Source organism: Schistocerca piceifrons, chromosome 6 (genome assembly GCF_021461385.2).
Source record: "Schistocerca piceifrons isolate TAMUIC-IGC-003096 chromosome 6, iqSchPice1.1, whole genome shotgun sequence".
Taxonomy (NCBI): Eukaryota; Metazoa; Arthropoda; class Insecta; order Orthoptera; family Acrididae; genus Schistocerca; species Schistocerca piceifrons.
Window position 1 is genome coordinate 5495546 of NC_060143.1, and position 72089 is coordinate 5567634.

Here is a 72089-nt window from a genome sequence, read left to right on the forward strand (position 1 = left end):
AGGGACACAGTTTTAGGTAGGATTTTCTTGGAAATAAATGATGAATTAAGATAATGGAAAATAAATAATGAGGTAATAAATGTGTGAACATATAAATACAGAAAGCAGGCTTGGATAGAATTTTTTTGGTGGAAACAAATGTTGAAATAAGAAGAAAGATATATGGAATGAAGTTTTGGGGTGGACTGCAGTACCAAATGTCACACTGAAAACAAACCCTGTCCTGTATTTTTGTGTTATTACACTATGTGAATTTGTGTTTTTCCCGTCTTAATGTGTTTAGCTAACAGGAGTTATGTTGTAGAATTTTTCTGACAATATGTTATTTTCTTTGTAAAGATGTTTAGACATTATTTATTCTGTTCTGTTTTAATGCCCATGTGTGAAGTCGATGTTTCGAAAGTTATTCTGATCTTTTATGTATGTACTCATGTAATAATTCCTGTAACACTGATGTATATGTTATTTCGATTCATTTGTAAAGCCTGTACTACAAATGTTATCTGTATTGTTATGTTCTTTAATGATGTATTTTGTACCTTTGTAATTGTATTCTTATGTTATAAAATTGTAATTGACACCAGTTCATCATATTATTAACTTGTAAGTTCCATTTCACTGCAAACGTTTCTGTTGGTCATGGTATATGGACAATATGTGAGAAGTAGGGACTGTTAGTGTTTGCACGTGTGTTAATAATTCAGCAAGGGACTGGATAACAGCATTGCTGGTTCTAAGGACAATTCCAAAAACTTTGTGAGTGCACAAGTGGTGGTTATGGACTTGCTATATTATCTTCAAGACTCTTCAATGGTGATGGTGCACCTGCACAGTCACAACAGATGACTGCTGGCCATCTCTACAAGGACTACAGTGGGTCTGCATCTTTGATGACCCACCAATACCATTATTTCTACAAGGACTGCAGTGGGTCTGCACCTCTGGTGGCCCACCAATAATGTAATCTCTACCAGGACTACAGTGGGTCTGCTCTGTGATGACCTACCCACCAATCTTCAAAACTTCGAATGACTCTGCTGTGGGTTTGCTCTGTTGTGGCCCATTACCTTTCAGCATGTCAAGAGTCAACACTGTCTTTCCGTTGGAAGGACAACACTACTTCTTCAAGACTGCATGGAAATCCACTACTTCCATATGCATTGTCTTATACTGCTCAGACTTTGAGAAAAGAAGCGGCAGTTTTACTGTGATGAATGATCAGGACTGCCTTTATGGACTGTGAGAAAATTTTAGCTTTTGACCAATATTGTATTAATAAGTGTGTGCATTTAATATCTTTCTTACTGTAATTATGAAAATATTTTTCAAATCTGTATTGGCCAGTGCCCAAAACAATTTGTAAAATTTTTTGTGGGGAGCATGGGGGCTATGTAAGTAGGCTGTTTGAGTTTTTATATTGGTAACGCCACGTAGCACTCTGTATGAAAATCACTGGCTGAACTGTGTGCAGTCTGTGGCTAGTTTGCATTGTTGTCTGCCATTGTAGTGTTGGGCAGCTGGATGTGAACAGCGCGTAGCGTTGCGCAGTTGGAGGTGAGCCACCAGCAGTGGTGGATGTGGGGAGAGAGATGGCGGAGTTTTGAAATTTGTAAGACTGTCATGAACTGCTATATATATTATGACTTTTAAGGTAAATACATTGTTTGTTCTCTATTAAAATCTTTCATTTGCTAACTATGCCTATCAGTAGTTAGTGCCTTCCGTAGTTTGAATCTTTTATTTAGCTGGCAGTAGTGGAGCTCGCTGTATTGCAGTAGTTCCAGTAACGAAGATTTTTGTGAGGTAAGTGATTTGTGAAAGGTATAGGTTAATGTTAGTCAGGGCCATTCTTTTGTAGGGATTTTTTGAAAGTCAGATTGTGTTGCGATAAAATATTGTGTGTCAGGATAAGCACAGTCATATATAATTCTTGGGGCGTTTCAATTTATACTCCTCAAGCCACAAAGCGGTGTGTGGCGGAGGGCACTTTACGTGCCACTGTCATTACCTCCCTTTCCTGTTCCAGTCGCGTATGGTTCGCAGGAAGAACGACTGTGTGAAAGCTTCCGTGCGCGCTCTAATCTCTCTAATATTACATTCGTGATCTCCTCGGGAGGTATAAGTAGGGGGAAGCAATATATTCGATACCACATCCAGAAACGCACCCCCTCGAAGCATGGCGAGCAAGCTACACCGCGATGCAGAGCGCCTCTCTTGCAGAGTCTGCCACTTGAGTTTGTTAAACATCTCCGTAACGCTATCACGGTTACCAAATAACCCTGTGACGAAACGCGCCGCTCTTCTTTGGATCTTCTCTATCTCCTCCGTCAACCCGATCTGGTACGGATCCCACACTGATGAGCAATACTCAAGTATAGGTCGAACGAGTGTTTTGTAAGCCAGCTCCTTTGTTGATGGACTACATTTTCTAAGGACTCTCCCAATGAATCTCAACCTGGTACCCGCCTTACCAACAATTAATTTTATATGATCATTCCACTTCAAATCGTTCCACACGCATACTCCCAGATATTCTACAGAAGTAACTGCTACCAGTGTTTGTTCCGCTATCATATAATCATTAATAAAGGATCCTTCTTTCTATGTATTCGCAATACATTACATTTGTCTATGTTAAGGGTCAGTTGCCACTCCCTGCACCAAGCGCCCATCCGCTGCAGATCTTCCTGCATTTCGCTACAATTTTCTAATGCTGCAACTTCTCTGTATATTACAGCATCATCCGCGAAAAGCCGCATGGGACTTCCGACACTATCTACTAGGTCATTTATATATATTGTTAAACGCAATGGTCCCATAACACTCCCCTGTGGCACGCCAGAGGTTACTTTAACGTCTGTAGACGTCTCTCCATTGATAACAACATGCTGTGTTCTGCTTGCTAAAAACTCTTCAATTCAGCCATACAGCTGGTCTGATATTCCGTAGGCTCTTACTTTGTTTATCAGGCGACAGTGCGGAACTGTATCGAACGCCTTCCGGAAGTCAAGAAAAATAGCATCTACCTGGGAGCCTGTATCTAACATTTTCTGGGTCTCATGAACAAATGAAGCGAGTTGGGTCTCACACGATCGCTGTTTCCGGAATCCATGTTGATTCCCGCATAGTAGATTCTGGGTTTCCAGAAACGACATGATACTCGAGCAAAAAACATGTTCTAAAATTCTACAACAGATCGACGTCAGAGATATAGGTCTATAGTTTTGCGCATCTGCTCGACGATCCTTCTTGAAGACTGGGACTACCTGTGCTCTTTTCCAATCATTTGGAACCTTCCGTTCCTCTAGAGACTTGCGGTACACGGCTGTTAGAAGGGGGGCAAGTTCTTTCGCGTACTCTGTGTAGAATCGAATTGGTATCCCGTCAGGTCCAGTGGACTTTCCTCTGTTGAGTGATTCCAGTTGCTTTTCTATTCCTTGGACACTTATTTCGATGTCAGCCATTTTTTCGTTTGTGCGAGGATTTAGAGAAGGAACTGCAGTGCGGTCTTCCTCTGTGAAACAGCTTTGGAAAAAGGTATTTAGTGTTTCAGCTTTACGCGTGTCATCCTGTGTTTCAATGCGATCATCATCCCGGAGTGTCTGCATATGCTGTTTCGAGCCACTTACTGATTTAACGTAAGACCAGAACTTCCTAGCATTTTCTGTCAAGTCGGTACATAGAATTTTACTTTCGAATTCACTGAACGCTTTAAGCATAGCTCTCCTTACGCTAACTTTGACATCTTTTAGCTTCTGTTTGTCTGAGAGGTTCTGGCTGCGTTTAAACTTAGAGTGAAGCGCTCTTTGCTTTCGCAGTAGTTTCCTAACTTTGTTGTTGTACCACGGTGGGTTTATCCCGTCCCTCACAGTTTTACTCAGCAGGTGGTAGGTAGGTTAGAAAATTTGAAAAGGGAACTCGATGGGTTGGTGTTAGATATAGTTGACAAGACGAATAGGACCTTAGGTCAGGTGAGTATACGGTTATAACTACTAAATCAAATGCGGGTAATGCGGGAATAGTTTAATAACGAATAAGAAAATGTGAATGCGTGTAACTTTCAATGAACAGCGCAGTAAACACATTATAGTAGGCAAGGCAGACACGAAGCCAACATCCGACATAGTAGTACTTGTTTATATACCAACTAGCTCCGCACATGACGAAAAGATTGTGCCGAGACTTATTGCCGCTCAGTGTTTCAGAGCTCCTCTCCTGTCTCTCCCATATACGTAAGAAAAGTAATATTTCATCATTAACTTAAAAGATGAGATAAAAAATATTCAAATAGTTAAGGGAGAGGAAAATTGATTGTGGCAGGGAAATGTAATTCGGTAGTAGGTTAAGAATAAAGATAAAAGAATGATTGTGGAATATTGTCAGGGGTAAAGGAATAAGTGAGGAAGCTGCCTGGTAAAGTTTTGCACAGAGCATACTTTAATCATCGCTAACACTTGGTTTAATAATTACGGAAGAAGGTTGTATACATGGAAGAGACCTGCAGACATCGGAAGGTTTCAGACTGATTATCTACTGGAAAAACAGATAATTTGGAACCAAATTTTAAGTTGTAGACGACACCAGGGAACCACAGTGGGGATATTGTTCATGAACTGTAGATTAAAACTGAAGAAACTACAAAAAAGTGTGAAATGAAAGAGATAAGTTGAAAGAACCAGAGGTTGTTGAGAGTTTCAGAGGAAGTGTCAGGCAACGATTGACTGAAAGAGGGCAAACGAATACAATAGGGGACGAGTCGTTAGGACGAATGGTTAGCTTTGAGAGAAGAAATGTGAGTGCCACAGAGAATCGCATAGGTAGAAAGACAAGGCTTAATAGAAATCCTTGGCTATCACAGGGGACGCTGAATTTAACTGATGAAAGGAGAAATTATAAAAGTACATAAGTAGTGGCATAAAGTAATTCAAACGTCTGAGTAATGTATTAATGAAGTAGGAGTAGCTTGAGGACAAATGTAAGAATATACACTCCTGGAAATGGTAAAAAGAACACATTGACACCGGTGTGTCAGACACACCATACTTGCTCCGGTCACTGCGAGAGGGCTGTACAAGCAATGATCACACGCACGGCACAGCGGACACACTAGGAACCGCGGTGTTGGCCGTCGAATGGCGCTAGCTGCGCAGCATTTGTGCACCGCCGCCGTCAGTGTCAGCCAGTTTGCCGTGGCATACGGAGCTCCATCGCGGTCTTTAACACTGGTAGCATGCCGCGACAGCGTGGACGTGAACCGTATGTGCAGTTGACGGACTTTGAGCGAGGGCGTATAGTGGGCATGCGGGAGGCCGGGTGGACGTACCGCCGAATTGCTCAACACGTGGGGCGTGAGGTCTCCACAGTACATCGATGTTGTCGCCAGTGGTCGGCGGAAGGTGCACGTGCCCGTCGACCTGGGACCGGACCGCAGCGACGCACGGATGCACGCCAAGACCGTAGGATCCTACGCAATGCCGTAGGGGACCGCACCGCCACTTCCCAGCAAATTAGGGACACTGTTGCTCCTGGGGTATCGGCGAGGACCATTCGCAACCGTCTCCATGAAGCTGGGCTACGGTCCCGCACACCGTTAGGCCGTCTTCCGCTCACGCCCCAACATCGTACAGCCCGCCTCCAGTGGTGTCGCGACAGGCGTGAATGGAGGGACGAATGGAGACGTGTCGTCTTCAGCGATGAGAGTCGCTTCTGCCTTGGTGCCAGTGATGGTCGTATGCGTGTTTGGCGCCGTGCAGGTGAGCGCCACAATCAGGACTGCATACGACCGAGGCACACAGGGCCAACACCCGCCATCATGGTGTGGGGAGCGATCTCCTACACTGGCCGTACACCACTGGTGATCGTCGAGGGGACACTGAATAGTGCACGGTACATCCAAACCGTCATCGAACCCATCGTTCTACCATTCCTAGACCGGCAAGGGAACTTGCTGTTCCAACAGGACAATGCACGTCCGCGTGTATCACGTGCCACCCAACGTGCTCTAGAAGGTGTAAGTCAACTACCCTGGCCAGCAAGATCTCCGGATCTGTCCCCCATTGAGCATGTTTGGGACTGGATGAAGCGTCGTCTCACGCGGTCTGCACGTCCAGCACGAACGCTGGTCCAACTGAGGCGCCAGGTGGAAATGGCATGGCAAGCCGTTCCACAGGACTACGTCCACCATCTCTACGATCGTCTCCATGGGAGAATAGCAGCCTGCATTGCTGCGAAAGGTGGATATACACTGTACTAGTGCCGACATTGTGCATGCTCTGCTGCCTGTGTCTATGTGCCTGTGGTTCTGTCAGTGTGATCATGTGATGTATCTGACCCCAGGAATGTGTGAATAAAGTTTCCCCTTCCTGGGACAATGAATTCACGGTGTTCTTATTTCAATTTCCAGGAGTGTAGAAGCGTATATAATCTGGGGAAAGACCTTTTACAGTGATATTCGAAAATCAAAATCCTAAGTTACTTTTATAAGCTCGTCCTTAATCACCCTCGTCTTCACTCTACATTTGGTAAGGGCCATATTACTTAGGTGGGGTTAGCATAGATACGGGCCCTCTTTAACATAGCGCAATAATCCGTGGCGACTTTAAATGCAGTTTTATTTTCAAAATTTTTATTTATTTAATATTTTATAATTTAATATTATATAATTTTTATTTAATTAATATTTATTTTCCGAAACATTAAGAAGAGAACGAGCACACGGGGATGCAAAGCTACAAGCATGTGCCTATTATTGGGCGTTAAACAAGGATAAGTTGTCCAGACCGCTTGACACAAAGGCTACCAAGAAGGAGTCGTTAAGTTTTTCCGGATCTGGACAATGGCTAATGGCAAGGGTGAGAAGACTAAAGGGCTTCAGGTAAATAAAATTCCAGCACTATGCCGAGGGGCCCGGGTTCGATAACCACCCGGGTTGGAGATTTTCTCAGCTTGGGGAGAGGATGTTATGTTGTCCTTACGTTCGTATCGTCGTAATTGACATTCCGCTGTTGGATAGCTGAGTGATCTGGGCCAAAAACCGGACAAAAAGAAGAAAGAAATTCCACCCACGAAACAATCCCATTCTTCATCAGATATCCGCCACTATCCACCTGTGGAGAGCGATATTGACCTGTATACCATTGGTACGGATACATCAGACGTGAATGATGTAAACTGCACCTTTGGTGATAAAGCATTGTTTGAAGACAACTGCGGAGAAGTGTGGCTTATTTTTTTATGTACCACATGTGGACACACTTAAATTTCTCCGGGGTTGTAGCAGCCATTAAAGCATGCGATCTGTAAATTATTGTTGATGTGTTGTTCTTTTAAAATGCCTCAATTAACAAGCTACTCTTTGTAGACTGGGCTAATGTAGTATTTATCCGGCTCAATTAAAAGATTTTAAAAGGTTTTTGTAACTTTGTTGTATAGAGAACATATTGAAAGACAATCATTTTAGCTCTTTTTGTGAATCCTCGTTTTCGAATAGACGTAATTGATACTGAAGTTTGTTTTGTTACCTCTCATGTAATAAACTTGCTGTCGATAGCGAAGGTAAAAGATCTAGAATTTTCTCCAAAGATATGCCGTTAAGTAGGATGCTCGTATTTACATTTTTCTTTCTCTATTATTATCGTACTGGTACAGCTTTCTGACCCTCTCAGCTGAACATGACGCATGAATTCTAAACTGCATTTTACTTTCTGAAGTGAGTTGATGTATTAAGTTTTCAGATTGTGTGTCACAAAATTACATTTTCTATAATTCGCCGAAAAATACAGGAAATATTCTTCAACTAGTATCACGTTATGTTTTCGTGTTAAATACTTATGCTGTGCAGCTTATAAATTTTTAACTGTTCACAGGAGCAGCCATGAAATTAATGCAAAAATTAATAAATTGAAAAATTACTAAAATAAAGAACAATTTGGTTTTATTTACATTTACATAAATCTGCAATGAGAGACGTAACAATTCATAAGGTTTATGAATTAATCATTATGATACTGCATTGCTGAACAATTTCCCAGAGAACACCACGCTACCTCTAACGCGCTGTCTGAGAAAACCCTGTCCACCATGAGTTCGAGGCTATATAAAACATACGTAGTGTGTAGAAACACGTACTTCCTTAATCAAGGTGTATTTCATTCAATTTTCGTCCAAGGTTATCTTACGTCAATTATCGGGTATTTTATTTCTGGAATTACTCGTGTTGTTGTTGTGGTCTCACGACGTATTCTACCAACTGATTCCTTCTTTCATCACAATTAAGACGCTTCTGTTCTCTTATTGTCTGAACGCTTTACCGTACACTCCTCGCTTCCATACATGGCTCCCCCCCCCCCCCCCCCCCAAAAAAAAGACCTTCAGCTACTTTGTTTCGAAATAGGTTTTTCAGTGCTCTGTCAAATTCTTCTCGCAGTATCGTGTCTGCTACCTCACCTTTATATACGTCCTCTTCCTGTTCTATGATATTGTCTTCAAGTTTATCTCCCTTGTACAGACCGTCTGTATACCCCTTCCGGCTTTCCCTTCTTTGTGTACTAGTCGTTTTCCACCTTAGCTCTTCGTACTCTTACAGCTCTTCTCTTTCCTCGAAAGGTCTCTTTGATTTTCCTATAGCCTTAACGTAAAAGTAAGAACATGAAAAAAAACGCTTTCGCGTACCTGCCATATGTTTGCAGCCTAGAACAAACACAAATTCGCAAAATAACCGATGCTGCATCCACACTACTTGGAAGAAGGTATCCAGCAGCACACTGGCATCCCTCTTTTACCAGTACGTGGCTCTACTCTGCAGCTCCTTCCTTTCCCACTTGACGAGGGGTGCCAATACTTACAACTGGGCCCGATTTTACACCTTTTCCTTTACTAGTAACATATTGTAACAAAAAGAAAACGACGCACCACCAAAGAATTCCCTGAATAGGACGGAAATCGGTGGATGCGATGTATATGTGCAGACAAACAAATGAGTACAAATTCAGAAGAAATGGATGATTTATTCAAGAGAAACAGCTTTACAAATTGAGCAAATCAATAACGCATTGGTCCATCTCTGACCCTTATGCAAGTAGCTATCCGGGTTGCCAATGATTGACAGAGCGGTTTCATGTTATCCAGAGGCATAACATCAAAAATCTTGACCACCTCCCGCATTGAATCATCAAAATTCCGACTTAGTTGGAGAGTTCTCACCCTAATACCCCAAATGCTCTCAACTGGCAGGAGATCCGGCGACCTTGCTGGCCGAGACCCAGTTTTGCAAGCACGAAGACCAGATCTCCCCTAATTGGGGACATGTGGAGTATTATGGACAGGGCCACCAACCAGTTCGGAATTTTGACGATCTGACTCACCAATTGAACCAATTTTGGCATGATATCCATCATGAGGACATTGACTTCTGAAGCCCTCTCTCTTGAATGAATCATCCGACTCTTCTGAAACTGTAATCATTTGTTTGTCTGCACATGTACATAATATCCATCAATTTCCTTCCCATTCGGATAACGCCTTCGTCGTGAGCTTTCCTTTTTTGGATACAGTACATCTTAATCGTACTCCGCTATAGGTGAGGGACTGTGATTCAAAGTAATATGTTTAGTGTGCATAATAAACTTTGTTGCTGCAAGGGATAGTATTTGTCGGGGCTTACTGGAAAATATCCATCACATAAAAACGCACTGTATTATCAAAACGGCAATCAGTAGAACCTTTAAACCATTAAATGAAGAGACCTTTCGAATCCTCTGGTTTGGTAATCGACAAGTTTCTGAAACGTGTTTCTTATGTTTTATGCGCCGCAGTAAGACTACAGCGTTCACCTCAGAACAAATGACAAAATGTAGGAGCTCGATCAGGGAAATTTTCTGAGTTTTTTTAATATTTAAAATACGTATGACACCTTCGCTGGCTCGTCACAGGGCAATAGTATAATTATGACTCATTTCGTTTGTTATCCCAATAACTTTTGTTTGTGTCTAATGTCCTCACGTAGGAAAATGTTTTTAATATGTAACTGTACCTAGTTCAACTATATTCGTTGTTGTGTACCCTTCCGAGTGACTGGAGTAATAAATAAATCTACTTTGATAGTTCCACAGTGTACCATACAGTTGAGCTTTAACAACCTAATAATGTTCTTGTAGTTGGGGATAGAAGTGAACGCAGAACAAGTCAGAATATGAAGTTTTCATTTAAATGCCAATGAGCGGCGATTGGTACTGGCTAACCGTTAGGTGGTCACTCCACATGACGAGTGGACGCAGATGGTCCAAATCTGCGATCGGTCATAGCTGTGTATAAAACGGTGACACTTCCGAGTTTATAGGTATTGTTTACAGCTGCATAACGGTTTGGTCCTTTTCCACACGTAGCGGTTCAGTCTGTTTCGTTCAGAAGTGTAATTCAGTAGATTACGGTGTGTCTATATTTACAGGTAGCTTTCATTCGCATAATACGTGTAGATTGCAGTTTAGTGTGGAAGCTTTTTGCCCTCGATCAGATGTACCAACGTGCTCCTGTAGGTGAGTGAATTTAGTTGCTTCATTCCAAATTAAAACGTTCATTTGTTCACGAAACTTTGGGAGATATTACTTTTGGGATCTCCTAAGCTTTAACAAATTAGGCTGTGTTTTTTATTTTGGTTCCTTGACCGTGATCACGCAACCTCGCACCACTGTGCGTCTCAACTCATTCTGCGTTTATTAAATGAAAACCGTAGTACCTTCTGCGAGCTAATTTCGTTATTTTGCGGCCTCTTGAATATTTTATGCGAGTTATAGTGTTCCCTTTCAATGTTGAACATAGTCATGGTGATCACATCATGTCACGTGTTCATTATCTCGTATCCAGCAAATAACGCTGGGTTTCAAATTATAATCATTGAGATTACGGCAGGACTAGTACCTACACCCGTAAAGAATGCCTTATAATTTTCCATAAATACGCTTGACTGCATTCTTTTGTCACTATGATGTGTGACAGAACCTCCCAGAAATGAGAAAGTCTATGCACGTGGAGCATTGCGTAATAACATGGCGTCGTATGTAGGCAACAGAGGAACATTCGCACTGCACTCTGTTTATGGTAATTCAGGTCGTTCATGAGTGAAATTACCACGTAATTGAGCACGAAATATTTTTCTTTACTCTGTGTGCACTAGATTGGACGATTTGTGTGTGTGCTCGATCCACCTATGATATTTTTATGCCCAAAATGCAGACTTATGGAAGAAATTACGACAGAGGCCAAAAAGTTATGGTATTTAACTTTCTGCGGGATAGAGTAATTACTATCAAGAATTCACCTGAAGAACTTCACGCCTTTTTCAACTTCAAGGGGGTGTTCATTTGTAATTTCTTACAAATAGGCCACTTTTAATGGCGAAGAGTACAGGTAACCATAATTGTAACTGAATGTCATGTAGCTGCTCCTTCGATGACGTTAGCTTCCTTACATTCACGTGACACTAGAGACTCTCTTTAGTATTTGTTGCTAAAAATACAAATCGGTAGGGCGGTAGTATTCCGTTCCGTTTCCTGCTGCGAAAACTTTCAGTAAGCTGCCCGTTGAAAAACTATTTTGTATAGGTCTATCCAGAACACGGAAACCAAATTACTAATTACTCACCAATTTAGTTTAAAATTAATTATAGAAATCCACAAAAAATGCACGAGCAGGTAATATAGCAAGACAAGGTAGTTACAAACTGGATTGTCAGGGTGGCCCAGAGGACAAGACGATCAAACCTGTTGACGAGGTGGGTGACCTGCTTGAGAATGGGGTCAGTCGCTGTGGCCTTGGAGACCTGGGTAGTAGTGGTGGAAAACGCTTCAGCAGCTTCAGGGGAGGTGGCATCCGAATGAAAACACATGAGCTCCTCTCTACCAAACTTCTTGTTAGGACCAACTGGCAACCTGGACAAGGCATCTGCATTGGCATGGCTCACAATAGGACGAAGATGGATGTGGTAGTGGTATTTGGAGAGGAACAATGCCCACCACTGCATTCTGTGCACCACCTTGTTGGGACTATAGATGACTGGACTGAATAATGAGACTAACATCTTGAGCTCGACAACGAGTCGGCATTTGGGGCCGTACAATAACATGTGAAATTTGGTGACCTGAGAATAGTGGGCTGTACTGAACTGAGAGATTTTGATGCAAACGCCAGTGGCTGCTCTGAGGTACTTGCATTCCCATAGGCGAGAACTGCCTCCACGTCATACTGAGTGTAGCCTATTCCAATGGTTCGTTTGGATCAAAAGTAGCTACAAACGTAGCCGATCTCAGGCGGTCCTTCAGTGTGGAAAATGCCTGATCGCACTCCAGAGAGGAAAGCAAGCGCTCTTACAGAGAAGAAGGCAGAGAGGTCTCACAATGGTGGATGCACTGGGAATGAACCAGTGGTAATATGCAATTTCATCCAAGAAAGACCGCAGCTCATGCAGCGACAAGGGACATTTCCGTAATGGCCTTGACCAAACTCGCCAGGTGTTGGACACCATGCCATGAAATGTTGTGGCTAGACACTCAAGAAAGCTTAGGGAAAATGTAGACCTGTAGTTTGCAATGCAGACCCAAGGCCTGAGGTTTTTCAAAAAGGGTCTGGATATTGTGTAGGTGGGCGATCGTAGTACATCTGGTTACGACACTGTGAACCAGGTAGTTGAAACAGTGTGGAATAGTGGACATGACCTTTTGCAGACACTGTTGAAACATTTTGGGGGCACTCGCAATGCTAAACATTAACTGTTGGTGTTGATGGAGGAGATTACTGTTTAACGTCCCGTCGACAACGAGGTCATTAGAGACGGAGCACAAGCTCGGATTAGCGAAGGATGGGGAAGGAAATCGGCCGTGCCCTTTCTAAGGAACCATCCCGGCATTTGCCTGAAGCGATTTAGGGAAATCACGGAAAACCTAATTCAGGATGGCCGGACGCGGGATTGAACCGTCGTCCTCCCGAATGCGAGTCCATTGTGCTAACCACTGCGCCACATCGCTCGGTGTTGGTGTTGATACACGCCGAAAGTGTATTAATAACCATGATACGTTTGGACTTGTTATCCAAGGGCAACTGTTGATATGCTCCAGAAAGATTAAGTTTAGAAAAGAGCTGCCGCCTGCTAAGCATGTAAACAGCTCTCCCAGACGTGGAAATGGGTATGTGCATTTACGGTGGCCTTAACATCACCACACAGTCGTAGTTTACCAGGGTGTTCCATCACGATGACAATGGATGCCGCCCATTCTCTGGAGGAATTGGGAACCACAACCCTGAGAGATGGGAGCTGATCTAGCTCCGACATGACTTGAGAGTACAGGGCTATCGAAAGACTCCGAGCACGAAAAAATCTAGGACGGACCGACTGCCTCAAGGATATGTGGGCTTTATAGTACGTGGCGCACCCTAGACCTTTCGCAAAAATATCCTGAACCTCGGAGCACAGAGATTCCGGATATGGGACATGGGCAAATACAACTGTATGCAGTCTGTGACTGAAAAGCGAAAGGTCTGAAACGCATCAAACTGGAAAAGGTTTGCTGAGCTACCATCGTGAACAACAACAAAGGTAACAGGCTGAGCTACTGATCTACTGGCGACGTCAGCTGTTAAGTGACGAAGCAAGGGGATTTGCTGTTTACCATACTCCACGAGGTGCCTGTTTACCAGCGGAAGAGAGCACAGGTCTGAATATATGTGGGCATTAAGCAAGGAAACTGCCGCGACGGTGTCCACCTGCAGGCACAGCTTTCGTGAGATAGCAAATGCTTCGATAAAAGGCTTGTTGGATTCCTGATCGGGAACTGGTTCTGACGATGAGATCTTCTGCATATCCATATACTTGTTCTCTGATATTGCCTTCTGTGCCATTGAGAGACAGAGACTGCAATGTGGCCCTTTTTCGGACACTTACTGCAGACAACCCAACGTTTCAGACACTCTGATCCAACGCGTTGAGAGTAACAAGCCTCAAGCGACGCGAACAGGGCAAGACTCAGCGGAGGAGTGCCTCTGAGATGTACAGTGCAGTCCTGGACGAAACGTCAGGAACAGAGGAGTTTCTTGGACCACGACCTCACATCCAGAAATTTTTGCCAACAAAACGTGATTACTTCAAGTACAGTGGCACAGAAAAACCTTTGTCAGAGGATGTCTGCCGTACTAGCGCGACACTCATAGGCTGAATGTCAACATATGACGGAGAGTGAGGCTGGCCGTGCCCGACTCTGTAAGCCGTCAGCCGGTCGATAGAGTGCACTCCGGAGAGTGGAGGAGTCTGGCGGTGTTAGCGACTTGCGACTACTTTGGCGCGCCGTACGGCTCCGCGCACGGTTCGTGGGTGTGGAATCTCAGCGTGTCACTACAACTTGGGCAGAACAAATTTTGTTCCTTTACCGTATTCAGGCATCTAGAGCCATTTTTCTGAAGTTTGTAATTGTTGCGTTATTTGCGAGATGCGTACACCTATAGACCTCGTTCGATTTATTGATTGGTCAAATGGTGGAAGGTCTGGATACAAATAAACATTAAGAACCACTCGTGAAATGCATACTACAATGCGTTTAAAACCATAGAACAAGACTGAAATACTATCTTCTGAGAATGAGAATACTATTTTCTGAGAATATTAAAACAATTACTGTAGGATTTAGCACTGAGAACTATATTCCGTTTAATACACAACAAGAGCCTGTAGGCTTCGTTAGAGCTTTGGAATAACAATTTTTCTGAAATGCTGTTGGAAAACCATTGCCTAAATGGAGCAAGAATTATTTAGGAGTTTTAGGACTGGAACAAGAAATAGTTTTACTACTCACAGTAACAAATGGGAAAGATCGTGTGCTCCAAGAGCTATACCAGAGCTAAAATTAAATTTTACAAAAAACAAAAGTTAGAGATTAGCAGTGGTATCATGAATATAGCTGATCTATGTTGGGGCAACGTGCCACAAGGGCGCTTTTACCAATCATGTACTTTCATTTTCAACAACCTTCCCTTTGCAACAACAGTACGCATTCGTTTGGACTGTGGAAAGAGCGAGGCAGCGGAGAATTACTGCGCTTTTTGCGGCTCCTACAACAGAAAAATATAAAAATTAGTACAAATCGCCTTAGCCACCAAGGCGGAAGTACACTAACACGTCCGATGCTGACGGGCCTACCGAACCGCCCGACTAAGCACGGGAGCGGAATATGTGTACAACGCACACAATGGTCTCTTAGAAGTGCACTTAACAATTAAATACCAATGTAAGCAACCAACCGCAACGTCGGAAGTGGTTCAGCGTAGAACAGATCAATGAAACAAAATCTTCAGACGAGCTACCCAAGAACGGAATGAATAACTTGTCTTTAGATCAAGTTGCCTTCCATTAGGAACGCCGGGACACTCACCGACTGTGATAATACATTCAAATGATAGATCACAGCAATCAGTCGTCCTTTTGCTGCGGGTTTTATTCGGCAAATCTAGTTTTCGTCTAGTGCCTAGCCATTATCAACGCACCATTTCATAGCCACAATGCATGAACTAGTACGTCAGCTCCCCTGTACTTCGGGTTTCTGCCACAGTTCGTTCAAGACTTTGTAGGAGGACTATCACCTGAAATGAAACTTATTACGGAACTCAATTAGTCTTTACCCTCTCTCATTCCTTGTTCCAAGCCCATATTCTCCTGTAACCTTCTTCTACTCCTTCCCCTGGAACTTCATTCCAGTCCCCAATGACTGTTAGATTTTCACTCCATTTACGTTCTATATTACCCTTTCAATATCCTCATAAATTTTCTCTACCTCTTAATCTTCAGCTTGCGACGTCGGCACATATACCTAAACTATCGCTATCGGTGTTGGTTCGATGTCGATTCTGATAAGAATAACCCTTGCAATAAACTGTTCACAGTAACACGTTCGCTGCCCGACCTTCCTGTTCATAGCAAATCCTCCTCCCGTTTTATAGTTTTCTGCTGCTGTTGATATTACCGTATAATACTCTGATCACAAATCTTGTCTTCTCTGAATGTCAAATGGTTCAAATGGCTCTGAGCACTATGGGAATTAACATCTGTGGTCATCAGTCCCCTAGAACTTAGAACTGCTTAAACCTAACTAACCTAAGGACATCACACACATCCATCCCCGAGGCAGGATTCGAACCTGCGACCGTAGCAGTCGCGTGGTTCCGGACTGAGCGCCTAGAACCACTAGACCACCGCGGCCGGCTCTGAATGTCACTTCTCTGATCCCTACCATATGTAGATTGATCCTTTACATTTCCATTTTCAGATTTTCTAGCTTCCCTACCACGTTCAAGTTTCTGACAATCCAGTCTCCGACTCCAAAAACGTTATGCTTTCGTTGGTTATGCAGTCTTTTTCTCATGGTCACCTGCACCTTGACAGTCCCGCCTCAGAGATTCGAATGGGGACGATTCCGGAATCTTTTGACAGTGGAGCCGCGGTTTCCCACCGCAAGGAGAAGAGAGGGCCCTGAACCTCTCTCCACCCCTCTGCCGTCTTTGACAAGGCCGTTCCCAGACTGTGGATAATGCCACTGTATTAAGGACACACAATGTATATCTACAGGAGAAGTGGCCTTTAATTGAAAAAATGCCATGATGATCTCTCCAGTTGCAAAGATTCCAGATTACTTCCTCTTTCGTATCTCCGGGAGGGTACCGCCAAGGGTTAGGAAAAGATTGCGTAACCAACGAAAGGGTAACGTTGTACTAATCAGGCAGTGGAATGTCACAACTCTGCCAGCCGGTGTGGCCAAGCGGTTCTAGGCGCTTCAGTCTGGAACCATGCGACCGCTACGGTCACAGGTTCGAATCCTGCCTCGGGCATGGATGTGTGTGATGTCCTTAGGTTAGCTAGGTTTAAGTAGTTCTAAGTTCTAGGGGACTGATGACCACAGATGTTAAGTCCCATAGTGCTCAGAGCCATTTTGATGAAAATGTAATAGTTATGGGGATTCGAAAGCGGTTGTAGGGGAAGGAGTAGAAGAAACGATTAAGGGGGGAATATGGGCTTGCCATCTGGAATGAGAGAGGAGAAAGGCTAATTTAGTTCTGCAACAAATTTCAGATGGTGATATCGAATACTCTGCTGAACAAACACAAGAGGTACACCTGCAAAAGACCAGCAGACACGGGGCGATTCCTCTGGCTTAGTTAATGAATTGTGAGGCGTACCCAGATAAAGATATAGGCGCAGATCACAATTTTGTACTAGTAAGAGTAGTCTGGCGTTTGGACGAGTAGTACAGAAGAGTCAGTGTAAGGAAGCGGGATACTAAAGTACTGAGGAACGACGGGACGAGTCAACACCGACTCAAAGGAAGGCCTCGGCGCTTGTTGGTGACGTCACATCAGCTAGGCACGGCGAACGCCAGGTCTGTTGCAGGCAGAAACGCTTGGGCGTGCTTATCACTATAAATCGCTTACTTTTGGACAAAATGTTTGGTATTGTTTTGGATTCTTCAGTTTTATTTAGATGAAAGATTTTCTTACTATCGTAAAGCTGCAAATGAAGATCATAGTTGTGTAGTACTGAATCCAGTCGATACAAACGTAGATCAATATGAGAAGATGCTTTGCCCCATTGCAAGCTTCGGAAATTTTACATTCAAGTAACTATATTTACTTGATCCATTTAGTTATAGAAACTTACCCCAACCACCTTACAATGAACTCGTTTCTTTTATTTATTTATTTTCGTTTGACATCGTCACTGGAAATGTGAACTAATTTATATGTGTAAATGTCCAGCTGTTGCCAGTCATTAGATTACAGTCGTTTTCAACGAAAAGAATTCTAAACAGGAAACAAAATAGCTTCATACATCGAAAATACAGCTGAGCTTCAACTTTTTTAAACATGCACATTAGAAGAGATAAATATTCCCTTCTTGCAACTGAAAGGAGAAACTTTATAAGATAAAAAAAAATGTATTTGATAAAACAAGTATCTCTCATTTCCCTCTTCTTCTGTCTCCCATCCCCTCCTCCAATGTGTACAATCGCAAGATATTTCATTAACATACAGTGCTCCTCACCCCATAGTCAACCAAGATACCTAAAGAAGAGCACCAATATTTTCACAATTTCTTGTAAAACAAACCCAGTACAAACGGATTTACAAATAAGGTAAAGAAGCACGAATTCTGTTGCTGCTGAACCATGAAGTTGTTCTTGTATGTCAATCCTTAAAACAGGTGGAAATTTAAGTTCGGGAGTTCACTATCTGTTAAAAAGTGTAATGAATTGCACAATTAATTGATTGCAGAAATCTCTCAGAACAATGTGTGTTGGTCAACTACCGCCAATAGTTTCACATTTTCCTGTGTCAGAGAGGGAGATACCACCATTATGAGTATGGCTACAACAGACCTGGCGTTCGCCGTCCCTAGGTGACGTGACGTCACGAACAAGCGCCGAGGCCTTCCTTTGAGTCGGTGTTGGACGAGTTCGCTAAGGAAGTTCACACTGCGATAAGGAACACAAGAGTACTCAGCTCAGCTGGGGAGTAGGGGACTTTTATAAAAGGGCTATTACAGATGTTGCACAGACAATCACAGGTACAAGGAAGGTAACTGCAAATAAAACTGTGTAACCATTGAAATACCGGGTGATCAAAAAGTCAGTATAAATTTGAAAACTGAATAAATCACGGAATAATGTAGATAGAAAGGTACCAATTGACACACATGCTTGGAATGACATGGGGCTTTATTACAAAAATCGCACGGACTGAGGTCTGGGGACCCGGGAGGCCAAGCATGACGAAAGTGGCGGCTGAGCACACGATCATCACCAAACGACGCCCGCAAGAGGTCTTCAACGCGTCTAGCAATATAGGGTGGAGCGCCATCCTGCATAAACATCGTACGTTCCAGCAGGTGTTTATCAGCCAGGCTGGGGATGATGCGATTCTGTAACATATCGGCGTACCTCTCACCCGTCACGGTAGCAGTTACAAAACCAGAATCACGCTTTTCCTCGAAGAAAAAAGGCCCGATAACGGTAGATGTGGTAAATCCAACCCATACCGTGACTTTCTCGTCGTGCAATGGAGTTTCCACGACAGTTCTAGGATTTTCGGTAGCCCAAATTCTACGGTTGTGGGCGTTGATAGCCCCTCGTAGCGTGAAATGAGCTTCGTCAGTCCATAACACGTTATTCACCCAATCGTCATCTTCCGTCATCTTTTGAAACGCCCACACCGCAAATGCCCTCCGCTTCACTAAATCACCAGGTAACAGTTCATGATGCCGATGGATTTTGTACGGATAGCATTGGAGGGTACGACTCAGTGCCAAACAAACAGTTGTGTATGGAATGCCGGTGCGACGTGCGACTGCACGAGCGCTGACTTCCCCGTACATAGACGAACCCGCTCCAGTCTGAACTGTCCCAGCAGCATTACGCCTTGTGCTCGGTTGGCCACTACGGGATCTATTGTCCAAACAACCCGTGGCTTCGAACTTCGAAATCATTCTCGCCACAGCTGCATTTGTCAACGGACATTTACCCGTTCGAATCCCCTTCCTACGGCGATAGGATAGTAACGCTGAACTAGCACATTCGCCATTCTGATAATACAGCTTCACTAAAAGCGCCTTTCTAAGTAACGTCAACATGCTGCGACAGCTGGCGCATCTGATTCTCTCTCTCTTTTTTTTTTTTTCTTTATTGTAATTTTAGCACCTCATACAGGCGGGCTGTCAGCAGCATAGTACGCCGCTCTTGAGCCTTAAGTGGTACAATCATATGACAAAGAGGCGACATAGACAAGACAATGAAAATGGCGGGCAAAAAAAATAGAGACAAAAAACAATAAACATGAAGCCGTTCACACTGGATGATAAAAACACTAACACTTATTGACACGGCACACAGAACACGGAGGACGGCGATGGCACATGTGAACAGTGGAGTTGTAACTGCGAAAGAACGCGAAACACAAAACGAAGCACACACACGAGACACTGATGGCGATGATCTCCGGCGCGCGAATGTTCACTATGCGTGTGCGAGTCCGGGGACCTGCCAAGAGAGGAGGAGTAGGAAGGGGAAAATGGTTCAAATGGCTCTGAGCACTATGGGACTCAACTGCTGAGGTCATTAGCCCCCAGAACTTAGAACTAGTTAAACCTAACTAACCTAAGGACATCACAAACATCCATGCCCGAGGCAGGATTCGAACCTGCGACCGTAGCGGTCTTGCGGTTCCAGACTGCAGCGCCTTTAACCGCACGGCCACTTCGGCCGGCGTAGGAAGGGGAGTGGGAGAGCGAGAGGGGAGAGCAGGGTTGCCACGGGCAGGGGAGATAGGGGGGAGGGAGGAAGGGGGAGGGGAAGCCCGCGGGAAGAGGGGTGAAGGGAGGGGACGGGGGAAAAGAAAAGAGAAGGGAAGGGAAGAGAAGGGAGGGAGGGTGCCTAAAGGAAAGGACACCGGAAGTGGGGGGTGGGGCAAGGTCAAAGTTGATAGGAGGGGTAGATGGAGGGGAGGAGGACATCATCAGGGAGGGGAAGCTGTCGGAAGCCACCTTGGGAGAGGGTAAGGAGGGTGGAGAGATGGAGACCGGGTGGGACATGGGAATACAGACGCGGCAGTGGGCGGGGGTGGGAGAGGATCGGGGAGACGAGCGGGTGAGGAGGATCGAGTTTACGGGAGGTGTACAGGATCCATATCCTTTCAAAGAAAAGGAGGAGGTGGGGGAAGGGGATGAGATCGTACAGGATCTGCGTAGGGGAGGGGAGACGGATGCGATAGGTGAGGCGGAGAGCATGGCGTTCAAGGATTTGGAGGGATTTGTAAAAAGTAGGGGGGGGGGGGCGGAGATCCAAGCCGGATGGGCATAACAAAGGATAGGGCGGATGAGGGATTTATAGGTGTGGAGAATGGTGGAGGGGTCCAGACCCCACGTACGGCCGGAGAGGAGCTTGAGGAGACTGAGTCAGGAGCGTACCTTGGCTTGGATTGTCCGGAGGTGGGGAGTCCAGGAGAGGCGACGGTCAAGGGTGACGCCAAGGTACTTAAGGGTGGGAGTGAGGGCGATAGGACGGCCATAGATGGTGATGTAGAAATCAAGGAGGCGGAAGGAAGGGGTGCTTTTGCCTACAATGATCGCCTGGGTTTTCGAGGGATTGACCTTGAGCAACCACTGGTTGCACCAAGCCGTGAACCGGTCAAGATGGGATTGGAGAAGGTGTTGGGAGCGCTGTAGGGTGGGGCCAAGGGCAAGGAAGGCGGTGTCATTGGCAAACTGGAGAAGGTGGACGGGGGCTGACGGCGGCTTCTCTCTCTCGTTACAGCTCCTTTTATACACGACTGTCATGCGCAGTCACTGAAGTTTTGCTGTCCAGCGCCATCTGTAGGACATTTTGTGAACTTTGTTTTATTTTTCTAATATAACTCCATGTCATTCCAAGCATGTTTGTCAATTTTTACCTCTCCATCTACATTATTCCGTGGTTTATTAAGTTTTCAAATTTATACTGACTTTTTGATCACTCGGTGTTTCAATTAATTTAAGAAAGAAGAAAGTACAGAATGATCCCAGAAAGATAGGAATGCAGCAATATAAAACACTTAGGAATCAAATAAATAGCAAATGCAGGGCAGTAAAGTTGCTGTAGCTACGGGGATGCTGGAGTGGAGCCTGTGGGACAGGGAACGGGGCAGCTGACGGCTGCAGGGGTGCCCCAGGCGGTGCAGGTGTCCGTCGTCCCGCTCACTTCCAGCTCCGCTCAGCCGGCGGTTTGGTCACTCTACTTTGCTGATGCCGCAGCCCGGCTGCCTGTGACCCAGTTGCGACAGCTACAGGGCACGCTACCGCAGCAGCGAACTCTCAGGTGAGGGCCTCCGGTGACAAGTGGCTCTCGCGCGACGCCGACCTGCTCCCGTGACGGCCACCCTGCTGGAAGGCCTCATCTGGCCAGGCTGTCGGCCAGCTCAGAGGGTCGAACCGTGGCCCCGGTACAGACTGGAACTGTGGTCCCCCCCCCCCCCCATCGGAAGCTTCTTGCGGCAGCCCGTGCAGAACAGCACTGTCGTCCAAGACATCTGTCTCACTAAAGACACTGGTATTACTTGACTCATCACTATTATTGTACTTGCAGCCCCCATATTGTTTTGCAAATGACCTCTTCAGGTCACGTGGTGTACACATTTGCGTTGGAAGAATACACTAATCTAGCGGTTTGATTCGAAAGACAACAGGCGATTGTAAGTTTATACCCTGACACCAATTTAATTTGTAAGCCACATGACTACCTTGACGTGAATCTGCGAAATTGATTTCGTCATCTTAGTGGTTGTTGTTGCTAGCCTTCGCTGCAGCCGGCCTGAGTGGCCGCGCGGTTCTAGGTGCTACAGTCTGGAACCGCGAGACCGCTACGGTCGCAGGTTCAAATCCTGCCTCGGGCATGGATGTGCATGATGTCCTTAGGTTAGTTCGGTTTAAGTTGTTCTAAGTTCTAGGGGACTGATGACCTCAGAAGTTAAGTCCCATAGTGCTCAGAGCCATTTGAACCTTCGCTGCATGTTCTCCTTTTCCCAGAATCTTAAAAAAAAAAAAAAACCTTGAGTTCTGCGAAATATAGTGAAATGGCGGCACTGCCATTATGGTAGTCAATTGTTGCTGGGTGATTAATATATCAACACAGGATTAATCTTTTCAAAAATGGCCAGAGTTCATTAATAATTAAATAGAACAAACAACATATGCCGGATGGCAATTAATCATGAACTGTTGGCAATACAGACAAAGGCAATAAATCATTAGAGTCCTCCGGGTGGAACTTGTTTCGCAAACACTAAACCTTAACTTGTTCAAATCGCGAATAACGCAGTCTGAAATTATCTAACGCTGAATAAACTTTGATTATTCTTCACAGAAGTTAAACTACGTTCGTGCAGCTGAGAACAAATGGTGAGACTGTGATGCTGTTTGCCCTGACAAGTCGGAGCAGCAATGCCGTACCCCTTTCTCATTGCGCAGCACTGTCTCAGGTGAAGGGCGTTGTGTAACCGTTTGCAGAGCACCGATGTGCAGCGCCTATAATTCTTGTCGCGGGCACAGCGTATGTCAAGTCGGGAGAAGGTGATCTGTAAGACGGATCGCAATTACTCCTTACTGGAGCTCTGAAATCTCTAGATTCAAGCGTGTGATACTCCCTGTCCCTCTTCATATCATGGACCAATTGACTTTCTTATACGGTAGGGCATACAAAGAGATCAAACATCAAGACGGAGAATCAGATACAAATAATTTTGTCCTCGGTACAGGAGGTTGTCCGAGATCACTGAGGTCTAAGCTGTCAGTGCAGCTGAGAGTTCAGCACAGGCTGCCAGTCACGACCAGTGACGGTACAAAATCACGCTAAGGACGATTGTCTCACGTGCAACCCACCCATAACGGGAGTCACAACCAGAATCTCCTCTCAAGACTGGAGTCCGAGTCATAAGCCATTTATCCACTCGTCCTCTTGCACCAGAACTCGGTAAATTCCAAAAGTGCACCAAGACAGTTGCCCCCCAGTATGTTTCTCCCAGTCACAAGACTCCAAGAGCGTCGCGTCTACCCTCTACCTCGTCTGATCTATCTCCAAGCCAATCTTAATCAAAGTTAATAATATTCTTTTCCCTGCTGGAGAAGCAGCCGATCAAAGACTCGTACATTTCCGTCCAGAGAGGAGAAGACGTTACGCTCCCGAATTCTGTTTCCCACAGCCACTTTAGGCAGCATATTTTGACAGTTTTTGTTTAGGCCTAAGGTGGCCATTTATCACAGAGATCATTATCTTAACGGGCCAAACACTGCAATTGTCTTACCAGGGGCCTCGGCTAAGATAAGACAAGTGCTTCTATGTTCCACATAGTCTACTTCAGAGCCGCCATAAATATTGTGTTCTGTCCTAAAATTTTTGACGATGGCTGAGGCTTCGCTAAACCTCGGCATGCAGAGGGACGATAGCACCTGATGGTTCCACCTATAGCGTCTGGTCCAAGGCGAACAGGAAAACTTGCGGATTTTTATTGACGCCAGTTCTTTACAAATGTTCATATGTGTGTGAAATCTTATGGGACTTAACTGCTAAGGTCATCAGTCCCTAAGCTTACACACTGCTTAACCTAAATTATCCTAAGGACAAACACACAAACTCATGCCCGAGGGAGGACTCGAACCTGCGCCGGGACCAGCCGCACAGTCTAAGACTGCAGCGTCCTAGACCGCTCGGCTAATCCCGCGCTGCAGTTCTTTACATAATGGGTGTTTACGGCACTGTCAAAACCCCTTGGCCGCCCGATACAATGTCTCTCCTCCATCCCTGTCCTTGTTATGGCAGTTCTTCACCTCATTGACCGAAAGCGCTGTCTGTATAGTGGGTAGAGAAATTCCTGAGATCAGCATTATCTCCCTGGTAAATGCTTCGAGGTGTTCCTTCCCCTAACAGCTGTATGTGACTTCCAAGCCCCAAATGTCCACTGTAAGATTTAATGTTAAGTAACGAAACCGCCTGCCTGTTCTCAGCTCCAGGAAATACTCTTCGAAGGAGAGCTACCATAAAGTTCCTGCATACAATATCAATGTAATTGTTCCCATCAGTGGCTGCTCATGTTGATAACTTCTGACGTCTCACAAAGAAAGATGACTCGGCTGTAATAACTACACCAAAGAATAGCCTTGAATATGGAATTAAATGAGACAATAATTAGTTGACTCTCAGTGCCTCCTATCTGCAGTTGATATCCGCATGTGTATGTCTCTCTTCAAAATATTGTAGACTGACAGAACAGAGGAAACCAGCCAATAGACTGAAATCTCGCAATGATAACGTACGTGATAGGGGCTACTTTGCCAACAAAAAGAGTGCAAGAAAAAGCCATCCTAACTTGACCTCATTAAGCACATGAGTCACTCCCTCACACAAAGCTGCATGCTTGCAAGAAGAATATAAGAACATTTCTGAGTATAGTGATTCATGTGGACACAAAGATCGTTGCTACACACAATTTTCAAGCGGCTAAATATGTCTCTCACTCACTCATACAATTTCTGTGGTCAGAGAGGACTAATGCCCCTAATCATATTACAATTTGGTGGAGTTCGAACGATTCTCTGCCACAGTGATTTATTCCTGCTCAGATATCCACCAGGTTTCCGTCACTCATAATGAATAAATGGACAAAAATCATAAATTAAGAAACACATTCATTCTCAGGATCTAAACAAGGAAGTGACATGTGTCATCTGCTGTGTTTATTTCCTACAGTGGTGTAATATTGTTTCTACTGCTTACAAGGCACTAGCGCATCACACATTTCAAATAGAGTTTACGTGAATGTTTGGCAGATTATTTTTACAAGTGTAAATCTATCAAAAATTGAATCGGTTTTTACAAGAAAATATACATAATCCATGAAATTGAGAGTTACACAAAACATCCTATTGTTCCCTCCTTGGGGAGACAATTTAAATTTATATAATCACACAGACAGAACATGCCACCAAACATACACATATATTTTTTGAACGATTTCTTGAAGCCTTCAACTGACATTTTCTTTATTTCTTGTACGATTGTACAATTTCGGTCTCAGGATATTTCCAAGTATCTAAAACGGAAGTTTTATACATTGGGTACATTAGCGACACTTGTGATTCTGATATAGGAAAAAGTCATATCTGTTGATCTACTAGGTGCATTATAACTTGCTTTATGGATGATTTTTTGGTAACAGATTATCTCATATACATCGTTGCTCCTATGACATCATGTTATGCTCATAAATTAGTTCGAGTGTTCACGCTGTTTTAGGAGCACGTTACTTTCGAGCAGTTGTTGCAAAGCTCTTATATATAACGTACTTAACACTGGGAAGATTATAATTAGTTTGCAGAATTTTGCTACTTAACCTGCATATATGCTTTTAATCTTAGTTATATTGAATCATCTGGTGTAAATATGACTGTATGTAGTCTCATTAAAATAACTTGTAAGTATTTGTTCTGTTGTTGTAGAAGCACGTCATTTTTGAATAATTGGTACAAAACTCTTATAAATCACATTTATCACAGTATTCCAATGAAATAGTACTGAGAATCACAAGAGTCTAGTAAAAACTGCTTTATGGTTGCGTGATGTCTCGCATTACAGTCATGTTTATTAATGAGTGTAGCGATAATTTTAGATTATATGCTTCTGTAACGCTGCTCCGTATATAGGGTAGAACGTTGTCTAGGAGTTTCCCATATCCAAGATCTTTTTGCCCATTTAAAACTTTGTCTGACTGATCTTTTAGATTTACGTAGATTTCAATATCTTCCATTACATCCATGACTTTTCCTTTCAGTAGCTTATGTAATATTTTAAATGATCGATCTATAGCAGGTATTTTGTGATTGATTGTTTTCTTTTTGAATAACGTGTCTACAAACCCTTTAGGATAACCATTGCTTATAGTGCGAACGCAACTGAGTGACCTGTGAAATCCGTGTTAAATGTAAACGTAAGAATAATATAAATGTAAAACTATATTTAGCTCATTTAGATCTTGCTAGTGTCCTAACACCCTTAGAAACAAATCACATTTTTTCAGCAACTGATAAAATTATAAGATATATGGGTTCAAAAATTCGTCTAAGATATAAAGAGAAGATACGTAGACTCAAACAGGTAAAAGATTTAAATACAGACAATGAAAATAAGTATCATATGCAGAGTAACTTAAAATTCTCTCAGAAGGCGCAAAATCTGACGAACATTAGATTCACTCCCACAGAAATGAACGTACTAAGCAAAGGCCTGAAATTTAATATACAACCACGCCTTGGAAACACTATGACCAAAAATATTATTGTGAAAACTAAAGTAGCGCTTGATATGCCCCAGTTGCTACCTCATGAGCAAATCCACATTCCTTGTAAAAATGCAAAAATAATACAAACACGAATAAAACGAGAAAGTAGGACCAACAGAGAAGAGAAGGATAGTAGTATTATACGTCAGATAAATAATAAGCTTCAAGGAAATAATGCAATATGTGGAAAATCGGATAAAGGAAATACATTGACGATAATATCAGAGGAAGATTACAACAAAAATGTACTAAGACACATAAAGAACAAATCCCGATTCATCCAACTGTTAATGTGGTTAATATCCCAGTAAATGAAGTCACTAAAAAGCTCAACATACTCCTTAAATAATATTGCATATACGAGAAAGAATACACAACCAAAAACTGTTACGATATTGTTAACAAAATTAAGAACATAAAAATTCCAGGAAATTGAATACTCTTATCATTCGATACACCTAACATGTACACAAACGTTCCAGTAAGATAAACAATATAAATAATTAAAAACAACTTTCTGAAACATAACACAACCACTCAAGGAGAAATTTGTGAAATAATAGACCTTCTACAATTAATCACTTCCTAGAATTATTTTTCATTTCAGAACAAAATTTATTTTCAAAAGGATGGTGTAGCAATGGACTCGTGTCTAGCAGGTACATTAGCTGATATTTTCGTTAACAGTTAAGAAGAAAAAATTTTCAACAGGTTCACTCATACAGCCAAAATATCCTTTATTTCTATACATACGTCGATGCCATCTTAATCCTATTCGACGGCACAACAGATGAGTGCAACACAATGCATTCACAATTCAAAAGTCTGAATCTAAAAATTAATTTCGCGGTGGAAAGAGAAAAAAATAAGAGCATAAACTTTCTGGATTTAAAAATTTCAAACGAAAAATCCGAACACGTATTCGATATTTTTCGTAAACCAACGACAGCAGACATAATTATCCATAACCAGTCATGCTACCCGAATCACACAAGGTCACATATTTTCATTCTACGTTACGTACACTAAACAACTTACCAATGAAAAAAATATATTGAGAAAGAACTAGATCTTCTCCGGAATATAGCTATAAGCAATCGTTATCCTAGAGAGTTAGTAGACATGTTATTCAAAAAGAAAAGCAACCAAGCACATGCAAGACCCATAGACGAAATAACGTTAACTACAGACAAAAACGAAGCATAGAAAAATAAAATTCTTGTACGGCCATACCTAGGTATTATTTCCTACACAATTACTCGATGTTTCAAGGACACAAAATTATACACCAGCTACAGAATCACTAACAATCTAAACCGATTGTTGAGACACATACCACGTAAGGCAGAGCCGTTTTCGCAATCAGGGAGTTACAAAATTAACTGTGGAGAATGCCCAAAATTTTATATTGGACAAACAGGACCAAAATTTTGGGCACAATTTAAAGAACAATAAGCGACAATAACCCATCCACATTTGCTGCACACTTAAGTGACACCAACCACAAAATACCTAATATAGATGGATCACTTCAAATATTACATAAGCTACAGGAAGGAATTGAAATCTACATACATCTAAAAGGTCAGTCAGACAAAGTTTTAAATGAGCAAAAAAGTCTGCGAATTGGGAAATTCCTGGAAAATTGTCTACCAGTTCTATGGCGAAGCTTTTGCAGAAACATAGAATGTAAAATTATCGCAACACTAATTAATAAATATGACTGTAATGCTAAACATCACGCAGCCATAAAGCAGTTTTTACTAGACTCTCGTGGCTCTCAGTACTATTTCATTTGAATACTGTGATAAATGTCATTTATAAGATCTTTGTACCAACTGTTCAAAGATGACGTGCTTCTACAATAACAGAACAAATATTTACAAGTTATTTTAAAGGAACTACATACAGTCATATGTACAAAGTGGTCTGAAACCGAATTCCTGTCCGTCTGCATAGATGCTCTTTCTCGTGACCACTGTTCCTAGATTTGCAAAATGGTTCAAAAGGATCTGAGCACTATGGGACTTAACATATGAGGTCATCAGTCCCCTAGAACTTAGAACTACATAAATTTAACTGATCTAAGGACATCACACACATCCATGCCCGAGGCAGGATTCGAACCTGCGAACGTAGCGGTGGCGCGGTTCCAGACTGTAGTGCCTAGAACCGCTTGGCCATACCGGCCGGCTCCTAGATTTGTACTTCTAAAACTCATAAATGTCATTATTTCCTGTGTACATGTTGCTTAACATGTCTTCCTCTTGTTGAATAGCTGTTGTAATGAAGATCATAAAGGTAAATTTTCTGATGTCGGCTGATCTTCATGCTCACTTATAGTCCCGCTCTTACTGATGCCTTCCTTTTCTCGATCCTGAGGTCTACCACATAAGCGTGACTCACACTGTGTGTGCTCTCGGCGCATAATATTCAGTTCGTCCATGGTGCTGCCATGGCGCCAGCAAAATATGTTGACCTCGAGGAAGGCTTCATCGCGCGACTGGGGACGGCCCAGAATCCCAGCGGAATCAGCCCGACGTACGGGCAGCCAAACCCGCTTACAACACACCCGAAAATCGAGGCAAACATGCTCAATGGCATGGTCGCGATATCGTCATTTCTAAACAGCGGAAAGCAACGTACACTCGCCTCTTGGGCAGTGCATAAGATACAGCGGAAAAAGAAATAAATATTCTCACAGACCATAGTGATATTATAAGAGACACTGCCACAAAAATTTTACAGCTAAATTAGACATTCGTAACGTGATCGTTTCGTAACTAATATTCTTGTTCTCCTTGAAGCGTGATAATGGACAACGACAGTCCTGTCCAAAGACTTAATGGCCATTTGTCACATAAGTAAAAAGCTGACTGGACGCAGCTTAGTTCAATCGACGAGCAACGGTTATCATCTCACGAGAAAGTGTCAGTTTATAGAGGAGCTGTCACTTATGGCGAATTTCTATTCGATCCTAACTTTGATTCTAAAGCAAGCAGTGAATGCGTTGACATAATGATGTAACAACCACACAACCTTATTTGATCATGTTCTGCAAGGAGTCATACCGTAAGCTAATGAACGGCAATTGCAAATACATCAGTTACAGAAATTCAATAAAGGATGATCTACACTATGCTAACAATATCATCTAGAATTAGCTTGTCGTGTTCTGTGTACAAATTGATTTTAATCTAAATGAACTCTTATATGGACCTATTCTACAAATGGTTTCGATTGACAGATATGGTGAATACCAGGAAATTTCGTTGATTTCAAGTTGTCGAATTTCCAGTGTGTTCATGTGAGCGCTGCTGTGGACTCAGGCACGTCCACTATGGATGGGGCAGCATTTGTGGCACAGCTGTTTCTGTTTTTTTTAGACAGACAGAGGCTTTTAATGAAGACCTTCTGACCAATGCACAATTCTCTTACGCATGGCTTTCTTTCCCAGATCTCTTTTCGTTTTGCTTTCGCCTTGCACCATTTCCTGAGTGCTAGGTCAACAAGTTGCTAGTAGTGAAAATTGGGTTCTCAGGGGAAAATCTACAACTTCACGGATTAGATCTCTGGATTGCCTGTTGAGAGCAGTCTCTGGTGTTATCTTAGTGACTCCATGTGGCAACTCGTTCATATCCTGGGAGTCGTGTAAACATCCCGGATGGAGTGTCGTATAGCCCAGTATGTACGGCAGTGGGTTCCCAGCTTTTCATTATCGTCTCTGTCGTGGATGACTGTCGACACCATATGGATGCTTATATTGGTTTAATCCTATGTTTACCTCACATTGCGGTTGTAGGCGCTTCAGTCTGGAACCACGCGACCGCTACGGTCGCAGGTTTGAATCCTGCCTCGGGCATGGATGCGTGTGATGTCCTTAGGGTAGTTAGGTTTAAGTGGTTCGAAGATCTAGGGGACTGATGACCTCAGAAGTTAAGTCCCATAGTGCTCAGACTCATTTTATAATTTCTGTAATTGCCTCGCCTACCTCTGTTCACCGACGGTGGATGGTTATTTCCTGTATAGTTCGAATTTTTGTCTTCCCGTGATCTATAATTTCCCCAAATTTCAACTTCTGACGAGCCTCGCTAACTACCGTCGTTCTTTCTGTTCGTGTCTTTTGCGTTTTTTATTTCGTTGACATACTCCAAATTGAGTAGCGCGCTCTTGAATGAATCAGTGGAATCGTTGCACCTTCCGACAAGGAGTTACTGGTAGTGCAAAGATAATTTGACGTAAGAGCGCCTCAAAATCTCATTTGGACTGTGCCACTGGTTCAAAAATCGATTTTTCTTAACTAGCGACTCAAAGAGCACGGAATCCTGACGCTTCTGTATCTTTGTCCAGAATAATCTCCTGCGAGATTCTCTCTTGCGTGTCCTGTGGCCAATAGGCGTCAGCTCAGTATGAGCGACAACACTCAGCAACAATGCGCATGTGTTCCGCGATCGACCCCTCTAAACATTCGCGGTTAAATTCCCACTTGTATTTCACTGGCCACAATTCTGGTAGCGCTTTATCGTTCTGAGGTATCCAACTTTGTGGATGTAATGTATTGTTATACTGCCATTCTTTGCGTCACCGAAGGCGCGCTCTGTGTCGTGCGCCCAGCAGCAGCTGGTGTGTTCTCCCGCGGCATTCGCCGTTGTGCGTGTGATGTAGCTTCATGTTAAGTATCGAAATGACGTAATACTTGCTCATCTCTCCTACCATGATCTTGAAGGAGTGCTGCTGTACCAGACCGTGGTTCTAAATCCGCAACCTACTGACGTGCTTCTTGGACGTCTTTTGCTAGCTCGTTTTACTGTCAGATGTTCCCGGTCCGCCCATCTTTAGCCTCTGATATCTCTGCCTATTTGTTTTCGATTTGTTTGATGCGCTTTACGTTCTCGCTAATTTTTTCTTGCGTTTCCTGAACGATCCTTCTTTCCCGTTTTTGGGGCATGGGTAGAACGTTCTTGGTTTGTAAATTTCTGTTTTGGCCTGTTTTAATGACTCTTTTGCTAACAAAGCGTCCCTGCGTACATCTTGGGCTTTTAATCTAGCCGCCCTATCATCGAATTGTGCCTCGTTCACGACCTATCGCGTCTTTTGATGTTTTCTTGACGCTTCCTACCTCTTCCTTAATACCTGCGACGTCCTTCTTAATCTATTCTGTACATTCAACAAGCGGTTCATCTAACACCCATATCTCCTTCGCCTCCTTAGTGATTAATTGAGATCCTCCGTCAATACCTCCAGGACTAAACGAACGCGACTCCATCCCTTGGGACGTTTTGTTCATGAGTATGATCTGCCACACTCACTAACGGTACGTTATGCCGTGCCTGTAGAGTCTACATGGTGCTCTGCTGTGGTTCCACCTTCGATATCGACGTCTGGCTTAATTAAGTCGTCATAATCGGGAAATTCTCCATTCGACTTATTCGGGAAGTCAGCTACTACATTCGACTGAGAATTCTTCGACTGAAAATTCTCCGCAGCTCTCTCTTGATGCATACTACCGGTCTGATACTGATCCACTTGTGACGAGATCCGAATATTTTCGCTGCTTTGGAGCAAGCATGCCCTGCTTCTAGTAAACATGCAGTCAGGCTCCGACTCCCAAGAGGTTTCAATTGCCTCTCGTCGCAAAGCCACACAATTCCATTCTGAAATCTGCTTTAGCGACCCACTAATTCCAAATCCCTGACAACGCATATCAAACAATAACAACCATAATCTACGATAACATAGCCTCGATCTACCATCGCAGAAGTTAACACAACGCCTTTCTCCGTCAGTAATAATCAACAACTGACGCGAAGGCCACAAGAACAAATGAATGAAATTACAAAGAAAATAACTAAATTTGAAAATCATCAATATACAGGTTGAGTTACTGACTACTGCCAAAAAGAATAACTCCGAAAGTATGATAGGAGCTGAAACGTTTGTGGGACAAATGTTGCATGGGACAACGGGGGCCATAATATGATTGTTTTTTGTTGTTAGGTCTGGTCGCTTCAGAGATATAAAGGTCAACTTTGTTTCTTTAAAAGTAATGCTATAGTTTGGTGCTTATTTTCTGATATCTGCGGCTATCGAGAGGAATCAAATGATGTGTAACAATAAGGTCTTTGAAGGTCAACGAAAGTCACAAAGGTAGCATGAACGTCCATTTACAGGTCTTCGAAGTAATGAGCATTGGTATCAACGCAGTGCTGAAATCTTCTTATCGTGGATTGAGCGGTATTCCTTATCACACCAACACTTATAGAAGCACATGCTCTGACAATTCTCTCTCGCATATCTTCAAGCGTAAATTGAACTTCTTTATAAACAATGTCTTTTACGAATCACCACAAGAAAAAATCCAGAGGAGTCAAGTCTGGCGAACGAGTCGGCTACGACACATCTCCTCCGCGTCCAAACCAACGATTTGGGAATTGTCTCTGCAACTCATTTCTAGCCACCAGGGAAAAAGGTGCCGGCCGGCCGCGGTGGCCGTGCGGTTCTGGCGCTGCAGTCCGGAACCGCGGGACTGCTACGGTCGCAGGTTTGAATCCTGCCTCGGGCATGGGTGTGTGTGATGTCCTTAGGTTAGTTATGTTTAAGTAGTTCTAAGTTCTAGGGGACTTATGACCTAAGGTGTTGAGTCTCATAGTGCTCAGAGTCATTTTTTGAAAAAGGTGCCAGACACCAATTGTGTTGATACCACATTCTGTTCCTTGTTCCTAAATGTATTTCTTCCAATAAATAAACTACGAATGTGGTATACTTCCTACCCTAAGAGTTCCTTCGATGAAATAGGGGCCTATAATAATGTTCTCCTGAATCCCACACCATACATTCGCCGACCACGGGTTTGGTGTGCAGCTTCTCGCAGGCAACATGGATTTTCAGTTGCCCAATTACGCATGTTATGCAAATTAATATTTCCATGGTTCGTGAATGTAGTGTTGTCAGTAAATAAAATTAAATTAATAAATGTATCATCACACTGAATCTGAAGTTGAGCCCATCGGCAGAGTTCAACGGGACGCATACAATCCGCACCAGTTAATTCTTGGTGGAGACTGATACCGTAAGGACGATATTTATGGCGTTGCAGAACACGAACAACACTACTCTGGCTCAAGCCAGATTCCCTTGCGATTTGACGGAAACTAACACAAGCATCTGGAACCATAGTGACAAGAGTACCAATTTCCGTTTCCTCGTTAGTAACATCCCTTTGCCGGATGTTTCCGATGCGTTAAAGATCCAGTTGTTCTCAATTTATCATATACATATTTAAATGTACGACGTGTAGGGTGAGTACGTTGAGGATATCTTTCAGCGTATAAGTCTCCAGCTCTCCCTTAATTTCGTTGTCATGCTCCGTAAATGAGAAGTATATCGACTTGTTCTTCGAAGGAATACATCATTCACATTCGCTTGGATCGACGATACTAGCCTTACCGTTCCTATTAGTGTTGTATTGCGAAACCGTCGGATGGTGTTTACATGTTACTGGCACCATAGGTGGATACTCCATATTCGACGAATATTTACTATTTTCAAGATATACGAGTGAGAATTGTCAGAGTATGTGCTTCGGTAAGTGCCGAAGTGATAAGGAATACCACTCAGTCCATGATAAGGAGATTTCAGCACTGCATTGATACCAACGGTCATCACTTCGAACACCTTCTGTAAATGGTCGTTCATGCCATCTTTGTGACCTTCGTTGACCTTAAAAGACCTTATTGTTACACAACAATGGATTCGTCTCCATAGCCGCTATCAGAAAACACGTACCAAATGTAGTGTCCCATTTAAAAAAACAAAGCAGACCTTCATATCTCTGACGTGGCCTCACGTAGCAACAAAAAACCAGCATCATATTATAGCCCCCATTAGCCCATGCAACATTTATCCCACAAACGTTTCAGCTACTATCGTGCTTTCGCAGTTATTACAGGCAGCAATAGTTAGTGACTCACCCTGCATATAGCGCCCCCAATTATTGTGGTTACACGAATGTAATTTACCTCAGTACACCAAATGCATTTCAACATGGGAAAACAGAAAACCGCCATAGAACGTCCCATCAATTGAGGACGCTGGCAGCGGTCGCCAAATTGAAGACTACACTATGTTTGCGATATGATTTGAAAGGCGACCAGGGTTCCAGTCACTTTAACTTGAAAGCCTTCCACTTATCCACCCAGCCACACATCTGCTAAACTGATTCTTAAAAAAAACTTGAACCCTGAGAAAAATATAATGAAATAAATGAATTAATAGTATCATTATTGTCGTGAATTATTGATGGGTGATGACTGTATGAATATCGGTTTAATCACTTACAAAAATACAAGAGTTAATTAACCATAAAAGAGGACAAACAGCGCAAATAAAACAAGATAACAAATAAATCATGAATTCTTGGCAACACAAATAGAGGCAAAAATAGTTAGAACTCCACTCGGTGGCATTTGGTTACCAAAAACTAAAGTTTATCTGTTTAATCTCCTTATCTTGGTTCAAAACATGGATAGCGCTGAATAGCCTTTGATGGGTTTATTCTAAACAGAATTCATACTACGTTGGTGAAGCTGACAAATGCTGAGACTATGATTTTCCCTGTCCTAATAAGACGGAGTAGCAGTACTTTAGCCCTTCCTCGACGCAAAGCACTGTCTCAGGTGACAGGCGTAGCGTAAGCCTCTGCCGAATACCGATGTGCGGTACCTACTCTACTGGCCATTAAAATTGCTACACCGAGAAGAAATGCAGATGATAAACGGGTATTCATTGGACAAATATATTATACTAGAACTGACATGTGATCACAGTTTCACGCAATTTGGGTGCATAGATCCTAAGAAATCAGTACCCAGAACAACCACCTCTGGCCGTAATAACGTCCCTGATACGCCTCGGGATTGAGTCAAACAGAGCTTGGATGGCGTGCACAGGTACAGCTGCCCATGCAGCTCCAACACGATACCATAGTTCATGAAGAGTCGTATTGTGACGAGCCAGTTGCTCGACCACCATTGAATAGACGTTTTCAATTGGTGAGAGATATGGAGAATGTGCTGGCCAGGGCAGCAGTCGACCATTTTCTATATCCAGAAAGGCCCGTACAGGACCTGCAACACGCGGTCGTGCATTATCCTGCAGAAATGTAGGATTTCGCAAGGATCGAATGAAGGGTAGAGCCACAGGTCGTAACACATCTGAAATGTAACGTCCACTGTTCAAAGTGCCGTCAATGCGAACAAGAGGTGACCGAGACGTGTAACCAATGGCACCCCATACCATCGCGCCGGGTGATACCACAGTATGGTGATGACGAATACACGCTTCCAATGTGCGTTCACCGCGATGTCGCCCAACTCGGATGCGACCATCGTGATGCTGTAAACAGAACCTGGATTCAACCCAAAAAATTACGTTTTGCCATTCGTGCACCCAGGTTCGTCGTTGAGTACACCATCTCAGGCGCTCCTGTCTATGATGCAGCGTCAAGGGTAACCGCAGCCATGGTCTCCGAGCTGATAGTCCATGCTGCTGCAAACGTCGTCGAACTGTTCTTGCAGATGGTTGTTGTCTTACAATCGTCCCCATCTGTTCACTCAGGGATCGAGACGTGACTGCACGATCCGTTACAGCCATGCGGATAAGATGCCTGTCATCTCGACTGCTAGTGATACGAGGTCGTTGGGATCCAGCACGGCGTTCCGTGTTACCCTCCTGGTCCCACCGATTCCATATTCTGCTAACAGTCATTGGATCTCGACCAAGGCGAGCAGCAATGTCGCGATACGATAAACCGCAATCGCGATAGGCTATAATCCGACCTTTATCAAAGTCGAAAACGTGATGGTACGCATTTCTCCTCCTTACACGAGGCATCACAACAAAGTTTCACCAGGCAACGCCGGTCAACTGCTGTTTGTGTATGAGAAATCGTTTGGAAACTTTCCTCATGTCAGGACGTTGTAGGTGTCGCCACCGGCGCCAACCTTGTGTGAATGCTCTGAAAAGCTAATCATTTGCATATCACAGCATCTTCTTCCTGTCGGTTAAATTTCGCGTCTGTAGCACGTCATCTTCGTGGTGTAGCAATTTTAATGGGCGGTAGTGTATAATTGGTTATCGCGGGCACGAAGTATGCAAAGTCGCAAGCAGGCGATCTGTTAGAGGGATCGCAATTACTCTCTAATGGAGCCCTGAGATCTCCGCAGATCCCAGCGTGTGACACTCCAGTTCGACGACCACACAAAGGGCTGATTTGACTCACATATACAGCAGTGCGCACAAGGAGATCAAACGTCAAGGCGGCAGACCTGATACAGATATTATTGCTCTCGGCACAGCGCACTGTCCGAGGTAACTGAGGTCTAAACTGTCAGCACAGCTAATATTTCAGCACAGGCTCCCCAGTCGAGACCTGTCCTGGTGCCGATTGACGCTCAGCACGAGTGTCCCAAGCGCCAACCATAAAAAGAGTCGGTATCAGAATCTCCTCGCCAGACCGGAGTCTGAATCAGAAGCAGCTTCTCCGCTCGTCCCCTGCCATCAAAACTCGGTAACCTCCAAAAGTGCGTCAACACAGCGGCCCCCAATGGGATCTTCCCAGTCACAAGACTTCATTAGCGCCACATATCCCCTCTAGCTTGCCTACTCTGCCTCCAAGCCAATACTAACCAAAGTTAATAATATTCTTTTTCCTTCTGGAGAAACAGCCAATCAGGCGGGCAGAGGCATCTATAGTGCTTAGTTTAAGACAAACATGAAAACTCGCAGATTTTTTGTAGACGCCTGCTCTTCACACAATGGTCGTTTATAACGCTGCTGAAACCCCTTGACCGAGAGACCCACCGTCTGTCCTGCGCCCCTGCCCTTACCGCGGCCAGAAACGCCTGACAGGTGGATCCAGGTAGGCAGTTTCTCGCCTCTTTGACCGAAAGCGTTGTCTCCACACCAGTGTGTGAAATTCCTGAACCAGCATTCTATCCCCGATAAGTGTTTTGTGGCAGGCCTCTCTCTAACAGCTGCACGTGGCTTCCAAGCCCCAACTTGTCCACTGCAAGATTTAATGTTAAATAACCATACCGCGGGCTTGTTCTCAACTCCAGTAAATACTATTCGAAGGAAACCATCATAAATATCCCATATGCATTAACAGTGCACATGCTCCCACCATTTCCAGGTCCTGTGAGTAACTTCGCGTCGTCTCATAATAAATTAATGTCTAGGGTGGCAGTAACAACATTAAGAAATAGCTTTGAATACGGAAATAAGTGAGAGAGTGTCTTGACGTGTCTCAGGTTAGCGCCACTTAGCTAGTTTCGATGGCGGGTTGCACCAACAGTTCCTCGCAGTCGTTCTGAGCACACCATTGCAGTAATGCATGCACCCATGTCGGATCGACATACTTTGCTACTTCAAGTTGCACAAAATCAATATTAGCCAGCCTGCATCTGATTTACGGATATGCCTGCAGTTCACTGCAGCCGCGGTGCCGCTACAGCATCAAAGATGATATGGTTGCATGAGAGGTGTGATAAAATCGAAAAAGATATTATTGTCATTTGGACTGACTCGCATATAGACGAGTCAAAACAGTCTTCGGTAAAACTGAAAGCAAGGGTGGTAACATTAAGAACGCAATGGGAATTCCACTGTTAAACGGAGAAGAGTTCGGACAGGTGGAAAGAATACAATGAAGGCTTCTATGAGGAGAGAACTTGTCTGGTGACGCGGTAGGAGAAGAAATAGGAGTCCATAAGGAAGAGACAGGAGGCCCAGTATTAGAGTCCGACTTTAAAAGGGCTCTGGAAGACCTTAGATGAAATCAAGCGGTAGGGATAGTCAGCATTCCATCGGAATCTCCAACGTTATTGGGGTAAGTGGCAACGATCCTATGAGACGGGCGACTTAATATCAGGCTTTCGGAAAAAAATCCACAAAATTCCGTAGCCAGGAAGCAAACATATGGTCGAAAACTATTGTACAGTCATGTTCACGACTCATTTACCCAAGCCGCTGACAAGAGCAATAAACAGAAGAATGCGAAAGAAAATAGCGGATGTGTTACTTGACGATAAGTTTGGCTTTAGCAAAGGTAAAAACAACAGAGAGGCAGCTCTAACGCAGCGCTTGTTAACGGATGTAAGACTGAATAAAATTCAAGACCCGCTTTGCGTTTTGTATTTCGTTGACATAGTCCAAATCGAGTAGCGCGCCCTTTGAATGATTCAATGGAATCGTTGCACCTTCCGATAAGGAGTTACCGGTAGTGCAAAGGTAATTTGACGTAAGAGCGCCTCAAAATTTCCTTGGAATTGTGCCACTGGTTCAAAAACCGTTTTTTCTTAATTGTTGACTGAAAGAACTTCACCAGAGCACGGAATCCTGACGCTTCTGTGTCGTTGTCCAGCATAATCTCCTGCGAGATTCTTTCTTGCGTGTCCTGCAGCCAATAGGCGTCAACTCAGCATGAGCAACAACACTCAGCAACATTGCCCATATGTTCCGCGATCAACCACTCTAAATATCCGCAGATAAATTCCCACTTGTATTTCACTGGCCAAGATTCTCGTAGCACTTTATCGTTCTGAGGTATCCCACTTTGTGGATGTAATATATTGTTATGCTCTTAGTACATTTGGAAATTTTGAATGGATCAGAAATATCTGCGGTCGAATGGTTCAATATTTCCTGAGAACAAATTTTCCCTTATTTCTACATCACGTTTCCACACAGATTGGCGTCCAAACGATCCTTGTACACTGTTATGGACTCCTCCTGTGTCATCAGATTCACTGAATAATGCTTGCATCCGCCGAACTCCCACACAATTGTGTTCTGCATCGGTTCCTGTCATTCTTTGCGTTACCGACGTCGCGCTCTGCGTCGTGCACCCAATAGCAGCTGGTGTCCCCACCTGCGGCATTCGCCTTTGTGCGTTCGACAGTGTAAAAAGTTGCACGATGTTCAAAATTCTGAGGGAAACAGCAGTAAGTTACAAGGAAATGTTGGTAATGTTCAATATATACAATAACCAAGAGGGGACAGTAAGATTGGAAGACCAAGGACCAAGTGCGGAAAATAAAAACGGTGCAAGACAAAGATGAGGTCTTTCGACCCTACTTTCAATATGCAGATCAGAGAAGAAATGACGGAAAACTTCAAGAACGGTATTTAAATTCGGCGGTAAAGGTATCAGTGATATGTTTTGCTGATGGCATTGCTATCCTCAGAGAAAAATAATAATTACGGGATATGACTTGTGAAATGAACTGCCTAATGAGCGCAAAATAACGATTGAGAGTAAACCGAAGAAAGAAAAATGAAAAGAGATGTAGCAGAAATGGGAATAGCGAGGAACCTGTAGTCAAAATTGGTGAGTACGAAGTAGACGAAGATAAATTCTGCTCCCTTGTAAGCAAAATTACCCATACGGACTAAGGAAGAAGGACATAAAAAGGAGTTTCTCACAGGGAAAGAAGGCATTTCTGGCTAAGAGAAGTCTACTGGTATCAAATATTGGTCATGATTTGGGGACGAAATTTCTGAGAATAGCATTGTATGGTAGTGAATGATGGATAGTTGGAACATTGAAATAGAAGACAATGGAAGCATTTGAGATCTAGTGCTAAAGATAAATGTAGAAAATTAGGTGGACTAATAAGGTAAGGAATGAGAAGCTTCTTCGCAAATCGGCAAAAGATGGAACATTTGGAAACCAACAAGAAGCTTGTCTTAAGGCGTAGGAAATATCTTTCATGTTAGTGGATGGACCTGTAGAGGGTAAACGCTGTAGAGGATGACAGAGATTTTGAATATGTCCAACAAATAATGGAGGACGCAGGGTCCATGTGTTACTCTGAAATTACTATGCACTCACTGGATACTAGATACACTATCATACTGTCATTATCATTGTCCAGAAAAAAATATTTGGAAATCTTGACAGGCCGCAAAACGTGGCAAATGAAATCTGATTCTCAACTTGCTTCGTCTCATCGCCCACACCATGGTATTGTCCTGAGAATCATAGAAGATGGTTCACTGGGAAATCCAATTGTCCATTAACCGTTAGTTATAAATTCAAACGACTTATTCAAAAGATATTACCAAGGAATTTTTTTATATACTACATCCGAACACAAAATTCCTAATGTCACTATCTGGCCACACAGTAATAATATAAATAAATACATAAAGCACAAAATTTTTTAATACATTTAAACATACCTTACAATACGAAACGTCATATTGAATTTACTGACATGTTTACAAATTAATTAGTCCGTTTCAGACATGACATCCAAGTCTTCTCCATTATCTTACTAAAGATATAGAAAAAAAATCATCACACACATAATGAAAAATTGGTGTCTCTCTCACATGAAGCCTCTTTAGCTACATTTTCTATTGAAACACGGACAGGCTGAACTGGCTCTACCACAGTCCACCACTGCTTATAGACCCAACTGGCTGCATCAGAGTCTATCCTCACCCTACTCTCTGCAAGTAGGTCCTCCTCGTAAACATACATTGAAAACAGAAACGAACGTAGGCCTGTTTCAGGACGCTGACTTTAATTACTCCTACTCTGTTACGAAAAACTTGATTTACCTATTTCTTTACACTGTACAAGATAAAATCTATCCGAACAGTACATAATCACTTGCTACTGTAATACAAATTATATGCAGGGCAATTAGCTCCAAAATTTTCACATTTGACCTTAGGAATACAAAACTATTCTTGAATAAAATAATTTGTCTTCCTGACTTTTTCAAATATTTAATTTTTACTGCTCAAATTTGTCATATATTAGTGTGTAATCACTCAAAGAATATGGAAAAAGTTTCCCATTGCTCTACAGTTTAAGTTACTTACTCATGTCAGTTTATTAAACTTGAAAGTCAAGTTTGTGAGTGTCCAGTTAGCATTTCTCAAAATTTGTGTCAAATCCATTTAGTAGATTTATATTGTTAGTCATTCTTATAATGACTGATGTTTCCTTAGCAAGAATCTATACTTTCTTAGTATAAATTCTTTGTATCTCTACTCATACTTACTTCCAACACAAAGCAAAATCACTCTCAGCAACATTATTATTACTTCCCTAGAAAATACGGTAAATTACTCCCATATTAGTGTCACACATGTTACGTATTTTACTTACATATTGCTTAGCACACCAAGATGTTCTAACCTACTACTCTCTGTTTCTGTGCACAGTTAACCTTTAAAATTTACACATCCCTGTCATTCCAAGTCATATATTTCCTATACAAACCTTGTTATCTGCAGGAGTACATACACCAAAACAATTGTACTGCAAAGCGAGGCTCTCTATCTATATATTCTCTACTTATTACATTTATCATTATTCCTCATCAATAATTTATTAATCGTCAATGCTTTATCTCTCATTCATTATCACTTTACTTCATTATTACCTCACTTCGTTAACTATGGAAGAAAACTCCAGCCTTGCTCCTTGCCACCACACTTCAAAGAATGACACTCCACATTAACTTACCATAACGCTATTCACAAAATCTTCACTCTACATACCTTAACAGACACTCATTATTGTCCGCTTCATTCACTAAGTGCACACAATTATATTACTTACCATAGCGGCTTGAAACACATAGCAAACTCTCTATCTCATTAATTTCTAACACAATCACAGGCAACTGCACTTTCCAAAATTTTCTTTTTCTACTCATTAAACTTTAAGGCAACTACATTATGACACACTTTAACAGAGATTAGCTTTCATAGACACTCTGAGGATAAACATTTCCCTTAATACTATAAATACATACGAGATGTTATCTGCCCTATTATTACTGTTGCTGTACCAGTTCCAAGCATAACATATTCTCACATATTATTCCAGACTCTACTTAATTACCGATGCTTGGTAGAGCAAATTGTTATCACTCATATTTCCACCAAACTTTCGGAACTGTATCGAAGTGTAACAAATTTTCTGTCTACTGCGTATGAAAATGTGCCTCACAAATGTTTATCTCTGTTCCTGAACAAACAAACGAGCCCAGCAATGGAAAACAGAGCATGGTCGTTGCTCCTAGGAGCCAAATTACAAAAAAATGAGAGCATGACAGGGTATTCGTCGCACCAGATATTTTGCAACTTTACTACAAGACAGCCAGCTGTTGGGAACTAGAACCCCATGCTTTTGGAAGCAGAACCCCGACTTTTGGGGGGTAGAACCTCAGATTTTTGAGGAGCAGAAATGAACCCGCATAGACAAAGTTGCAAAAAAATAGAAACGCACAAACAGGATAGTAGCAGATATGAGTGTCCTGAAAGGGAAGAATAGAAACACCTCGCTAGGGTAAGGCACCGCTTGCCCGGTGTTGTTGTCTGTCAAAAGTCAGCAGACCCTTTAAAGGCACATTTGCAGGATGGGCGTGGATGTATATTGAAAAAACGTAGATATATGGTCAGAATATAAAAAAAGAATTACGTAAGATATTAATTAGTATAAGCGGTTGTATCCATAACAGTAGCAGTTATTTTTAGGCCAGATCGCCTATTCCAAATTATTTTTATCATACAGTTTCTTACAACAATACAGTCATACCATTCTACAAAACGGCCGAATAGTGTCATGCGCAACGCAAAGTGGCAAGCGGCCATGAATGTTAATTTTTTCACCATTAACTGTAATTCCTGCTCAGTTACGCCAACACTGTTGCCATACGAAATTAATTTGATGAATTCATTCTCAAACGAGTTTAAAGACTTTTCTTGAAATATACATTACGTGTAGCGTGGTGGTAGCACGTAAACAATTATAGAAAATGGAACACGGCAGACGACAGAAGCAAACCGAATCCCACTTGGACATTGGACAAAACACTGACAATGACTCCAGACTTGACCCCAATAGTAACGATCAGTAAAAAGTTAACATGCCTAGTGATCACTAGTCAAATAGCTAAATCCAGCTCTGAGTCCGTGACGTCATGTCAAACGACATAGCAGTTACTGTTGGCAAATATTGCCAGCATGTTCGACACTATCATCAAACAAATAACTGAAAACAAAAATCAGATGGCTCGAAACAAAAAATACATTGGCGAACACATGATACTTTTAAAAACACGACATGACGAGATTAAGGCTGAATTAAGAGCACTAAAAAGTGTAATGACGCTTAGTATGAAACAGTAGACGAGATTAACACAAGACTAAGCGACCCAGCGTCCGAACTTGACTCAAAATTTTCCGAACTGAACTTACAGCAGGAAAAAACCACAAAAGACACTAAAGATATTCAAACGCAAGTCAAACATTTGAACGCTACATGTGAAGCTATGGCCATTCAAGTGAAAGCTTATCCGCCAGTTCATGACCCAATAAAAACACGCTTTACTGTAATTGAAGGAAAAGTTAACGCTACGGATTAACAGCTTAAAGGCAAACTACGAGGTGCATTCAAGTTCTAAGGCCTCCGATTTTTTTTCTAATTAACTACTCACCCGAAATCGATGAAACTGGCGTTACTTTTCGCCGTAATCGCCCTGCAGACGTACACATTTTTCACAACGCTGACGCCATGATTCCATGGCAGCGGTGACGGCTTCTTTAGGAGTCTGTTTAGACCACTGGAAAATCGCTGAGGCAATAGCAGCATGGCTGGTGAATGTGCGGCCACGGAGAGTGTCTTTCATTGTTGGAAAAAGCCAAAAGTCACTAGGAGCCAGGGCAGGTGAGTAGGGAGCATAAGGAATCACATCAAAGTTGTTATCACGAAGAAACTGTTGCATAACGTTAGCTCGATGTGCGGGTGCGTTGTCTTGGTGAAACAGCACACATGCAGCCCTTCCCGGACGTTTTTGTTGCAGTGCAGGAAGGAATTTGTTCTTCGAAACATTTTCGTAGCATGTACCTGTTACCGTAGTGCCCTTTGGAACGCTATGGGTAAGGATTACGCCCTCGCTGTCCCAGAACGTGGACACCACCATTTTTTCAGCACTGGCGGTTACCCGAAATTTTTTTGGTGGCGGTGAATCTGTGTGCTTCCATTGAGCTGACTGGCGCTTTGTTTCTGGATTGAAAAATGGCATCCACGTCTCATCCATTGTCACAACCGACTAAAAGATAGTCCCATTCATGCTGTTGTGCATCAACATTGCTCGGCAACATGCCACACGGGCAGCCATTTGGTCGTCTGTCAGCATTCGTGGCACCCACCTGGATGGCACTTTTCGCATTTTCAGGTCGTCATGCAGGATTGTGTGCACAGAACCCACAGAAATGCCAACTCTGGAGGCGATCTGTTCAACAGTCATTCGGCGATCCCCCAAAAAACAATTCTCTCCACTTTCTCGATCATGTCGTCAGACCGACTTGTGCGAGCCCGAGCTTGTTTCGGTTTGTTGTCACACGATGTTCTGCCTTCATTAAACTGTCACACCCACAAACGCACTTTCGACACATCCATAACTCCATCACCACATGTCTCCTTCAACTGTCGATGAATTTCAATTGGTATCACACCACGCAAATTCAGAAAACGAATGTTTGCACACTTTCAAGTAAGGAAAACGTCGCCATTTTAAGTATTTAAAACAGTTCTCATTCTCGCCGCTGGTGGTAAAATTCCATCTGCCGTACGGTGCTGCCATCTCTGGGACGTATTGACAATGAACGCGGCCTCATTTTAAAACAATGCGCATGTTTCTATCTCTTTCCAGTCCGGAGAAAAAAAATCGGAGGCCTTAGAACTTGAATGCACCTCGTACAACTACACACTGACAACCATTTTGCCAACATAAATAAAGAATTTCATGACTGGATTAATCAGAGAAATAAATATTTCGAACAATGTATAGAGGAAAAATTACCGACGGTTGTGCACGACACCGTATCTGCATTTGATAAAAGTAATAAACAAGTCATAGCTGGGGCAGCTCAGTCCAACGCAGCACAACAGAAACAACTAAACGATGGCATACAAGTGGAGTGTAGTAATGCTAATAACCATAATGCTTGCTTGGGTAATGAAAACAGATATATGTATGACACGTATCCTCCATACACAACACGCACCTCACAGCGACAACTGTACACACCAGTGCACATGACACCTAATTACGATCGCAACATTTATGGGTAACACATTCCTTTCCATGCACCAGCCGATCACTACCATAATTACAGTGAAAGCGGTTGACATTACAATGCCGAAGAAGAAGATTAAACATCGGGAACTTGAAATTTTCAGTCCAGAAAAACGTACTGTACATCCTGTAATTTTTCTGAAAGAATTTAGAAATGCCTTCCCAAGAGCATGGAGTAAGGGAAAGAGAATTTTTTACGTTGTAGGTTAAATCCAGGGTGGCGCAGCTGTCTGGGTATATAATGAATCCGACAGATGCGCGACATATGAGCAATTTGAAAGAGCTTTCTTGGCCAAATTTTGGTCGCAGTCGGTACAGGAACGTCTAAGGAAACAGATCGTAGAACCAGAGCCTTGCAATGCTAAACATAGCAATCTGCGACGGTATGTTGAGAAGTATATGAAAATGGGCTACTTTCTTGATGAACATGTAGCTACGCTCGATATAGTCCGCGCCCTCAAAGCCAGATTGCCTTTTAACGTTAAAGAGAAGTTACCGCACATTCCAGATAATGATGCAGGATATTTTTTGACTGTGCTTGATTCTGCTGAAATGTTATATCAGGTTCAAAGTCCCGCACTGCAAAACAGCTGCCACAATGTTTACGTTAGTGGCATGCAAAACGCGCAGGCTAGCCAACTCAATCCTGGCGCGTCGGCCGTTATCGGTTACGTAGTGCAGCAGAATCAACAGCTTCCTTCCGCAACCCAATACAAGTACCAACGTCAGCAGACACACTCCATTATGAACAATAATCATAACATATCATACACAACAAGCGACAACCCACACATGAGGAGCCCCAACAATGGTAATGGAAATAACAGAAAGGAAACAACAAAAACTGGATCAAAAAGAGAAACAATTATCAGCCTGTACAAAAGCAACAGCAAAACTGGAACAGTAACTACGGTAATGCGTACCAAAACATAGGTCCACTACCTCAGTACAACATCAACACAAGTCCGTCCCAAATGCCGCCACAGCCTGTATAAAATCAAAATTGGACGTTACCCACCAATCAGCAGGAAAGTCAAAGTGCTCAACCACAAAAGCCACTACAGATTGGAGAGTGGAATACACAATACCCTAATGTAAGCGTAGTACAAGTGTCAAGTGAAACTCCACTTCCGCCTGTATCATCACCTGCACCAATTACGAAGACGTCAAACTAAAGACAGTCACTACTGGGCCTCAGGTCGAGGCTGAAGAAGGTTTGGGCGGCGACTTCAATAGCAATACGTTGTTTGATACACCCACTGATGAACAACACAATGATTATGTAGCAAATAGTTTTAAGCAGCAACCACTGTTATTTATACGCTACAATCATGGTGAGGGATTATCTAATGAACTATTGCAGGAAAATTTTCAATGTCGTTGATCTAGCAATGAAGTAGTTTTAGCTCCTACTAATGGTATAGTAGGAGGTGTTCCAACCAGTATTGTTTGGGGCACAGGAGCGGCTGAGTGCTAATAACCTTCAAAGTTATAATTAAAAGAATAATCTTTTAGGCCTTAGTAAAATTTTACACCTCTAGAATTGCAGTCTTATCACTTCCGTAAAAAATGAGTGAGTGAATTTGAACCTGTACCAGAGTTCCCTGTTCAAAACAGGAAGAATTTAACTGCCATAGGTAATACGTCTAGTAGAGTTAGGAAACATTTTTGTGACCATTAAGACAGGTAATGAAGCAGTATAATGGCCATTCCTCGTGGTCCACAATCTAATTTCTAACTGTATTGTAGACCATGTATGTTATGTGAGAAGTACAGTATTACTGACTTCTCGAAGTGTAAATCTTTCCTTAGACATAAGGGCAGTGAAATCACTATTGACTTTGATACTAGGACAAGTATTATACATGGAACAAAATTCAATTTTTGCAAGGGAGCGACAAAACAAACATGCAGACACTCGCGCCTGATACAGAATATGAGCACTTGAAAATAGTGATTGGTCATAATTAAATTGAAACCACTGCTATTACTGGTGATGAACGAAAAGAGCTTTATTAAGTACTATCTAAGTATATACAGATCTTTACTAAATGACCACGTGTCATTAAAGCATATGTTTATAAAATTGAAGTCAAGCGTCACCAAATTTTCTGTCACAAAACCTATAATGTACCACTAGCTCAACGACATCCAGTGTGGCAAGAACTTAAACAGATGTTAGAGTGGAAGATCACCTATGATCTTCCACAGCTTCCTACGGTAGTCCATTACTTGTTGTCAAGAGACCTAACGGAAATAGCAGAGTGGGGTTGGAAGCAAGTGCCATAAATGAAATGTTACTACCTGTACGCAATAAACCAGAAAGTTTAGAGGAACATATACAGAAATTTTTAGTTGCTAAGTACGATAAAGGATGACAGCCAAAACAGTTGCAGGATAAAAATTTTATTAAAATTCTTGACCAAGGTTTCGGTACATATAAATATACCTTCATCACAAGTAAAAAATCGAAAATTACATCATGCAATGGAGATTAATAAATCAGTTGTGCCCGAGGCGTCGTCAATAATTGATTTATTGATTTATTAATCTCCACTGCCAGATGTAATTTTAGATTTTTTACTTCTGATGAAGGTATATTTATATGTACTGAAACCTTGGTCAAGAATTTTAATAAAATTTTTATCCCGCAACTCTTTTGGCTGTCATCCTTATCGTGAAGAATTTCAACAGTTGCTGTTGCAGCCATGTTTAAAATCTTGAGATGGTAAGTACTTTTCCACGATTGACTTGACTAATTGGTTTTGTCAAGTGGAAATCACACTGATTCCAGAAAATGTACTGCTTTCATATTCGGGGACGAACATATCAGTTGTGTGTTCTTCCTTTCCGATTGAGCGTCAGTTCAGGCGCATTTATTACTGCTTTGGATCCTGTGCTTGGTGACGGGTTAGATGAGATTTTACTCATTACGTCGATCTTTTGATAGCTACTCAGACTTGGAATGAACATCTTGACACCCTTGAAAAGATTCTGGGTAATTTGCAGAAGCTGGTGTAACAGCTAACCTAAACAAGTCAAAATTTGTTTGTTGTGGGATTAAGTATCTTGGACACAATGCACAAGGTATAGTCCTATATGCCGTTACGCAGGTAAGTTGGACGCTATTAGGAATTTTGCCAGTCTTACCACTAAAAAAAAAATTTAATTCATTTCTAGGGCTCTGTTCTCTCTTTCGACGTTTCCTGTCACAACTACTATTGAACAGTAAGCATCTCCTAGATTTACTTAAGAAGAATCAGGAATGGATCGGGTCTGAGCAATCCAGCAAGTTTTCGATGACATTAAGCACGCTTCGGTGAATTCAAGACTTTAGTTTATGGCAGGTTTACAAAAATATGATCCGCACTGGAACAAGGTAACAACTTTAGTCGTGAATCGACCTCACCATCCACCATCTAGCCGTTATCTGATTTACAACGACGTGTTACTCTATCGTCATCCTGATGGGTTTAACTGGTGTGTATGTATTCCCAAGGACTCGGAACTCAATATGGCACACACACTTAGCTTGGGGAATTATCGAATGACGAAGTGCCTTGCAAAACAAAGCACATATTGTTATTTTCCTAATATGAGACGAAACATTCACAATTTTCTTAAAACATGCATATCTTGTCAGAAATCTAAACCTCAGAGCCTATCCTCAAAGACAGATCTACATATCATACTACCCAGCAAACCTCTAGTGACTGTAGTACGGACATAAGTAGTCCACATTCAGCAAGTAATGGTGGTGTGAAATATACTTTAGCATTTTATTACATATTTTCTGAACAAGTTAAGCTGTACGCCATAAAATCTGCAACTGCTAATACAATCACCAGACGACTCTCACGCGACTACATTCCTAACTTGGGAAAACCCAAGGCAGTTTTATCTGATAACGCCACTTACTACACTGGGTAAAAATGGCGTAAGTTCTTACAGGACAGTGGCACTAACAGCACCTTTATCTCAAAGTTTAGCCAACACTCTAATCCTACTGAACGAATTTTTAGAGAACTGAATATACACAGCATTCGAATTTGGTAAGTGATTTGTCAGTATTTGAAGAAGTTCACAACAACCTCGTATATATGAGGCAACTTATACACCTAACGAGACTATGTACGATCGCAAAGAATCAGATGAGTGGAGCGATCCGTTGCCAAAGCTTTCACCTCAGCAGCTGTCGTATGATGAAGAGATAAGAGAAATACGAAATTCGCTGACGCAGCATGTCAATGCAAGAAACAGATATTACTCTAGTACTATTAAGCGAAAGCAGGAATTCAAGGTAGGCATGCAACTATTACGTAGCCTACTCGTCACAAATCTTCTGTACTTAAGCGTCTGCTGTGCGACGATCGATATGTAATTGTCAACATACAGCATCCTGGTGCATACCTATTGCAGAACACAAAAACAGTTAGAATCATTGGTCTTTACCCTCATCGAGACATAAGAGTATATCATTCTAAGCAGTAAATGTATATCTGTTGGTAATGAGTAAGTAAACTCTATATTTTTAAAACACACGTACCTCTCAGTACTACTGCAAGGAAATACGATAGCGTAAGAAATTTTATTTTAGCTGATCCAGCCAGCAGCTGAAGAAGTAAGAAGAGATTTCGACTTCGCTGAACGTACATAAACAATAACAGCCTAAATATTAACGCAAATGTTATGACGACATTTACGCAAGATCGACGAAAATATTTTTGAGACAACATAATTGACTAACTGTAGAGTCGGTCAAGGAATGTTCATGACTGATTGACGTGTGCACAAAACCACATGACAACTAAGCACTATCACCTAGGAACGGATTAGATGTACTTCATACTGCATAACACATGTTTATGTGAAGCCAAGGCCATATAAACAAGCTACACACTCTCGCAACACCAGAATTCTACTGATTTGATTCTAGTGTGTTGGTTTAGCCGTTTCTCTATTAGTATATGTGCGCTTGGGACTGTTTGCTGATGTATCCAGATGATGTGTCTAATCTTTCCCATTTCAGGTGACATCATTGTGCGAATGGCAAATTTGGTTAAAAAATCTGTAATGTCTGTAAAATTATATAAAAATCTGTATTCCATATAAAGCCAAAATGCAATATATGTATTTATGTGTAACTATCTATACTGATGTAAAGCAAAATGTAATATGTTAGTATGTAAATGTGATCAGAATTTGTAATGTGTATCAAATTGTGTAAAACCAGGAGATATATGTGAAAGAGACTGCCTTAAGGACATTCTACATACATCGCAATGCCTGTAACCGCGATGAAGTATGTGTGCAAAATAATTAAAAACTATCCTTTATACGTCGCTATGAGAATGATCACGATGAAATATTTATTTAAAAAACTTGCTAACAAACATTCTTTGTACATCGTCAGATAAACTGTGAGCGTGATTGAATGTGCATGGTGAAGTGCAATAACATTCGTAGTGCACCGCCTAATGACATTTACCTGGATGCAACTGCGCAGAATATGGACCTGGTAAACCACTGGACCTACGTTCGCGACACACAAAAGCATTGAAGACAACTGCATGGTTGAGGAATTTTTGATGCGACTAATGTTCTCGGACTACGACGGCCACACTCACCTGGACAAATCGAGGATCGATGCCAGCAGTTTGCCGTCCGAAGTCTGGTATCTATCCCTACACGGAACTTATGTTGCGGAAAGGAAACCCACTGGTCTTCAATCACGCGACGCATGACGTAGGAAGAACGGTATTATTAGTGAAAATAAACAGTGCAACGAGTGAACACGCCCACATTCCGGCTGTCAAATCTGTGAACAGTGACCTCGATATGCAATAACATTTACGTTAGGCAGACTGCCAAAACAATGCTCACCTTTGCGCTATTATTGTCTGTATTATGTATATGAACTGCAAAGGACGACACGTCGTACAGGGACAGCTAATCTGCAGCAGAAAGACATTTTGAATGTTATACTTCCAATGAGAGACAATGATCAAAAATGAAATGTTTTTTGCTTTAACATATAAAGGGCTTACTTCAATAGTGGTACCAGTCCTCTTTTCCGCCTATATGCTTCTGAAATTAATGATCCAAACAAACAGAAAGAAAGGTTCATCTCTAGCAAGAAGCCATATGTTTGAATATTTCTGGTATCTGGAACTGTAGATTTTTCAGCGTTCATTTAACTTAAGGACTCTGCATCTCAATATGAACAAAAGCTGACTTGTACTACTATTGAAATAAGCCCTTCATATGTACTAGTTTTAAGATTAAGTGTACCTGTTTTAGATATTAGTGCACATTTTTGTAAAAACTTCTTGGAATGTCCTGTCATAGTGATGTCTTGCGCACACGCATATACGAAATATAAATAAACTGTAATTACTGTGTCGCGAGTTCAACTAATGGCTACTCCCACACTGAAAGACATGCGACTGCGCATGCGCGGCAGCAACAGTACCAACACTGAAATCTTCTGAGCGCACGCGCCTCATTCATGTACTGTATACCATAAATTGCATTTGATTATGTAAGTAAATATTGTACTGAATGGCCATTAGGGTGAATTTCTCGCCTTAAGATGGGTCCTTTCGCCACGCAATTAAGGGTGCAGTTTAAACGCACATTTGTAGGATATGCGTGGATATATGAAGCAAAAACGTAGATATAAGTTCAGGATATGAATAAAGAATTACATAAAATAATAATTAGAATAAGCGGTTGTATCGATTGTTCCATGTAACCGCGGAAATATTAGAATAATTACTCAGATCAGTTGTCACGCCGAGCAGACGTCCTGACCGGATGCATTTCTGCCATGGCTGCAGATAATTATTTGGCACACCGCCGTCATTCTAGGAGACGCAATCTCACGAGGTGTACTCATAGTTGCTTACATCAACAGAATTAGTGTAAGTGAATATGTTATTTAATTTAGTGTAATGTTTTGTGAATACAGTGCTATTATTTTATGTTGAGTTTCATTTATGTTACAAGCTATTGTTCCACTTGGACTTAACTAGGCCAAAGGTTCCGTGTACAAATTATGTCAAAGGTCCAGTACGAACCAAAGCTTTGGAATTATTCAAATTACGAAGTCCGATATTTTGAGAAAAATCACGGTCAATTTACAATGAACGGACCTTACGCAAAAAGCCATTGTCAAGCGCGCAAAGTGTGTATAAACTGGTAACATATTATTATCATTAATTGTTATTATTTGCTTGTTCTTCGATATACTCAAACCAAAGAGGAAAAGCCACGAAAAATCAAAAGCGCATACCTAAATTGTCTACTCACGTTCCAGAATGTTTTCTAGTCTAACATCGAAATTCAAGATTCCGTATTACAAAAAACAGTTTCCTCCTTTTCAATCCACACTCATACAACTTATTGCCTGTGGTGACTGTGTATATGATTTCGTGTAAGCTAGCTGATATGCACTGCCAGGGGCAATTCTTACTACTTTAAATGGTCTAACATATACATGCAAAACCTTCTTGATTTCGTCATTTACTTCGCTCGATTTTTCTTCCGCCTTGACGAGGACCAAGTCCCCAGTTTTAAAGCTAGTTGGTATGACATTTTTCTCACGCCTTCTTTTCTCCCTAATGCGTTTTCCTTCATCATCTCTTTTTCCAACCCAACCTCTTCATCTTGAGAAAAGTCGGTAATTACTGGAAATTTCACTTCTCCTCTGATAATGTTTTGGGTCTTTCCCCACGCATGATCTTGAAGCTACCAAACCCCATAGACTCATTCCATAATTTACTGATAATATTTTGAAATTGCTGAATGTTTTTTACTGCAATAGGTCCTACATAATCTATTGACGCCCTTCCTCGTCCTTTCACTCATATTGTTTTCTGGAAAATATATTGAAAATTTGATGCATTCAATTTGATGCATCCCTATACATTGCATGAATTTCTTTCCGAAAAAAACTGTAACCCATATTCGGATTAATAATTTTGGTATTCCCACACTGTGAAAATCATCAGTCTCTAGTTCCACAACAACGCTTTTGGTGTTAAGCCTTTGAATTGCGTACAATTTTTCATTTTTGGAGAAAGTGTCTGGAACCACAGAAATATGTGTGCAACCCTTTGTGTAGACTGGGGGTGGTCCCAGGAGATCCACTGCGATTCGTTCACTCCATTCGTTGAGCAAAACACAATGGATTAACCCATTAGGTGATACATCAGTGGTCTTTACCCTTTGACATTTATCATACCCTTTCAGATTCTGCTTAATTCTCCTCCACAAGTTGTTAAAAGTTGCAGTTTCTTAAATTTTAGCGCCAATCCTCTTCGTTCCATAATGTCCATAGCTCTCATGAAGACCGTCAGTGAACTTAATTACATACTGTTCTGAATGCACAGCGTTCACTTATGTTTGTCTGAACTCCCCTTCTAGATGGTAGACCTTTGTATATGGTATAGTAATGTTTTTCTTTTAGCTAGTTATCAGAGTTGTAATACTGTTTCACTAACTTCAAATTTAGTGCTTATATCGGTTCCCCTATCATTTATTTACAAATTTTTATAATTATGCTTTCCTCTTTTACCCCTTGGATGTAAAATAACTTGATGTGAGCCTCACTGTACTCATGGTTGTCACTATCTTTCCTTCCTACTTGTATTCTAGAAAGAGCATCAGCTGTAATGTTGTCTTTTCCTTTAGAAAGAGCATCAGCTGTAATGTTGTCTTTTCCTTTAATTTAACAAATTTCTAAACCAAACCATTGCAGATTAAAGCCCACATTGTCAACTTCCGATGTTTAAATCTACACTGCTGGAGAAAACTCAACGCTTCTGTATATACTACAGTTCTCTGCCCCAATAGATAATGTTAAAACGTTTGAAAACCAAAAACAATTTCCTAAGTTTCCAGCTCTGAAATATACCATAGTAGCCCTTTTCAAGTGTGTGTGGAGTTCCACTTGCTAATACAATGACCCTGTGTTCAGTTCCCTGTTCAGTTATTACTGAGAAATTTCGACCTCCCAGACCACAAAAACCTTAGTCAGTGTTCATACAGAAAGGTAATGAAAAATCGGAGTGACACAATAATTCGTTTTTAATCAATTTCTTTTTTAACTTTGAAAACCATCATCACACTCTTTAGTTTAAGTCTATGCTGCATTCTTTTTCAATGGTTGAAAGACTAAGCTGTCACAAATTTTCGGTAATATCCAATATGCTCAAAAATAGCTTTAAATTTCTTCTTGGTGATGAAAAGTAAGCAATAGCATGAAGTTTTTCTTGGTCAGGTGTATGTGCTCTACATTAATTTTTTGACTAAAAAGGCCATTTTCTACTTACAAAATTGAGATTTACTTCATTTTAATTTCATTCCACCATTGTACATAGCTTTCAAGATTTCATCCAAATTTTGCAATGTTCAAACTAACTGGAGTTAGCGAGCAAGATGTCAGGGACATAGACTGTTGCTTTCTTAATTAATTCATCCCCCAAACATTTTATCAGTTGCCCTACTGAACACACAAATAGATACCTTTAACCCGAAATGCACTACACAGTAACGATAGCTCTTTCCTTCATGTAACAGTGCTGTACAAGGTGTACATTCCTTTGCTGGGTTGCTATTCAAATGACCACAAGTTCCGTAAAAAGAAGTAAAAAACCTACATCCATAGAATTTTTTGTAAAATTTCATCCATGTATACTGATCTGTTACACTTTCAAAATAATTTCATTCGATTTCCTGACATCCAGGACAACCCACACACCCTCATTGCATTCTCATATGATGCCCAAGACACTACTTACATACTGTCTGACCTTTCAATAATCTCTTATTCTAATATTTTTCTAATCTCCATTTTTACTGATCTTCTTCTAGCAAATGGTACAACATATGGTTCCTTAAAACTGGTTCATGTTCTTTAAATTTCAATTTACATTCATAATCCTTTACCAGTCCAGATTTATCCGAAAATGCTTTACTAGCCAAATCCAGTTTCTGCCTAGTCGTTATTCCTTCATCTTCTTCTACTTACTTCCTTTCGCTACTTTTAATTTTGCTCTCCAGATTCTATATAGCCTCTTCCAAGTGCTAGATACCTTAATAGAAAGTCTTCGTGTATTGTTACACACGTTTTCATTAAAAGACACTTCATATATGTATTTTATTTATTTATTTATGTAGCCTGATCAGATTAGTGCCATCAGGCCCTCTCTTACGTCAGACCAGTGTTCCACACATGCAGCATTTCACACATCAGAGTTACATCATGACAATAATTTAAATAAGAAAATTAGATTAATCTAGTAACAATATGAATAAAGAGTAATGACTAAGACCTAATAAAGTAAATGCTGGCAGTATTTTTACAGCGGGTGCTATATATATATGTATGTATATATATATATATATATATATATATATATATATATATATATATATTAATAAATTATGATAAAAGCAATAATAATAACAGTAAAAAATCAAATAATAATGATGAACATGAGAAAAATTGGCAATAGTAATGAAGATTTGTGCAGATGTACATTAATATCTTGGTGTGTAAAGTAGATGTTTAGTAGTACAGTGAGTTTTGGGGAAGGGAGATTTAAGGAAGGGGAAAGAGGGAAGTAATGAGGTGAAGTGCATTCATGTACAGAGGAAAGCATTACTGTAGCTTAAGTAGATACGTCATTAACTGTTTTTTGAAGCCAGACATGTTTTTAAGTTCTCTAACTTAACGAGGGAGGTTATTCCATAGTCAGGTTCCCGCTACTGCAAAGGACTTGGAGAAGGTGACTGAGCGATGCAGTGGAACGGAGAGGATTTTATTATGATGGGAACGTGTGTTTCTGCCATGTTGTTCCGACATAAGGACGCGGAGCGATATGAGGGACAGTGTACATTTATAAGGCAGTAGATGAGACAGAGTGTATGGAAATCTCTGCGTTTGTCTGTACGCAGCCAGGACAATTTTGCATATGCTGGTGAAATGTGATCAAAAAGTCGAACGTCACAGATATATCGGACGCAGGCATTCATGACCAGTTCCAGACGTCGCGAATTTTCCTGAGAGAGGCCTTGCAGGATAACATCGCTGTAGTCAATGATTGGGAGTATAAGCGTTTGTACTAATTTCTATTTCAGATCGAAAGGGAAGAGTTTTTATATTTTTGTAGGACATGAAGGGATGCTGATACTTTTTTGTACTCTGCAGTTACGTGCTCTTTCAAATTTAGATTTTCATCTATTATTATTCCCAAACGCTTTGCTGAGGGAGAGAAATTAATATTTGTTCCATTTAGGATAAGAGATGGTACGGATTCCCAATGTTTTGGGCTAATGACCTTAGAGTGACCAACAAGTAACGCTTGGGTTTTAGATAGTTTCAGTTTTAGTCCTATATCCTGTGCCCATTTTGATAGTGCACCAAGGTCAGTATTGAAATTTTCAACAGCTTTCTTAAGATTACTTGGTTTCGCAATTAGATACAACTGAAGGTCATCAACATACAAATGATATTTGCAATAGGTCAGAACCGATGACACATCATTGACATACAGAGAGAAGAGTATAGGAGCTAATACTGAGCCTTGGGGAATGCCTGACACTACCTGCCGCCTTTGTGATTTTGTATTCCCGGACAGCACGCGTCGCTGACGAGACATCGTGTATGGGCGAAACCATTGCACTACACTTGGTGAAAAATTTAGACCGCTAAGTTTTGCTAGTAAGATGTCGAAGTCGGCAGTATAAAATGCTTTGCTCAAGTCTAAGAAGCAAATGATAGTCGCTTCTTGTTTGTCCATGGTAAGTGTCAGATCATCTGTCACCTTTATCAGTGTCAATCTTGTGCTTCGATGTTTATGGAAACCTGACTGGTATTCATCTAGTAGGTTGCTAGTCGTTAGGTAGTTGGTGAGCTGGTCATGGACTATATATTCTAAGGCCTTTGATAGTGCGGGAAGAAGGCAGATGGGGCGGTAATCAGAGGGTGCTGTGACGATGTCCATTTTAGGCAGTGGCTTAATTTGTCCCAGTTTCCAGGCCTCAGGGAAAACACTTGTGATTAATGAATCGTCGGAAATGTCTGTTATAGAGGGCAGCAGTTGATCAATAATAAGTTTTACCACCTGGATAATGATGCCATCATACCCAGTAGATGCTGATCTAATCCGCATTATGGCTTTCTTGACAGTATTGCAAGTGACGTGCTGTAGATAGAATTTTTCCTTGCTACAGTCGTTCATCCCCATGAAATAATCAATGATTCTCTGGTTTTTTTTGCGAATCAATTGTGGGTGTAGGTAATGTGAAGAATCGGTTTAGTTCTTCAGCTGAGACCATGGGATTTTCTGCAATTTTTATTTTGCCTAAACCGAGACTACGGAGATTTTTCCACAGGATAGCTGGTCTACATCTATTGTCAGCTAATATGCGGGCATGCCTGAGCCTAACGTTTCTCACTGTTTGACTGACTATGTTTCGTTTCTGCTTGAATACAGCATGATATTCAGATGTAGTGTGTATTTTGTATGCTCGATGTGGAGCGTCTCTGAGATTCATGAGCTGTTTTAGTTTATCAGTCAGCCAAGGTAAAAGTTTCCTTTTTACTTTTCTGGTCTTTATTGGAGCATATTTCTCATATAGTTGAGTAATTTTGTTAGTGATATCCTGGAGTTTGTCGTTTATGTCCATGAGGGGAGTAGAGGTCATCCCCCAAACTATTTCTTGTGCCTCAGTTTCGAGTTCAGGCAAATTTATGCGTTTGAAATCTCTGTATGTGACAGTTTTTGTTTCTTCCCAGGACATTCTAGTGCATACGTCATGAAATTGATGTCATGGGCAGACAAGCCAGACGCAGATATTTGAGGGGTGCGAATTATACTGTTTGTAGATTTCGTTGCGAATATATCTATGAAAGTGTGACTGGTAGTCGTGTGATGAGTAGGTGCCAGCTGAAGTAGCGACATATTTGAGGAAGAAAGCATCCTCTTAAATTTCCCAGTGGAAGGACTATTGCGCAGAAAGTTAATGTTGGTGTCACCTGCTATAATTACATGTTGCCGAAGCAGGCAAACCAACCTATTTTAGGAGGTTTGCAAAGGACACATATTAAGTACTTTGTGTTAAGGGGTTTGATCTCTGTGAACATATATTCCTCTTGTTTATCTACATTGTTGTCGGAGGTATGTAGTACAGTAGGTGACAAATCAGAGCGTATGTACGCCCCTGCTTCGCTCCCTCGTCTGTTGCATCTGTCGCGCCTGAGAAAGATACAGCCATTTAGGTTTACAGATGTTGTTGGAATACTTGGTTTGAACCAAGTCTCTGATAGAAGTGTTACGTGTATATCAGTAGTTTGAAATATATATTTGATCTCGTCGAAGTGAGCTGTCAGAGATTGGACATTTGAATGTGCAACATGCTGCTTGGTGCATTCAGGTGTTGATTGCCCGAGGAGGCTGCTGACAGATGTTTGCGGGTAGTGGTTAGCGGTGACAAGAGGGTCTGGCATGAGAAATGTGGAAGGCGTGTGAAGGAGGGGGGTGAAGGAGTGTCCTCCCAGTTCTGTGCAATGTAAAACTAAAATCACTACCTTCAGAATCAGTATTTACATTCAATTTAATAAAGATTCAGTCCCAAACACGACATCAATTGTGAGATCAGGTATCACGAGAAAATTACACTCTTATTGCTGGAAGCAAGTTCTACAATCAGTAATACCTCTTGTTTAGCACTCTAGGACATTGTACCAGTGGAACCTACAATTCGGATACCAGAGACAGGTATTACTACTACTCCTTTTTAGGTTTGTTAGACTAAAAGAACACCTAATACAGGCCATTGAGTTCACTATCAGTAGCCAGCTAACATTTAACAGATATAACTTGCACATTACTCGAAACTACAGTTCTTCTATATATAAGAGATCTTCTTTAATTTTATCTGATCATCAAATCTATTTCTGTCACATACAAGTGACAGACTGCGGATTCTTCTTCATTATTTTATTCACTGTTAGCTTCTACATTTTCTTCCTTTCCACCTTGTACAACTGCTTTCATAATACTCTCTACACTTGCCATGTTACCTTCCTCATAATACACAAACCCAAACAAATCGTCAGCCTCTTCATCCTCATTGCTACTTGCCTCAATACAACGTTCGTCGTTATCTGAACTGTCACTTAAACCATAACTACTGTAACTGTCACCACTTTCAAGAAGTTGGTTAATATATTCTCTCTATTTCCAGAATTAGTCCACAACATAAGACACTTAAAATTCTTTATCTCACTTTAATAACTAAAACCAAACATGACATCCTGGTCATTCTCTCTGAGGTTCTCTAAATGCCGCAAAGTTATTTCTTTGACCTTCATTCCTTCCGTCTGGGTTTGACCTCTTCATCCTATTTACGTGGTACTGCCCCCCGTTCTGGTTTCTCTCATCTAAATGTCTCCTACCCTGAACTAATGGTCTTACGCTTTCTACCTTCCCAACATAATTCAGAAATTCATTAATACAGACTTTAGGACCAAGAATCAGTCGTTCTTAACCTTTCATGGTCATTTATTTTCTAAACCCATAATCATTGCTTCACTGTCCAGTTCCTTGTCCACATATTTTAATTTACTAATCTAGTACTGATAAAATAATTTAATAGTGCCTCTCCTAGAGTTGTATCCTTCACCTGAGCAAAAATCAGTTTCTATAGTTTGTTCTTTACCCTTTGTCCAGTATTCTTTCAAAAATTAAGGATTGAATTCTTCCAACAAACCACAAGATTTAGCCACCTCTGTCACCCAACCATATGAGTCTCTTTCTAGAAATCTCCATATATAAGACTTTTTCCATTATCACTCCATACATGGAGAAGTTATTAAATTCTCTAATGAAATCGGGAGTGTGTATTGTGCAATACAGATAAAAATCTTTAAATTTCTTACAACTCACAAGTGAATTTATACTAGAAACAGTATACACTTCATGTGAAACACCTTTTACCTCATTGACTTTGTTTCTCATCTCAACAAATTTAAACTCCACTTCATCATTACTTGTCTCTATTTTCTTATCAATTACAGAAACGCATTATCATATACTGCATGGGGGCTTAATTAAATATATGATTGAAAATACTTTTAATTTTAGTATTTCCGATTACGTAAGTCTCGTAAACGGTTGGCCCTGACTAGTATATTTACGCTATCTGACTGCAACAAACAATGTAAGAAAATTTTCGTAAACACAGTTAATTAATTAAGTCCCCAGCAACTATAAAATCTACGAAGCCAACAAGCACAAGAGTAACTGTTCTGTATATGGGAGTGTGACTCAACGTCCACATCTGGCACGGTTCTTTTCCAACAAGACAAGAATTTTTAAATACCAACTATGCTGACGTGACAAAAGAAAATTAGAAAAACTATAATTACGCAAGAAAACCAGAATTCACTCTAATACAAGAACACAAGCCAGATGCTTTGTTGACTGAACCTGTAGTGACGCATTATTTCAGACACACAATTAATAAAAGAACATTGTAATTTTTACCTTCATATATATTGACGAAATGCACTCATTACAATAACATCTGCTATCTCTCCCATCAAATAACTGCATACAACATGGAACAACACTCTTTACTACAACATATCCCTCCGATTTCACGACCAGCAGTGCCCACTAGCACATCTCGGCACGAACTCTTAACACGCACTGTCCTCTACGAGCTCTCTACTAGCACTGACTGCTATGAACTCTCAACAACCACTGACTGCCACGAACTCTTAACACGCACTGTGGAGGCGGCTTAATAGTACTCTTTGGCGCAATCTCTGGCGCAGTGGCACAGTGTAGCCACCTTTCATACGTGCATGGGGGCTTAATTAAATATATGACTGAAAATACTTTTAATTTTAGTATTTCCGATTACGTAAGTCTCGTAAACGGTTGGCCCTGACTAGTATATTTACGCTATCTGACTGCAACAAACAATGTAAGAAAATTTTCGTAAACACAGTTAATTAATTAAGTCCCCAGCAACTATAAAATCTACGAAGCCAACAAGCACAAGAGTAACTGTTCTGTATATGGGAGTGTGACTCAACGTCCACATCTGGCACGGTTCTTTTCCAACAAGACAAGAATTTTTAAATACCAACTATGCTGACGTGACAAAAGAAAATTAGAAAAACTATAATTACGCAAGAAAACCAGAATTCACTCTAATACAAGAACACAAGCCAGATGCTTTGTTGACTGAACCTGTAGTGACGCATTATTTCAGACACACAATTAATAAAAGAACATTGTAATTTTTACCTTCATATATATTGACGAAATGCACTCATTACAATAACATCTGCTATCTCTCCCATCAAATAACTGCATACAACATGGAACAACACTCTTTACTACAACATATCCCTCCGATTTCACGACCAGCAGTGCCCACTAGCACATCTCGGCACGAACTCTTAACACGCACTGTCCTCTACGAGCTCTCTACTAGCACTGACTGCTATGAACTCTCAACAACCACTGACTGCCACGAACTCTTAACACGCACTGTGGAGGCGGCTTAATAGTACTCTTTGGCGCAATCTCTGGCGCAGTGGCACAGTGTAGCCACCTTTCATACGTGCATGGGGGCTTAATTAAATATATGACTGAAAATACTTTTAATTTTAGTATTTCCGATTACGTAAGTCTCGTAAACGGTTGGCCCTGACTAGTATATTTACGCTATCTGACTGCAACAAACAATGTAAGAAAATTTTCGTAAACACAGTTAATTAATTAAGTCCCCAGCAACTATAAAATCTACGAAGCCAACAAGCACAAGAGTAACTGTTCTGTATATGGGAGTGTGACTCAACGTCCACATCTGGCACGGTTCTTTTCCAACAAGACAAGAATTTTTAAATACCAACTATGCTGACGTGACAAAAGAAAATTAGAAAAACTATAATTACGCAAGAAAACCAGAATTCACTCTAATACAAGAACACAAGCCAGATGCTTTGTTGACTGAACCTGTAGTGACGCATTATTTCAGACACACAATTAATAAAAGAACATTGTAATTTTTACCTTCATATATATTGACGAAATGCACTCATTACAATAACATCTGCTATCTCTCCCATCAAATAACTGCATACAACATGGAACAACACTCTTTACTACAACATATCCCTCCGATTTCACGACCAGCAGTGCCCACTAGCACATCTCGGCACGAACTCTTAACACGCACTGTCCTCTACGAGCTCTCTACTAGCACTGACTGCTATGAACTCTCAACAACCACTGACTGCCACGAACTCTTAACACGCACTGTGGAGGCGGCTTAATAGTACTCTTTGGCGCAATCTCTGGCGCAGTGGCACAGTGTAGCCACCTTTCATACGTGCATGGGGGCTTAATTAAATATATGATTGAAAATACTTTTAATTTTAGTATTTCCGATTACGTAAGTCTCGTAAACGGTTGGCCCTGACTAGTATATTTACGCTATCTGACTGCAACAAACAATGTAAGAAAATTTTCGTAAACACAGTTAATTAATTAAGTCCCCAGCAACTATAAAATCTACGAAGCCAACAAGCACAAGAGTAACTGTTCTGTATATGGGAGTGTGACTCAACGTCCACATCTGGCACGGTTCTTTTCCAACAAGACAAGAATTTTTAAATACCTACTATGCTGACGTGACAAAAGAAAATTAGAAAAACTATAATTACGCAAGAAAACCAGAATTCACTCTAATACAAGAACACAAGCCAGATGCTTTGTTGACTGAACCTGTAGTGACGCATTATTTCAGACACACAATTAATAAAAGAACATTGTAATTTTTACCTTCATATATATTGACGAAATGCACTCATTACAATAACATCTGCTATCTCTCCCATCAAATAACTGCATACAACATGGAACAACACTCTTTACTACAACATATCCCTCCGATTTCACGACCAGCAGTGCCCACTAGCACATCTCGGCACGAACTCTTAACACGCACTGTCCTCTACGAGCTCTCTACTAGCACTGACTGCTATGAACTCTCAACAACCACTGACTGCCACGAACTCTTAACACGCACTGTGGAGGCGGCTTAATAGTACTCTTTGGCGCAATCTCTGGCGCAGTGGCACAGTGTAGCCACCTTTCATATGCCCCTCCTCCACAGGCCAGAATTTGATGGTATTTTTGCCAGCATTGGTGGTGAAAATACCACCAAATTCGTCCAGAAAAATACAGACAAATATAAAAGATAATATTAATACCTAAATATCACATAATTAGTTAAAATTTTGGCTTTGCACTGACCTTTCACTAACCTAACATATGAAATACAGTAAGCAATACAACTTCTTTTCATACATGTGACTTTACATAATAGTTTACACAATATACAAAAAATCAGTTTATACAAATGTTCACATAAAATGCCTTCAATGATTAGTTTATACAAAAGAAAAGATACTAACAGGTGACATCTTTTCAGTAGAAGCAGTCCATCAGTTGCACCCAGTAAAGTTTAGCAGGTACACCCAGCAACAAGTCACATTAGTTCAGTAGAAGCAATCCATCAGAGGCACCCAGCAATGTTGAGTAGGTGCAGACACCAACAAGTGACATCATTTCAGTAGAAACAGTCCATCAGTTGTACCCAGCAATGTTGAGCAGGTGCAGACAGCAAGAAGTAACATCATTTCAGTAGAAACAGTTCTAACAGTGGCACCCAGCAATGTTGAGTAGGTGCAGACAGCAACAAGTGACTTCATTTCAGTAAAAACAGTTCATCAATTGCACCCAGCAATGTTGAGAGCAGGTGCAGACACCAACAAGTGACACCATTTCAGCAAAAACAGTCCATCAGTTGCGCCCAGCAACGTTGAGTAGGTGCAGACACCAACAAGTGACACCATTTCAGTAGAAGCAGTCCATTAGTGGCATCAGCAATGTTGATCAGGTGCACACAGCAACAGGGGACATCTTTTCAGTAGAAGCAGTCCATCAGTGGCACCCAGCAATATTGAGTAGGTGCAGACAGCAACAAGTCACATCTCTCAGCAGAAGCAGTTCCATAAAATTCACTAGCACTGATCACACTGTTCATCAGAGTTTATGAGCACAAATTAAACATGTCCTAGTGGCACCAATCATGTAGAAAAGGTACAGGTAACAGTCCATAATTTTTTTTTAAAATCACTGATCACACAGTTCATCAGCAGAAATTAAACACGACCAAATGTCACACATCATGTTGAAAAGTGCAGGTAACAGTTCAGAATATTTATCTTCACTAATCAGACAGTTCAGGCATGAACAATAGTTTGAATGCACATACAAATGCTTTTACAGTAACATACAAATCATAACAAACACACAAATGATGTCAGATAATTGTCGTATTAACTATTACAATACACAAATACCAGTAAACCTATAATATTCATGGGTGTCAGTGCAAGCCACTACCAACAAATAAAATAATATTTAGCAGATAGGTGGGTAGGATTAGTAAAGGAAAACACACAGAACACACTCACTCATCTTTCATTCACATTAAATACTACTGTGTAATTGAATAGTGTTAATTGTGTAAATGTAATTCTGTCAAAATCTGATGTTCATCATGTGTATCAAGTAGTACTGGCAGCAATGTATAACAGTCAATAATAGTTAGGTCAACGTCATAGTCATCATGTCAAGACCAATGTTTGCCTAGCCAGATCAAAATGTACTGTTGTTGAACAACTGTCAGTGAGCCAAGATATGCAATTACTTCCTCTCTCCAAAAAAAAGTATATACTGCTTAGTTATTTAACAAAGTGTGTGTATAGACTATCTTCCTTCTATTTTAGTGTTCTAGTCTGCTATCTTCATCCTCCTTGTTCCATAAGACCAACAAAAAAAATATGCTCCTCACTTACTTTACCTCTTATACACCAAAACTCCAATAATCATCAGCTTCACACAATCTCAATAATACCTCAATAATACCTCTTCAATACGTCTTATCATCAATATCATTTACCTTACCTCTTGTCCACAAAAACTCCAATAATCATCAACTTAATCTCAATACTTCACTAATACCTCTTCAATACATCGATCATCAATATCATTTACCTTACCTCTTGTCCACGAAAACTCCAATAATCATCTACTTCACATACTATCAATACCTCAATAATACGTCGATACATATAAACCTCAGCACCAATATCATTTCACTTCCATAACAACTCTTTCCTCTAGTCAGTCTCCTCGAACAAGTACAGATAAAATCCTAATGCAACTTCAATTCAGCATCCCATACAATCCGAAGACACAGTGTCCACACACAACCTCTGTGTAATCCATCTGACCCAAATTTTCTACTCATTATAAATTATAAGATACATTTTGGTTCCTTGTCCATCATTAAATAAAAGAAATGCATACCTGACCTCTAACAGACTTAGTTCGAATAACTCTCAGTAATTAAGTACGATTATGGAGTGTGAATGATCATAATATTTCACAGTGTGTACCCACTTCAAGAATTATGGCAGAAGCAAACATGTGGAGTATTTCTTGTGTCAAGTGTCACTTCCTATTTCAATTGCTCACGAAAAATGCAGTGTAATAACTGTCAATGGTCTAAACCTAGTAATGGTATGTCATGTCGTTAGCTTCCTTCCTATTAGCATAAATTTATACAGCTTCCATAAAACCTCAGCTCATGTGACTTCAATGACTTTTTTGTACTAATGTCGTTCGTCGAATTATAGCAGTTCATTTTCTTATCTTAAAATATAAGGCACTGAGCGTAAGCAAAACTTGCAATAGTGAGTAAATATACCAGTAGAGAACAGAATGTCAACAAGTGTATGCAGCACAATTCTTACAACGAGGCTCTGCCAAGCGAACAATCTATAACCTATACCATAGTGTAACCTAAACTCTATATTCGTACACTGAATATCAGCATTTCTATACACCAAATTAAAGAGTAGTTATGACAACAACAGATATGTATAAATATGCAATCCATACAAAAAGCAGCAAACATATATCTTACGTAATAAACAGGTCATTAGTATCATATCAGCAAAAGCAAATAAAAGTTCATATGTCATCTTAATAAGTAAACATGAAGGCGCAAGCAGATAAATCACAAAGTATAACTTACATACATAATCACAGTCAGCACAATTAATCAGGTTACAATTATAATTTAAATAAATAAGCACAGCAGGCACATAATTAAAAAATATGACATCAGTGAAATAGCAGTGCAGCCAAGCGATGCATAATATATACAAATTACAACCCAGTTCATTAATAATCATTGTCAAATTCAGTTAACGTACGCAAGCACGTCGCTTCACAAGTAAATTCATAGCACATGAAATTTAGCACAAAGTATGAATCACGTAATCGCGAGCAGCAAATTACGTCTAAAGTACGTACCTAAGTGAATTTATGTTACCTGAAAAATAAACTCAATTAATAGTTACCCTTTTTTAGTTTATTACTTTCTTCTTCGAAATTACATTCTTCCTGAAATTTTCTCGATAGCAGATCGTCTTAACGTCGGACACGCACAGAATTTACCTGAAGTTCTTAAATATTTTATACAACCGTATCCTGCAAAATACTGAATGTTAATAACACAATTCAACAAATCCTTATAGCTTTATACAGAATTTAGTCGGAGAAATTAGACTGTGTATTTGTTTATGTCTGTCAGTGCATTCGCACTGAGCGCTCGATCAGCTGTGGGCGCGTGACGTAGGAAGCTATTGTTCGCGGTCAACGACTGCCTTGTGCGGCGCGCAGACTTCACTGTTGCTTTGAGTATGTGCCGCCGCCAAAACACAGCGCGGTATCCTTGTACTCTCTGCGTGTTTACATCTAGCTGTTAGTTTCTCACAAGTATGTCATTCCACAAAAATTTTAACGTTTGATATGTGATGTATTCCTTTAGAGCGTCGAGATTTAAGAGTTTCTACTTCAACAGTGTTATCATGTATAATTTTGCGAATTCTATATGGACTGTTATAAAACAGAAAAAATTTGCGACACAAGCCTTTTCCTTTATGAGACAGACGGTGGGACTTAATTAATACCTTCTGACCAACTGACAAGATTTTTGAACGACCAGGACGTCTAGCTGATTTCTCTCTTCTAGCAGCCGCAGATGCAATATTTTGCAGAGCCAGGTTGACAACTTCAGAATGTCGCAGTTTCCGTGAAGGCGGAAAAGGAACGATTTCAGAAATGCGATTTGTTGGTACTTTGTTTTTTAGTATCATTATAGGCGGTAAAGAAGTTGAATCATTAGGAAGTTCATTCAGAATGTTTTGAAAAATATGAAGATACTGATCCCAAGTTCTGTGATTCTGATGACAATAAAGACGGCACAATTTATTGATTTCCTTCATCCATCTCTCTGAAGCGTTAGATTGAGGGTGAAAAAGTGAAATGAAGATTGGTTTAATTTTACGACGCCGTAGAGTACGAAGCCAAATTTTAGAACGAAATTGTGATCCATTATCTGATATAACCTTATCAACATGACCAACTTCTTTAAGAAAATGTTTGATGAAAGCGTTAGATACTGAACGAGCTGTTGCTTTGCGTAAAGGTGTAAAACACACATATTTTGATGTCAGTTCCACTGCTACGAAAATGTGCGCAAAACCATTAGTAGAACGAACCACTGGACCAAACAAATCGACTGCAGCCATCTCCTTTAATTTCGTTGGAATGATGGGAAACAACGGTGCTCTGTGAGAAATCGTTGGAGGCTTAGCCATTTGACATAATTTGCATTTGGCAAGAACAGATCGAATACGTTTTTCCATATTACTGAAGTAACAATTTTCTCGTAATTTGTGAAAGCATTTTCGGGGACCAAAGTGTGCATAACTGAGATGCGTATACCAAATCAATTTATTGACCCACTCATCAGGAATACAAACTAACCAAACGGAGTTGTCGACCGATTTTCGTTTAAAAAGAATGTCATTGCGAACTAAATAATGCTGTCTAATCGCCACGCTTTCCTTTCTCCTCCACTTCTCCTTAATGTCCTTCCAGATTGGATCCTTATTTTGCTCCTTAGCGATGTCCTGGAGCGAAGACGAAATAAAGTTCTCAAAAGCAACACCTTGAATATACATCAAACAATAATTGTTTTCCTTGCAGTCCTCTTCAGCACTTTGTTTCAAACCCATAGGTGCACGTGATAAAGCATCGGCAACAATATTAGAAGAACCCTGTATGTAAACAATACTAAAGTCAAATTCCTGTAGGTACAACGCCCATCGTGACAATCTGCCGTGAGTTAATTTTGTTGACATAAGAAATTCCAGAGCTCGATGATCGGTATAAACCTTAGTATGTCTGCCAAACAAAAATGTGCGAAATTTTGTGAAAGCCCAAACAACAGCCAAAGCTTCAAGTTCCGTAATCGAATAATTCTTTTCGGATTTAGAGAGAACGCGACTTCCAAATGCAATAGTCTTCTGTACTACAACGCCGTTTTCTTCTATCTCTTGAAATAAATGTGCACCTAGGCCCTTGTATGATGAGTCCGTTGCGAAACAAAATTCTTTAGATAAATCCGGATGTGAAAGAAGTGGAGCAGCAACTAAAGTATCACGAAGCTGTTCAAATTCTGACTGAGCTTCCTCATCCCAGCACCAATTAGATTTCTTTCCAGATAGTTCACATAAACGAGGTGTGGCCAAATCGTCCAATTTAACAAAGCGTCTAAGAAAATTACAGACACCAAGGAAACTACGAACATCACGTTTTGTAGTAGGAACAGCATAATTACGAATAGCATCTAATTTCTCTGGATCAGGAAGAATACCTTTTGTAGAAATAATGTGACCGAGAAATTTCACCTGAGAACGACCAAATTCAGATTTTTCCAAGTTTACTGTAATGCCAACTTTTGCAAAGATACGTAATAATGAATCCAAAATTTTGTTGTGCTCACTCCAAGAACGTTTAGCAATGAGAATATCGTCAACATATGAAGTAATATTGTCACGAAGATAAACAGGTAAAATTTCATTTAGGCTACGAATAAATGCTGCTGAAGATACAGTAAGTCCAAACGGTAATTTCCGAAATTACTTTTGGGTAAATTAGTCAAATCCGGTTATTGTTTACTTACTCACTAGATAGATTGATAGTCGAAGAGTTGTTTTGACAGATGCAAAGAATAGTAAAAGAGTAGGCAGCGGTACAGAAAACTAAAAGAGAAATAGCACCACTACAGCTCGGGGCCCTATGCTCGCTACGGCACATATTCACTTAGAGTAGTGAATCCCCTGAGGACATTAATAGCCGCACATAATTTCTAATTTGTGACTTAGTGGCAACTTTGGCGGAAGTGTGTACGCAAATTGACCTGACCTTGAACATGGATGCATGTCATTCTTAGCATTGCGGAAGATCTTAAATTTCCGAACAGTTAAGAAGTGTTTATAGTCAAAGTTTTCGCCTCGTGGCGACAAAGACCTACCGCGTCTGTCCCAGTCTGAATGTCGATTATTGTTAAGTTCACGCGCCTGGCGCTCTCTTGTCGCATCCCGTAAATGAAACAAATTATTTTCTTCACACCCTTCTGCTAAACTAACACTTGTCAATTTATCTGAGATCTCCTCAACTCTTTCCGATGAGTCACTTAATTGTTCTTTCTGTTTATTTACGTCTTCTGTAAATGTCGCGACTCGGGTTTCGGTGTTGTCACATTTAGTAGTTAACTGTTCACACTGTTGCGTTAAGTTATTTATTCTGTCATTTGGTACGGATTCCTCGATTCTTTCAATTATTTCTTCCTTATCGTTTGCACGTTGTAAATTTAACTCTGAAAATTTCTGTACTATCACGCGATCTTTTTCTTCCTGTTCCCTGCCCTGTTCCTCTTGTCTAATTTCTGTTGAAATTAAGCTATTATTGTGAGCCTTCAAAATCGGTTGTACTTCTTCTCTAATTTCTTTATTTGATTCGTCTTTCATGTATTTGAAACATGTCCCTGTTCGTGAGCCTAACTGTGTTTCCATTGTTCCCATATCAGCTTCTAATTCAGATCGTAACTGTGATCCCATTGCTTTCATCTCGGTTTTAACTGTTCCTATTTCTGTTTTAAATGCAGATCTTAGCCGAGTTTCCATAGTTCTCATCCGTGTTATCATTGCTTCCATCCGTGATCCCAAATTTAATATTGCACTCATTAACTGCTCCATATCTTCTGTCGTTAATCTCGTATTCGGAAAATTTTTCGATTGTGAAAAATTTTAAACTGGCTCCGGACTATTTTCCCTACTTATTAAATTGTTTTCCACTACATTATTCATGACACTGTTTTCCTCTGTTGGCGAGTTCGCCATGTTAACAATTTCGTTATTCTCACTATCCATCATTTTTGCCTTTTTCATTGATCGCGTAATCATTTACAAAATATACAAAAGATTTGTCACTGTACGAAAATTACACACAATGACTCTTTATCTCCAACAATACTATTCACATGAAATGTCTCCCTCAGACACGATCAATCGAACAATTGAAATAATTGCACTAATTTGTCAAACGCGTGCACAAGGCAATAAAAATTAAATTTTGAAAAATACCATTAGAAGAATGCCAATTACCAAATCTACACATGCAAAATAGACTACAATTAATAAACTACAAATCACTACAACAATACTACAGTCTACAATTTTCACAATCAGAAAAATCCAAGGGACGATCCGAAGCAGCGGTCGCCACGTGCATGGGGGCTTAATTAAATATATGATTGAAAATACTTTTAATTTTAGTATTTCCGATTACGTAAGTCTCGTAAACGGTTGACCCTGACTAGTATATTTACGCTATCTGACTGCAACAAACAATGTAAGAAAATTTTCGTAAACACAGTTAATTAATTAAGTCCCCAGCAACTATAAAATCTACGAAGCCAACAAGCACAAGAGTAACTGTTCTGTATATGGGAGTGTGACTCAACGTC